The sequence below is a fragment of the Muscardinus avellanarius genome (assembly GCF_963383645.1).
Source record: "Muscardinus avellanarius genome assembly, chromosome: 16".
Classification (NCBI taxonomy): Eukaryota; Metazoa; Chordata; class Mammalia; order Rodentia; family Gliridae; genus Muscardinus; species Muscardinus avellanarius.
In genome coordinates, this window is record NC_137802.1 from 55,409,802 (window position 1) to 55,475,634 (window position 65,833).

A 65,833-nucleotide genomic window follows, 5' to 3' on the forward strand; every position below is an offset into this window, starting at 1 on the left:
CTTCTTGGTCTCTCTTCCTTCCCGGTTCTTCCCTTTCTCCCCCCCCCCCCAGTAGCTCAAGCTACATCCATCAGCCCCCCCCCATCTCTTTTCGGTCTCTCTGTGTCTCTCCTCTCTGTCTCTCTTCTTTTCTCCCCGTCCCTCCTCTCTTTCATCTCCCCCCCACCCCCTCCAGTCACCGGGCTAGGAACGCAGCAGAAGCTGTGACAAGCCCAGGCGGCTCTCCCGACCCTTGGTGCCCCCGGGGGCCAGTTCCTCTCTTTCTCTGCACAGGCAGCAGCCAGGAGCGGAGATCGGACCCGCAGGGGCAGTGGGTTGGAGCTGTGGGCACAGGCAGCCCAGATCAAAGGCCAGGAATGTCTGGCCCCCTGGTGCGAGACTTCCTCCAGCACCCCCTCCTCTTTCCCCACCCCCACCCCTGGGGAGCCCACCACTCCGGGCCTGGGCAGGATTTGGGTGGACTCGTCCAGCCCCTGCGCCTTCTGCTGGAGTTCCCCAATAGGTCTCCACCTCCCTCTCATCCGAGTTGCTGCCTCCACCCCAGGCCCCTGTGCCTCCGATGGCCCCCGGAGCACACCTAGGTGACAAGAGTTTAGTCCCAAAAATCTAGCCACCATCTCTGCAGCAGTCCCGGACTGAGACCTAATTCCTCTGGAATGAGGACAGGAGAGAAAACCCCCCTGTAGAGCCTGGGGTTTATCCCTTCCAGAGAGGAAAGATCCTCCCCTCCTTGCAGGGAGGGGTCGGTAATATTTGGGTAGCGTGGCGTCCACACGGGATGGGAGCTTGATCACCGAGCCCCGTTTGCAGTTCCCCATCAGCAGGGACTGGATCTGGGGGCAGGAGAATTGGGCAGCGGAGGTGAAGGTGGGTCCCAAAGGCTCCCAGCTGCTCCAGGCTGGGGCTGCAACGTTTCACCAACCCCCCCCCCCCACTCAAATGCTTCGATCCCCAAATCCGAAAAGGACTTCTGGTCGGGCCTGGGAGGTCAGGCCTGAACGCCCGGAGGAGAAAGTGACCCGACTCCGAGGGCAGGAAAGGCAACTGGCCGCGCGGGTGTCGGTGGCAGGAAATGCAAAGGCATCAGGAGTCCTGATACCAATCGGATCGCTGACAAAAGACTCAAATGACACCCGGCTCGGTCCCCCCAGCGCCGCCCCCAGCGCCGCCCCAGCCCAGACCATCGAACCTCGCGGGCTCCTCGCCTGCCGCCCGAGCGCCCGGGAAGCGACCTCCGCCGGCCGCGAGCTGGGAGGCCGGGGGCCAGGAGGGTGTGCATCCCCCAGCCCCTGGTCCCGACGGCCCAAGGGCTGCTGGAAACATCCCTGTGCTTTCTACAATCCCTTCCTCACGGGCCCAGCCCCCAGGGACCGCGGACCCGGACAGCCAAGGAGCCACCCACGAACGCCCATGCCAGCGCGGTCCCCACGCGAAAGCCGGGCCAGAGCCCCAGCGCCCGCAGGCTGGCGGGCGAGCCGGGCGTGCCGGGCCCCCCGAGGCCCCCGCGGGTCCGGGGCGCGGGCTCCGCTCAAGTTTGCTGGGCGATGCCCTTTCCCGGAGCCCGAGTTGTGGGCCGGGCGGGAGGGGCGCGTGATTGACAGGCTGAACTACAGACTCATCCCTTACCTTAGGCCGCGGGCGCTGATTGGCTGCTCGCTGACATCCTCAAACCCGGCTGCTCCGCGCTGGGCTCGGGAGGGGGGCGGCTGCGGGTGGAGGTGCGCTTCTGACAAGCCCGAAAGTCATTTCCAACCTCAAGTGGACTTTGTTCCAACTATTGGGGGCGTCGCTCCCCCTCTTCATGGTCGCGGGCAAACTTCCTCCTCGGCGCCGCTTCTAATGGAGCCCCACCTGCTCGGGCTGCTCCTCGGCCTCCTCCTCGGTGGCACCAGGGTCCTCGCCGGCTACCCAATTTGGTGGTAAGACTCGCCTCTCGTCTGCCCGCGGCCCGATCTCCCCGCCGCGCCCGGGGGAGGTGGGGGCCGCTGGCCGGGGCCCCCCAGCCGCCCACCCCTCCTGGATTTTTCTGCTGGTGTCGCCTTCAGAATCCAACTCCTGGCTTCTCTGATAATCACCATTTTCCCCGTCCCCGCCTCCCAGGCCGGAGGACTTTCCCAGTCTGGGAAGAAGGTCTCTTATTTATGATCCTAAGCCTCCACGCATCCCCATCTGGGGGTCCCCGAAGAACCTCCATTAGCTGCAGTTGGGTTTCTGGGAATCCGGCGCTGTCCCTGGGGCCCAATCACTCCTCTTCTCCATTTTGGGGTCTTCGTGGACAGAATCATCCTGTTTCACCTCCGCAGCGCCTCGGTCCAGAGATTTCCCCCACAATACCTCCATTTCCCTTCATATTTCAGACCCCCAAAGCTTCTCAAAGGGACCCCCCGGGGCCAGGGGGTGGGGGGCTTTCGTCAGCTGTTCCCCACTCTGCACTAGATTAATTTTGAGCCTCCGAAGTGAATATGGATTGTGCTGCTCCGAGGTGCCGTTGAATTTGGTTGTATTCATGTCTTGCTTGTCCATCCTAGCAAAAGGGGGGCCTCCCTGGATATGTGGCTGTTTGGGAGGGGTGGGCTTGTTGTTCTTTGACCAAAAACCCGATTCTCCATGTCACCTTCGTTCCTTTTGGAGAACTGAGGACCGAGGAGGAAGGGAAGGAGAAAGCAGAATTCTGTCCCCGAGAAATGGATACAAAAGACATTTCAGTAAATAAGGCTCGGAAACCCGGTGCAGGGTTTGGGGGGCTGTGCGTGTTGGGAGGGACCGACTGGGGAATAAACAGCCCTTTGGGAGCCCCAGCTCTGGGGAGTCCCCTTGTTTCCCAAGCGGCCCCATCGCTGTGCCCCCACCCCACCCTCTGCAGGTCCCAGGGGCCAACGGGGAAGACACACTAAAACCAGTTCTCTAAATTACACCCCGCCTCTCCCTAGTCTCCAGCCCCCTGCATTCCGGAAAACTTTAATTAAAGAATCTTCCCCTCCTGGATGTAGGGGGTGGGAGACAAGGAGGAGGAATTTGGGATCTGGGAGTCAGAAGGGGGTTGTGGCCCCTGGGGTGGAAGTCCAGAGAAGTACCAGCAGGGTGCAGTGCTGCCCGCATGCCCCCGCCGCCCTGAGCCCTGAGCCTTAGCCGGGAGTGCAGCCAGCAAGATTTGGGGGCCACACCCTGAATCTTCATCCAGTTGTTTGGGGCAGCAGATTTCACATGTGGGTGTTTGGGGTTCCTGGGAGAGAGAAAGAGGGCAAGAGTGGGACATGGCCAGGGGTCTCTGTTAGGAGGATCTTAGCACGAACACCCCAAAAGACAGTCTTTTTTCTGCCCATTCCATCCTTCCCTGTGGCCGTGGGCTGGCCCGAGGCCTCCTGTACATAAAGAAGCCCCTGGGCGGTGGGGACAGCCAGAGCGTCCAAGGCAGGGCCCACCAGTCCCAAGGAAGGCTGTCTTGCCGGCCTTCCTTGACTCTCTTTTCATCCTGGGCCAAGGCCATGCTGTTCTGGGCCTTCTGGGGGGCATGGGGAAGGTTAGCAAGAGAAGACATGAAGCCCCAGAGGTGGCGGGGACTGAGGAGGAGAGAGAGGAGGCTCCCTGGCCTATGGCCTGGAGGACACACGTTCCAGGGCGGTGATAATGGGGTGGTGGCGAGGCCTTGTGTGCTGGCGTCTGGGGAGGGTCTAGATAGGACCTACCCGATAGGTAGGAATGTTGGGGAAACCTGGGAGGTGAGATACTGGTCCTAGTCAGGGGGACAGGGATGCTGCTTTGTCTGAGAGGGGGGATGTGTATGTGTCTGTGTGTGTATGTCTGTGTGTCTGTGAGATGTCGGGTGGGCAGGTTCAGGTGTTCCCAAGTGCTTGTCATTGCTTATGTGTGTAAGAGTGTGTGTTCCGAGAGGTGTGTCTGTACACTAGAGCCTGCCTCCGTGTGGGGGAGGATTCATGGACACCTGTGCTCGGGGAATCGTGCGGGTGTTACTGGGGGATCCACAGCCTGTGCCAGGGTGTGATGGGTCTCTGCAGGAAGTGTCAGCAGCTGGCTGCTTCTGTGATGTGCGTGACACAGAAAGAGAAGTCTAGAAGTATCATTGCCCGTGTAGAGGTCAGTACCTGTTTCTGCTTGTGACGCGGTGCATGACTGTAGTCGTGACCGGGCTTGTGTGATATTTGTGAGTGTGTGTGTGCGCGCATGCCTTCACAACAGAATGAGGGGGAAGCCCCAAGAATGCCTTTGTGTGATATCCGTGCCCATGGCCATGACCTGATTGTGTTTTAAAGTACGAGACTGAGCCGAGTGTCCCCAGCTATTGAGGGCCGCATGTAGGTTCACCTGTGATTCTGTCCCCAAGTGCCAGAGACGTGGCTAGGCTCCGGACCGCATGTCTGTGGACATGCTTGCAGGCATCTGGCCTGGGGGTGCAGTGACGCCTGAGCTGGGTGCTTGGTGGGCACCTGTGGCCCTGGAGGGAAGGTCCAGCAGGAAGCCAAGGTCCCACAAGGTGGCTGCAGGGTTCAGCTGACCCGGACCCCCATGGGGGAGCCTTCTTCAGCACCAGCCTGCCCTGCCTGCTGGAGGACTGTGGTCACTGGCCCTGATCTCAGCAGTGAAAGTTGTTCCTCTTTGGTCTTGGAACTGGGGTAGTGGATGAGTCACTTTCTCAGGCTGGGACTGGACAATGGATGGGCCTCAGATTCCATATCCCACTCTGCCCCCAGGCAGGCAGAGTCTAGTCTACCTAGAATTCAGGCCCACTGAGGATTGTCCTCTTGGGCCCCACCCAGCGCACCCGTTCCCCAAGAGGGACTCATGGGGTAATCATTTAACTGGGGTCTCTGTCCGTGCCACCCTCAAGGAAGACCCCCACATGCAGGCCCCACCCTTGGGAGGAGGGAGGGCTGCCTGAGCCTAGGACAGATGCTTCTGGGGAACCAGGGCCTCCAGCCAGGTGGTAACAGCAGCCTCCACTTCTAGAATTCTCCTTGTCAGTCCCAGAGAGCTTCCAGGGGAGAGGTTTGTCTCTTTTGGGGAAAAAGGAGCCTATTTCACGAGGACCCAGCCTCAGCACTGCTGCGCTCCAGAGCGAGGGCTGGCGGGCATCTCAGCAGTTCACCCAGGCACCCCGAGTGCCACTCACACCCCTTGCCTGCCTGTTTCCCTGCCTTGCACCCAGGACACCAGGAGGCTCTGCCCCGTGGCATGGATGATGGCCAAGGACACGGACAGTGATCTGAGAAATGCACACGCCTGAGTTCTCCTTCCACCCTCCCCCCGGACCCATCCCCCCATTCAAGCACTTGCCCAAGGCCCTGCCTCAGTTTCCCCATGTTTCAGATGTCCTGCTGCCTCTCCCACCCATTCCCACCGCTGCCTGCCTCTCAGAGGCCTGTGAACATGTTCAGTCAAACCCCGTGGGGGTCAGTGGGCCGGGCCCAGGGAGGCCCCTGGGGACTGTGGAGAGGAAGGCCGCAGGCCAGGTGTTAACACTTGTAACAGGCAGGAATTACAGCTGGCTGGGCTGGGGCTGGCTGGAGGCTGTTGATCCCACAGACAGACAGACAGACAGACAGACAGACAGACAGGCAGATACCAGATCGATGGTCAGGCTTCAGCAGGTGGTCTCCCTTCCAGGACAGCCTCTGCCCTGGGGGGAAGTGGGTTCACTGTCCACCCCCCTCCACAATGGGTGGGGCTTTGGGGTCCAGAGGGAGCAAAATCCAGGGCTGACCTGTTGGTACTTTGTTGGGATCATATTTGCTTTTTTTTTTTTTTTTAAGAAAAAAAACCAACAAAACAGGTCAGACATTATAATAATACCAGGAGCCATGTCCTTAGAAGAACCTGCTTTAAGGGGTACAGCAGACGGACGGGGCAGTCATCAGGGAACATTATCTCAGAATCTCAGAGCATTTTAGCAGCAGCTGAGGGGCCAAGGGGTGAGCACAAGGTGGAGTCTGAGCCACTAACCCTGAGTAGCACCCCATCTCTACTCAGGGAGCAAAGGGGCTCTGGTCTGGGATGTGTGACCGGGAATTAATCCCACCCATGGGAAGACCTCCTGGGGGGGGTCACGGGAGGCAGAGGCTGGTCCTGGGGCCAGGTCCTTTGGCACTACTTACTACAGCTGTCCTGATGGCAGACCCAGGAGACCCCCAGCACCCACACCCTCTGGCATCTGGTGCACGCTCAGGCACTGCCAAGGGTGCAGACCCAGGGGGCCGGAGGGGGCCCCGGGTGGAAATCCTCAAAGCTCTCCCAGCCCTCATCGATAGGCGTCTCCCTGACACTCCAGGTTCTCAGCAGATGTAGAACTGAGAAGGTGATCGAAACGCGGGCAGAGGAAGGAGCCACGTCTCTGGGTTTTTTTCTGGACCTGGAAGCGGTCTCTCCTTGGTCTGGGGAGGACACAGGGAGCCTGAGGACCAGGTGGGAAAGGTGACTTTTCAGAGGAGGATGCAGCCAGCAGAACCTTCCAGGGAAAACTTCCTGAGAAAGGCTGGATTTTCTGGCCTGGGAATGTGGTGAGCCAGGAGTCCATGAGGATGTTTCCCCAACACCCTGATGGGAGGCAGGTTCCTTCCAAAGCTGCGGAGAAGGGAAAGGCTCTCCACCCCTGACTGGGAAGAGAGAGAAGGTATGCCTAATGCCCTGTTCAAAGGCCGGGGCCACCCTGGCGTGACACCTACACCTGGTGTCTGTGAGCCAGCAGTGATGCTGAGAGGCCTCTGTCAGAGCTTCCTGGCTGTGTGACCTAGGACCAGTCTCTGCTCTTCAAGCCCCTAGCTCCCTCTGAGCCTCCTTTGCCTTGACCGCAAGGAAAGAGGGTCCCTTTGGCCTTTTGGAGTCTCCAGGCCATTGTAGACACTTGGCTCACCCCTGTGAAGCTTGGGCCTCCACAGCACATGCTCAGAGCCTGCCTTCCTGCACCCCTTTATCTCTGCAGCCCCCTCTGACCTAAACCCCAAAGCCGCTGCTCCACTATGCCAAGCCAGATTGCTGGCACTGCCAGACCTGGACCCCAAACACAAAGCTCTGCAGCAGGGCTGTCCACGGTCACATCTAACTGTATCATATCCTGCCTGGGTAAGATAGGGCAAGATAACCTCAGTTTCCCCACCTGGAAAGTGAGCCCACTGATTGCCTCTCCCCCGCAGAGTTGTGGTAGACATTAAATGAATGAATCCGAGCAGAGCTCTTACCATGATGTCGGGCATAGAAGAAGTACTATAGACCTTTGAGCTATTTTGTGTGTGTGTGTGTGTGTGTGTGTGTGTGTGTGTGTGTGTGTGTGGTACTGGGGTTCCTGGAAGCCCTTCTACCTCCGGGCTACACTCCCAGACCTATTTTATATTTTTTTATTTGGAAACAGGGTCTCTTAAGCCAGCGAGGCTGGCTCCGAACCAGCGTGATCCTCCTGTCTCTGCCTCCCAAGCGCGGGGATTACAAGCGTGCGCCACCACGCCTGGCACCTTTGAGCTATTTTCACCGCCCCATCCACGAACTATTATCGAATATAAGGCCTGGGTCCAGACTTGCCTCCTTCAGGGAGCCCTCCCGGATCAAGCCCACCCACCTGTTTTCTCCTAATCTCCAGACCCAGCTTGCCCCACAATGCTTGGCGCTGGTGACCACAAGCCTGTAGCTTTATTCTGAAGTTGAAGGAGCCAGGTCAAGCTAACTTAACCTCAGCCCTCACCAGCCCAGGAGGAGCAGGGCAGGGGAGAGACAGTACTGGAGCCTCCCCGCTCCTCCTCCCCACCCCAGAGACTGCCAGACTCTTGCAGCCACTGTCACTCCGGTGAGACCAGAGAGCCCCCTTGGGCTGGGCCAAGAGGGCGGGGAGGGCAGCTCCCGGGGGAGTGGCACCCGGGCTGCTGGAGCAGCCGGAGCCCAAGCTGCTGCTGCAGGAGCTGAAGGATGATTCAGAAGGTGATTTATAGACGGAAGGCAGAAAGCTTGGCTCCTGGCAGAGGCCTGCTGCTTAATTACATTCTTTGGGGGGTGGAGGTATGCGTGGGGCTGCAGCAGGGAGAGACTTCCACCTCCTCCCCACCAGGCTTGGGTCCCAGTACTACCCCAGCCCCAAGCTGGGTCCCTCCTTCTCCCACTGCCAGGGAGGGAATCCCCTGTTCTGAGCGTGAGGCCTGCCAGAGCGAGGAGCAGCCTCTGGGATGGAACGGGGGCCGGGGGGGGGGGTGAGGAGGCCAGAGGCTCCTCATCCCCCCCACCCCGGGCGGTCCGCAGTGGAGCTGAGCTGGAGAGCAGGATGCTGGGAAGGATTGCTGGGTCTCCGCCCCGCTCTGGGCAGGTGAACAGCTAACCGGCCTGGCAAGGGTTTCTAGAATCTCCTGCCTGTGGCTTCCCTCCTCTTTCCCTCGGTGCTCAGTCCTCTGTGTGTCGCCCTTCCAGGCTGTGCCTTTACTGTTGCTTAGTGGACCGAGGGGGGCTGGACATCAGGGGTGAATCTCAAGTCTTGGGCATTAGGCAGCCTCTTGTGTCTGAGCAGAATGGCCCTCTCAGATCCCCACAGGTCCTCCAGGCAGGCTCAGCCTTCTGCTGGGAGGAAAGGACCTCTCCTGCCCCATGTTAAACCACCATGCAACTGGCTAAAACCAGAACACGTCTGTGCGTTTCCTCTGGCTACCCTGACCAGGCGGCCACACCCCATCCCTGGCCACCTGCACTGGGCTTCGAAGCCCCGACGCTTCCCTGCTGGTTCCTGAGGCTGGGAAGGTGTGGGGCGGGCAGGGCTGGGGTCGCTGAGGCCCCAGCAGCATCAATTTATCTGTTTGCAGTTTGGTTAGTCCAGCAGGAGGAATTGGCAGGGGTCAGGATGGGGACACGAGACAGCTCTCTGGTTCCCCCTGAGGCAGGTCTTCTCAAAATGGCCTCATTATGTGTGTGGGGTAAATTCCAGAAATGTCAGGCACACCCATGCCTCTAGAGGAAGGATGGAGACCCAGAAGAGTGCTCGGGGAACGAGAAGGGGCAGCCCAAGAGGTGGAGGTTTCCAGGGAGGGAGTCAGGAGACCCGAGACCCGGCTCTGCCGTCAGTCAAAATGTGATGTCAGGCAGGGCCCAGCTGCCCTGGGCTTCAGTAAATAGTGGGGTTGGACAAACTGCTGGCCAAGAACTTTCACCTGAAAATAATCCCTAGGGCTGGGTTCTGTGGCTGAGCCACTTAGCTACTCTGCCTGGTGGCAGTGGGGTCACGGAAGGCTGCTCTCACGTCGAGGGGATGGGTGTGGACCACTAAACTTTACACTCAAACACTCGTGAGACTGTGGATGACTCTGTAACTTCCCTGGGCCTCAGCTTTATCTTCTGCACAATGGACTGTAAGAATATATCCTCCTTTGCCCGGCTTGGTGGCGCACGCTTGTAATCCCAGCATTCGGGAGGCTGAAACAGGAGGATGGTGGTTTGCAGACAGCCTCAGCTACTTAGTGAGGCCCTTTGCAATTCAGCGAGATCCTGTTTCAAAATAAAGAATAAAAAATAGGGCTGGGGGTGTAGCTTGGAGGTAGAATGCCCTGGGTTCCACCCCCAGTACTGCAACAAACAAACAAACAAAGAAACCATATCCTCCTTGCCTGCAGGGCTTTTGAGAGCTTTCCATGGCATAATCTTCATGAATTTGAGAAGGGTCAGTTCTTTCCAGAGAAGTTAACGATCATGGGTATTCCTAAAAATAGAGGAATCAGAGCCAGCCCCTGCCCAGAGAGGGCGCTGAGAGGAGGCCCAGCAGGACCCTTGGCACCTCTGAGCTTGAGGTTTTCAGCCCGGGGCAAAAGAAAGGGTGGAAGAAGGGAGGTGCCTGCGGTTCCCTGGAGAGGACGGAGGCTCACTGGGGACACTGGCAGGCTCAAGGGCCCCTCTGAGGTCTAACCACCTGCGTGAGGCCAGCAAACCCAGAGAGGGGCCCAGACCCTTCCCTCCAGCTGGACTGGGGAAGCTGGGGGAACTGAACAGGGGATTCTGCGTGTTGGGGAGGGGGGTAGGAGCGGAGCAACAGGACCCAGCGCCCAGGTCTGGTGGGAGGGTCTTTTTGTGAAACCTGCCCCTGGGCACAGAGCCCCACTTATCTTTCAGAGCCAGCTGGGCCAGCAAAGAAAACCAATCTCACAGGGCCTGTTAGGAATGCAAATAGGGGCTTGTGAGGGTTGAACAAGCATTTGACCTGCTTATCTTCCTAACATGAATTTCTGAGGGTGTCACTCCCCTGGTCTAAAACCTCCCATGGCTCCCCACTTCCCATCTGGTACTGGGGCTCCCCACACTTTGGCCCATACCTACCAAAGCAGTTGTGCTTTTCGTGAGCTTTCGGTGGCCCCCACCCGCACCCCAAGATCCCACTTCAACTGGCACACTGAGCTCTGGGCTCACTCACTCTTGTACCCCTTCTCTCTGACTTGGAAAGGCGGCAGAACTTGGTTCCCAGGTTGACCAGGGGTCGGTTGGCTCCACTCGGCTCAGGCCCCGCTTGGCTCAGGTCCTTAACGACCCTGAACTGTGGAGCACCCCCCCGGGGGGGAGGTCTCCCCAGGCAATGGGACCCTTGACCTCAGCAGCCCTGCCGGCCCAGAAGTGAGGCGCCCTCTGCAGTCTCAGTCCTGGTGGGTTCTTTTCCCAGCCCAGCTCCATTGACAGGTGCTTTTTGCTTATGATTTTTTTGTCCATGTGTATTGGTTCACACTGAGCCTAGCTGTCCAAGCCTTCAGTTTTAAGATTCCAGATGGCAGGACTTGTTTCTCTATTCTGAAATAGGCCGACATGTTCATTGACCATGTACTATGTGCCGGTCTCTCTACAGACGCCAAGATCTAGAACCTAATTCTCCCCATTTTACAAGGAGCCACATCAGGAGGCCTGGACCTGGTGGGGGAACCTCCCAAGTCTGTGCCTACTGGGCTCAAAGCCTTTTTCTTTCCACCACCATTCAAAGGCTCAGAAATGGACTTCTTATTTGGGGTCAGAATTTGCTTTTTCATGTAGTACCTTGTTCCCCAAAAGATTTTGTTTTTGTGGTACTGGGGATAGAACCCAGGGCCAGGAGCATTCTACTTTCAAGCTATGCCCCCAGTACTTTTTGTTTTTTCTTTACTTTAAAACAGAGTCTCACTAAGTTGCAGAGAGCCTCACTGAGTAGCTGAAACTGACCATAAACTTGCAATCCTCCTGTCTCAGCCTCCCAAGTACTGGGATTACAAGCCTATGCCACCACACACGGCTCCAGAAGATGATTTTGAGCCAAGATTGTACTTGAACTTCAACTTGAAGGCTGCTAATTTGGGTTTATAGATACTTTTTTGTTGTTGTTGTTGTTTTGTTTTGTTTTGTTTTTTGGTAGTACTGGGGGTGGAACCCGGAGGCTCTTCTACCTCTGGGCTATACTCCCAGACCTATTTTATACTTTATTTGGAAACAGGGTCTCACTAAGTTGCTGAGAGCCTCACTCAGTAGCAGAGGCTGGCTTCGAACCTGCGCGATCCTCCCGTCTCTACCTCCCAAGCGCGGGGATTACAAGCGTGCGCCGCCACGCCCGGCTTGTTGCTGTTTTGTATGATAAGCTCCCGGAAGGCAGGCACCATGCCTTGCTGGGTTCTCTGTGCCTGGCCTACACACAGTGGGCCCTCAACAAATATTTGCTGTCAGCTGGGCGTGGTGGCGCACGCTTGTCATCCCAGTACTTGAGAGGCTGAGACAGGAGGATCGCAGGTTCACCACCAGCCTCCACTAACTAGTGAGGTCCTCTGCAACTTAGTGAGACCCTGTTTCAAAATAAAGAATACAAAATAGGACTGAAGCTATAGCTTGGAGGTAGAATGCCCCTGGGTACAATTCCCAGAACCACAATCAATCAATCAATCAATCAATCCGTCCATCAATATTTGTTGTCTTTGTTTGCTGCCAGCTGTGTCAAATCCTTTCTGGAAAAAGGCAGGCTTGATGCAGGCAAATTTAAAAACAAAAGAGAAGCTGGGTGAGGCAGTGCATGCACACCTGCAACCCCAGTACTGCAGCAGGCTGAGACAGGAGGAGCGCAGGCTGGAGGCTAGCCTCAGCAACTTAGCAAGACCCTGTTTTCAAAATAAAAAAGGCCTGAGCCTGGAGGTGTAGCTTGGAGGTAGGATGTCCCAGGGTTCGATTTCCAGTACAAAAGAAAAAAAAGCAAGAAAAACCATTTTTTGCTCTATGAGGGACTTGGCCCTGACCAGTTTGGAGGTCAGGAGCATTTTTTTTTTTTTTTTGGTGGTACTGGGGGTGGAACCCAGAGGCTTTCTACCTCCGGGCTATACTCCCAGACCTATTTTATACTTTATTTGAAAACGGTCTCACTAAGTTGCTGAGAGCCTCACTAAGTATCTGAGGCTGGCTTTGAACCTGTGAGATCCTCCTGTCTCAGCCTCCCAAGCGCAGGGATTACAAGCGTGCGCTACCACGCCCGGCTCTGGAGGTCAGGAGCATTCTGATCACTTTCCTTAACATCAATTTCCCCCAAGTTTGCAAAAACCTAGTCTTGGGAGGCTCACCGTCTTTCCTTCCTCCATGATCTGATTCATTCTAAGCCTGAAGTTGGCACTAAACTCCCGCCTAGGAATCGCTCTCGTTCCTGGCCAATGACTCGGCCCCCCTGCGCCCCGCTCCCATCACAGAGGGTCCCTGCGGCCTTCCCCTCCTCCGTAGCTGTTGGTGTCCTTGCTGCCAGGCTGTCGGTCCTCTGGGAGCATCCAGGTAGCTTCGCTTCTCTCCAGCTGGGCTGCTCTGGCTCCCAGAGCTCATGGTGAGAATCAGCGGCCCGTCCTGCAAGGCTGGGGTTGGAGTGGAGAGCGGAGGGAGCCAGGCCCAAGAGCACTCCACAGCGCCAGGGCCTGGAGGAGGCGCAGAGGAGGGCGGCCAGGGGCCGCCGCTGCCCCAGCCGCCCCGCAGAGCTTCTCCCTCTGCTCCTGGGCAGCACCCTGCAGACCGCCCTGCTGGGCCCCGTGACTTCAGCAAAGAGAAGCCCCCCCCCCCACCAGATTGGGTAGCCCTCCAGCTTAACTGAAATTTCCGTAGGGAGAAAGAGTCCAGAGACCTCCAAGGATGGAATCCATGACTTGGGCACAGCCCTTAAAGGTGAACCCATGACATCAACAGCTTTTCACTCTGCGGTAATGGAGAGTGAACCCAGGCTCACACATGCTGGGCCAACACTCCACCACCCAAACCCTGGTTTTTAAACTGTTTTGTTGTTGTTGACATTGTTGTTTGGTTTTTGTTTTTGTTTTTTCACTGTGCATAGAATCCAAGGCTTTACAGTAAAATAGTAATAGTAAGACCTTGTTTCAAAATAAATAGTAAAAGGGGCTGGGAGTATACCTTGGAGGTAGACTGCCCCTGGGTTCATGCCTCAGTACCAAAATAAAAGTTAAAAAGGTAAACTTGGGTCTTGTTTCACCCTCTCTCAACCTCAAAAGACCTTTCTATCCCTGAGCTATCACCCCAGGCCTATTTTTATTTTATTTTGAAATAGGGTCTCCCAAAGTTACCACACCCTGGCTCCATATCTGTGATCCTTCTGTCTCAGCCTCCCAAGTACTGGGATTACAAGTGTGTGCTACCACGCCCAACTCTGGTTTTTTTTTTTTTTTAAATATGTTTTTGTTTTGTTTTGTTAGATACTAGGGATGAAACCCAAGAACATTCTACCTCTGAGCTACACCCCCAGCCCTATATTTTATTCTTTATTTTGAAACAGGGTCTCACTGAGTTGCAAAGGGCCTCACTAAGTAGCTGAGGCTGTCTACAAACTGTGGTCCTCCTGTCTCAGCCTCCCAAATGCCAGGATTACAAGTGTGCTCTACCACGCCCAGCTCCAACTCTGGTTTTTAAATTCTTTATTGAAAGTTAGTGTGTGTGTGTGTGTGTGTGTGTGTGTGTGTGTGTGTGTGTGTATGCATTTATGAAAATACACAACTCATAAGGCTAAGGTCAATATTCTGTAAGTACTATATAGAATGTATTATACTTTGTTCACCTGACAAGAAATTTTAAACTCTTGGGCTCTTGATGAGTGAGCTTTGTTTAGCAGTCCACCAGGCCCTGTGCACATCCTGGCCAGGCCTGGGTACCGGGATGGGAGAGCAGGTTCAGCCAGCTCTGCCTTGCGCAGAGTAGGAAGGAGGCTTGGTCCCCTTGGTGGTGGGCTTAGCCCTCCCTACCTTAGCAAGCCAACCTCCTTGGCTGCAATGTAGCCGGTGCCCTCTCAGCTTGAGGTCACTCTTACTTTCAGGTCCCTTCTTGTTAAACTTGGATCTTGTACGCCAAGCATGGTAGCACACACCTGTAATCACAGTCCTTGGGAGGCTGACACAGGAAGATCACAGGTTCAAGGCCAACCTCAGCTACTTAGTGAGGCTCTCAGCAACTTAGGGAGACCTTGTTCAAAATAAACAGTAAAAAGGGCTGTAGGTGTAGTTTGGAGATAGATTGCTCCTGGGTTCAAGCCCCGGTACCAAAATAAAAAATAAAAGGTAAACTTGGTTCTTGGGTCTTGTCTCACCCACTGTGTCTCAAAAGGCAGAGTGTTTGGTCCGTGTGCTTAGCAGATGGGCTTATCACAAGCGCATTTGGGTTGCAGGTGTGACACGCTGTCCGCTCCTCAGGCCGGGGACCCTGCGCCATCTTGCCCTGCCTGACTCCCTGCCAGGGGCTCGCGCTCCTGCGCAGGCTGGGGGCACAGCAGCCTCCGGCTCCGCCTCTGTCCTTGGAGCTGAGCGCCTTAGCCTCTCTGAGCCTCAGTCGTTCCCTCTGCAAATTGGGGCTCACGAGGATTCGTTTGAGGATTAAAGGACACAGCGCAGGTGAGGCAGACAGGGTCTGGCGTCCACACGGTGAGTCACCCGCCCAGCAGCCGTCTAATGTCCCTGGATCATTTGCCTCTTTCTCTCCCGCGCAGTGAGCCGCCTCTTTCACGCTGCGCCTTACCTCAGCCCCTCTGGGAGTCTCTGCCTCACTGACTGGCAGGACAGGCGTCAGTCACCCCTTGTCCACCCTACCCCCCCAGAGCACGGGCACACGGTGGGTGCTTAAGGACAGGTGCTGGGGAGAAAGGACGCCAAGAATTAATTCACGCCCTGGCTGAATTCCCATGGCCTCCTCCCCAGAGAAAGCGCCTGGCACCTGCCACATCCTCTCTTGTTTTCCTAGCTGTCTCTTCGCGGTCAGCTCTCGAAGGCAGGGGTTCTGCAAGGCGTCTCCATATTCCTGGTGAGCCTCGCACATCACCCAGAATGTCGCAGGAGCCCGGCCATCCTGCCCCTTGCGGCCCACGCGCCAGGCTCCTTCCTCCCCAAACCCGGGACGCTGGGGCAGCCTCTCCCTCACTCCTTGATTCCCCGGTGGTGTGTTCTGGGACACGGTGTCGCCTCCAGAGAGACAGGAGGCTCGGGCTGTAGTATAAATCTCAGCCATGCCCTGTGGGAGCCCTGGAACTCAGGTGGCTACTTAAAAACACCTGAGTTGCCATTTCTTTTTCTGTAAAAAGGGGGTTAAAAATGGCAATCTCAAGGCAATTTTAAGCATCTAGTGAAATAATACCCTGGGATGGCGTAGAAGGTGAAGAGTCAAGGACGTTTGAAGGTCCTTGACTCAAGCAAGCAGAGCAGGGGCCCAGCCAGGCCTCCCCACAGTGGGCAGATCTGAATCCCTTCCAAATGGAAGGGCCCTTCTCAGGAAAGCCATACGCTTCCCGCTGGCTGGGCCCCCAAATTAATCCCTACCTGCAGACAGAGATGAGGTGGGAGTCTTGGGACTCAGTGGGACACTCGCCTGACCTGTGTTCTAGCGTCCTGTTCAGCCCAAACACTCGCAGAGGCCTCTGGTTCTTGGGAAGCGAAGGGTAAATCAGATGTGGCGGCTTCGGGGATTTTTACTGGGTGGCGAGGACGGGTCTGTGCAGGTTTAATACGGCTCTAGTTAATGGCTGAGACACTGGCCATCTCGGCCCTGCTAAGAACAGCGAGCAGGGCTGGCAGGGGCTCCTGGGAGCCTGGGTCACGGTGCCCCCCGTCCTATGGGCGCAGGGCCTGCGTCCTACCTACAGAGAGGAATGAATGGCCCAGGGAAGAGGGCAGCGCGCTGGCGGTGCGGCTCATGTGCCGGCACCAGCTGCTCTCCTGCAAGCTGATTAGAACTATTTTTATTATATAATACTTGACACACACAAGAGAGTAAACACACCATATGTAGGATGTAATAACAAGATGAAAACCAGGACCTCCCCACACCCCGAAGAACCAGAACACCTGCCTCTATCCCCGGGCTCCTCCCCAGCCCCACCCAGCTCCCTCCAGATGTGACCACATCCTGAGTTTTACACATTTACCCATCTACTCCATTACTTTACTTACTTACTTATGCATTTATTGTGCAGCCCTGGGGATTGAACCCAGGGGAGTTCTACCTCTGAACCAGCCCTTTTTATTTATTTTGAAGTTGCTGCGGCTGGCCTTAAACTCTCAGCCTCTCAAGTACCGGGGTTACAGGCATGTGCCACAGTGCCCTGCACCCATTACTTTATTTTAATTTTTGATGCTGGGGACCAAACGCAGGCCCTCATACATACTAGGCAAGCATCCTACCACTGAGCTACATTCCTAGTCCATCCATTGTTTTAAAATAATAGTTTTCCAGCCAGGTGTGGTGGCGCACGCTTGTAATCCCAGCGCTTGGGAGGCTGAGACAGGAGGATCGCACAGGTTCAAAGTCAGCCTCAGCTATTTAGTGAGGCTCTCAGCAACTTAGTGAGACCCTGTTTCCAAATAATATACTTTATTTGGAAATAGGTCTGGGAGTATAGCCCGGAGGTAAAAAGCCCCTGGTTTCCACCCCCAGCACCACAAAATAAATAAATAAGTAAAAATAAAAACAATAGTTTTCCCAGATAAGAATTTCTGCACTATGTTTTCCATTATGCCTATCTTTTAGCATTAATTTATTCATTCATTTCTTTATTTTCATGGTATGGAGGGTGGAACCCAGGGGCTTTTCTACCTCTGGGCTATACTCCCAGACTTATTTTATATTTAATTTGGAAACAGGGTCTCACTAAGTTGCTGAGAGCCTCACTAAGTAGCTGAGGCTGGCTTCGAACCTGTGCGATCCTCCTGTCTCAGCCTCCCAAGCGCGGGGATTACAAGGGTGCACCATCACACTGTGTGTGATGCTCCCAAGCACTGGGATTACAAGGGTGCACACCACTACATCTTTTAGTATTAAAAAAAAAAAAAGGTAGAGTATCAGCCCGGGCTTGGTGGTGCACTTGTAATCCCAGCATCGGGAGGCTGAAACCGGAGGATCATGGTTCGCAGAGAGCCTCAGCTACTTAGGCCCTCCGCAGCTTAGTGAGAAATTGTCTCAAAATAAAGAATAAAAATTATGGCAAGGGGTGTAGCTTGGAGGTAGAATGCCCCTGGGTTCCATCCCAGACCCGGAAAAAAAAAGTGGAGTATCTGGGCATGGTGGCCCATGTCTGTAATTCCAATATTTCGGAGGCTGAGACAAGAGGACCTCAGGTTCAAAGCCAGCCTCAACCATTTAGTGAGACCCTTAACAAACTTGTAAGACCCTATTCCAAAAACAAAAAATAGAGCCGGGCGTGGTGGCGCACGCTTGTAATCCCCGCGCTTGGGAGGCAGAGACAGGAGGATCGCGCAGGTTCGAAGCCAGCCGCGTGCGCTGGCTTAGGAGACCCTGTTTCCAAATAAAAAATATAAAAATAGGTCTGGGAGTGTAGCCTGGAAGTAGAAGGGCTTCCAGGAACCCCAGTACCACCAAAAATAAATAAATTAATTAATTAAAAAAAATAGGATGGGCTGGGGGTGTAGCTTGGAGGTAGAAGGCCCCTGGATTCAATCTTCAGTAAAACACACACACACGCACGCACGCACACACACACACACACGCACGCACACACACACACACACACACACACACACACACACACACACACACAGAGTCATCTTGTATCCAGTATACTGTGATCTGCTTTCCTTTCTTTGTATTTCCTTCTTTTCCTCCCTCCCTCCCTCCCTCCCTTCCTCTCTTTCTTTTTGTGATATCAGGGACTGAACCCAGGGGCATTCTACCTCCAAGCTACACCCCCCTAACCCTATTTTTTATTCTTTATGTTTGAAACAAGGTCTCACTAAGTTGTGGAAGGCCTCGCTAAGTAGCTGAGGCTGGCCGTGAATCTGCAATCCTCCAGTCTCAGCCTCCCAAATACTGGGGTTACAAGCGTGCATCAGCACGCCCGATTCTATATTTTATTTCTAAGTTTCACACTGTTGTTGGATCTTGCTGTAGTCCCTTCATTTTCACTGCTGTATAATAGTCCATCAACAGACTAGAACATCGTCTATCTATTCCGTCTCCTGTCCATGAGCCTCTCTGTGCACTTGAGGGAATGTTGTTCATGCAGGTAACTGCCTAGGTATGGAGCTGTGGGTTTTAGGTGTGTAACTGGGGAATGTCCCTCTTCACAAATGGTATCAAACTGTCTTCTAACCAGTGACCCCATCTCTTTCCATCACCCCTCCACCTGTCCATGAGTTTCTCAGGATTTTTCAAAATCCAGCTCAGAGTTGCCATCACCCCGTGATGTCTTCCCAGCCCCCCTCTACTCACTCCCCTTGGTTTTTCTGCACACCCCTGGGGCCAGAGCGGGACCTTGAAAAGTTATGTTTCTTGCAACATCAGTCTTGCAGAATCCTGCTGAAAAAAGTTTCTGGGGTCAAATAAATTTAGAAATTGCCACCTGCTCCTGGAGGCCTCGTGGTGTTTACCATGCCCGGTGGAATCTTCGCAGCACATAGGGGCCTGCTGGGGGCCAGGGTGGGGAAACCTTGTTTTCATTTGTTCAATCTGTTTTCTAAAAGCAGTTAACCTGGGAGCCCTCTCTCCCCCGGGGCATCCACTTTTACCCATTTAGAGAATGCCATCTAGAAGATTTTTTTTCTGTCCCTTTTATCTTTTATTTTGTCCTTTGTGGTCTTCTTTTTCTCAGCAGCCAGGCTACAATTCCTTCTACTTCTTTTTTAATCACCCGGGGTAAGCCAATGCAGTTCAAAATACTCATCCCAGAGGAGAATGAATGAACCATGAGGTCAGCCAACTGGCCAGTCATGCACAGAGTCCCCTCTGGCGAGGCCGGCAGAGGCTGGGGCTGCGCAGGCCCAGCTGGTCCTCGCACCTGGGGACGCTGGAGGCTTCCCAGTATGTCTACACAGCCTGCCCCGTGCTCTCCACTGATAGAATTGATCTCCTACATATGGCCTCCTGTCATTGTGGCTTTCTTTCCTCCTTTCTTCTCCTCCTTCTTCTTCTTCTTCTTCTTCTTCTTCTCCTCCTCCTCCTCCTCCTCCTCCTCCTCCTCCTTCTTCTTCTTCTTCTTCCTCTTCTTCTTCTTCTTCTTCTTCTTCTTCTTCTTCTTCTTCTTCTTCTTCTTCTTCTCTCTCTCTCTCTCTCTCTCTCTCCTCTCCTCTCCTCTCCTCTCCTCTCTGTTGGCACTAGGAAATAAGCCCAAGGACATTCTATCTCCAAGCCATACCCCTAGCCCTATTCTTTTTAAATATATATATATATATTTTTTTTGTGTGTGTGTGCTGGGGATTGAACTCAGACATTTTACCACCAGGCTACATACCCCAGCCTTATTTTATTTTTATTTTGAAACAGAGTCTCACTTGGTTGATGAGTGTCTCACTACTTGCTGAGGCTGTCCTTGAACCCGTGATCCTCCTGTCTCAGCCTCCCAAGTACTGGGATTACAGGTGTGTGCCACCACTCCTGGCTTCTTTTTAAATTTTGAAGCAGGGTCTTGTTAAGTTATTGAGGATCCTAAGTTTACTTAGTTACTGAGGATACTGAGTTACCCCAGCTGAGTGACTGAGGCTGGCCTTGAACATGCAATCCTTTTCTCAGCCTGCCAGGTATTGGTATTACAGGTGTGCACCACTATGCCTGCCCAGGGTTGACTTTTTATTTTATTTTATTTCATTTTTGTTGTTGTTTGTTGTGTTTTGGTTTGGGGTCTTTTTTAATGCTGGGGATTGAACTCAGGGACATTCCACCTCTGAGTTGTACCACCAGCCTTTTTTATTTTTATTTTGAAATAGGGTCTTTGTAAGTTGCTGAGGCTGGCCTCGAGCCTGTGATCCTGCCTCAGCCTCCCAAGTACTGGGATTACAGGTGTGTGCCACTGTGCCTGGCTTTTTATTTTTAATCCTTTATTCATCTCAGCAAAGTGGAAATTGTGGTACCGTCTGGGTGGCTTTTACGTGTGTGAGAGAGTGTGTGTGTGTGTGTGTCCGTCTGAGGCTAGGGGCTTCCTCCAGGTGAGGAGCAGCTACCTCCTCAGCACCAGGAGAGACACTGATGGTGCCTTAAAGACACAGGTGAGCTCAGCAGGCAGGAGTCTCCGCCAAGTGTCCGGAGGCAGATGCTCAAAGTAGACATGAATGGGATTTGTGGGAGGGAGGCTGAGACCGTTCTTGCCTGGAGAAAGGAAAGAGTTCCCAGGGATCTGTAGACTGATTGGTCTGTTTTTTGTTTGTTGTCATTTTGTGGTGCTGGGATCCAGGGCCTTGAGCGTGCTAGGGGCAAGCCTCCACCACTGAGCTACACCCTCAGCTGGCCTATTGAAAGATTAACTAAAGCCGGGCGTGGTGGTGCACGCTTGTAATTCCAGCATTTGGGAGGCTGAGACAGGGGGATCGCGGTTTGGTTCGCAGACAGCCTCAGCTACTTAGTGAGGCCCTCCACAACTCAGTGAGACCCTGTTTCAAAATAAAGAATAAAAAATAGGACTGGGGGTGTAGCTCAGAGGTAGAATGCCCCTGGGCTCCATCCCCAGTCCCACATTAAAAAAAAAAAAAAAATTTAAAAAAGGGAAAGATGAACTACTCTGAAAATCTTGGAAGGTGCGAGTTTTCCATTTTGACCACATACCTGCTGGTGCAGTATGTTTTGCCCGCATAGAAGAGTCCAAATTCCACGAGGACTTGGAAGGACCCTTCTTAAGTCACCCCTCACCCCCGGGCTGGTGGATGGTCTTAGTTTTGTGCCCTGCACAATATGCAGGCTGGGCCAGATGACCCCAAGGTTCTTAAGTCATCTGGTAGGCTCCCTCTGGAGGGCATTCAGGCCCATACAAGGTCCCCTGGCCTCCTCCTTTCTTGGCCCCTTGTGTTTTACATTAGTATATCAGTGTCTCAAAAGGGCCCTTCCTCTTCCTTTTCTCCAAGGACATAAACATCAACTCAGAGAAGGCATGGTGGTATATCCTTGTAATCCCAGCACATAGGAGGCTGAAATAGGAGGATCACAGGTTCGAGGGCAACCTCAGCAACATAGTGACACACTCAGCAACCGAGGGAGACTCTGTTTCCAAATGAAAAATATATATTATAATAATAATAAAAGGTGGTAGGACACCTCTCAGTTCAATCCCCAGTACTAAAAAAAAAAAAAAAAAGAAAGAAAAGAAATCAGCTCAGAGCATCCCTTCGAGGCCTTGTGGATTCTATACCCTCTTCCTGCTCCATGCCCTCCCCTTGGTCTCCCAGCTCCTCCAGGAGGTTTTGTGAGCTGGTGGTATCTTTGCCGACGTCCTGCCATGCTCTGTGCCTGGCCGGCCTGTTGGGTGACAGGCTCCTCCAGGTCGAGGACCTTGACACTGTCCTGGTCACCTCCTGTCACGTGGCCAGGGCACCGCACGGCCCACGGTGGGTGCCGACTAGGTGCCGACTAGATGGACAGGTCCACAGAGAGTGTGATCCGGACCAAGTAGTAAACAGAAACCGTCAAGATGTGGGCTAAGGCTTCACCTGCCCCCCTGCTTGCGCGCCCCTCTCTGCGCTCTGGTTTCCTCTGGTTGGTGAAGTGGGGACGGCACCCAGCCTTGGGCATTTGACAGGCTGAAGCAAGGTGCAGTGGGGGGGTGCTCTGCACTCTGGAAGGTGCTGGGTCCCCCCGGCCTCTCTCAGGAGCTTAGTGCCCATGTTTGTGAACAGCTGCTAGGCTTGGCATCTTGGAAGCAGTCTCACGAACCCGTGCTACCTGGAATTCTCTGTGTTCACCTGAATGTACATGTCTGTCTCAGACTCAGATCCCTCCAAGCCTCACAGAGAGGGCTCTCTCTCCTGCTGAGGACCCTGGGTGTGGGCCTGGACCTATGGGAGACACAGAGAAATAAATATCAGGCTTGGAAGATCCGTGCCAACATAAAAAGATCAATAGGCAGGGCCCGCCTTGGGGTGTGCAGGCTGTTAGTCCAGCGGGCAGCTGAGCAACCGGCCCGGCCAGCGCTCTGTACTGACCTCGTCCCCACCGACGTTTCCCCCTGTGGCTTTCTTAGTCACCTCAGTACCACCAGCTCCCGGCTGCGTGACCCCAGATGAGTTCCCTCACCCCCGGACCCCCACCTTAGCCTGTCAGGTGGGGATCATGACATCACTGGGTTCTTTGGCAAATTAAAGGATGCACTCCATGGGAAGTGCTTTACATAGCACCTGGCACACAGTCAGGGCTCAATAAATGTTAGCCATCATTACAAATAATAATAAGCATTCTGAACGCCCTAGAAGATAGGTTCCCTCACTCCCTTATAGCAGAGATCAGTGGATTATTTCTTCATGGCCTTATTAACTACTGTCTACCCAAATAAATACACCCCATATTATCTTATTCAACATTGAGTGTGCACCTGTAAAAGCTTTCCCCTTTATTTCATTTATAGCTCTGAGTGTCTCCATAAAGGTGCCCCATGACCTCATCTCCCCCGGCTCTGTGGGTACCTCCTCCTGTCTCTGGTGACTCGGGCCTTACCCCCGGCCAGAGTTACTCCTTAGGGAACCTGAATTGGTTAGCCTGTGTTCAAATGCTGTCCCCATGTTGAATGCACATCCCATCGCTAGAAAAATCTGCAGTTAGATTTTTTTTTTTTTTAAGTACGGGGGATTTAAATCCAGAGGCTATTCTACCTCCATGTTACACCCTCAGCCCTATTTTTTTTTTATTGTTTATTTTGAAACAGGGTCTCACTATGTTGTGGGGGGCCTCACTCAGTAGCTAAGAATGGCCGCAAACCCAAGATCCTCCTGTCTTAGCCTCCCAAGTCCTGGGATGATAAGCATGTACCGCCACGCTCAGCCAAAGTTAGAATTTTTTAGTTTAAATAAAGTGTTTGAGCCAGGAGTGGTGGCACACATCCCAGTTCTTGGGAGGCTGGGACAGGAGAATTGCAGGTTCAAGGATGGCCTCAGCAAGTGCTGAGACTCTCAGCACCCTAACAAGACCCTGTTTCAAAACAAAAACTATAAAATTGGGCTGGGCAGGGTGTGTAGCTCAGAGGTAAAATGCCCCTGGGTTCAATCTCCAGTACCACCCACAGATAAAAAATAAAAAAACAAAGAAAGATAAGTTAGGGCTGGGGGTATAGCTCAGGGGTAGAATGCCCTGGGTTTAATCCCCAGTACCACCAAAATAAATAAATAAATAAATAAATAAATAAATAAATAAATAAATAAATTGTGTGTGTGTGTGTGTGTGTGTGTGTGAGAGAGAGAGAGAGAGAGAGAGAGAGAGAGAGAGAGAGAGAGAGAGATTTATCTTTTCTGCACAAAGTGTGTTTCCCTTGGAAGAAAGCCTACCTACCTTTGTAATGACTGTGATACCAATGAGACTCTGCTGCTGACAGGGTGGGGGCTGGACAGTGAGCGCAGGTGTGGAGGAGGCAGGGCTCCTTTCCTAACGGGGGAAGGCAAGTCTTGGTGGGGGGATAGCTGAGGGCAAGAAACTGAGAAAGATGTGGCACTCCAATAGGCGGAAGGCTTTGAGACCTCAAGGCCTAGGAGTGCTTGTCGGCATCCTGCAACCCTGCGAGGGCTGGTACACTCCACTTTGAGGCAGAGAAATCAGAGGTAGGGAAATCAGGAAGGACGGGGAGCTGGGCCCAAGGAGCCAGAGGAAGGCAGGATGAAGGGCCTGGGCAGTGGTGGCCGGACAAGGCTTTGGTTTGAAGAAAGAAAGGGTTTCCTTTGAAATATATTTTTCATCTCGTCTTTTTCCAATGGATGTTAATGTGCATTTTGTAATGCACATAAAATATGAGCACAGAGGCTGGCCTGTGATTTATACCGACGTGTATGTAAATGAGGGGCATGCCCAAACACTTATACTCATGTGTTGCCGATCAAAAACATTTTGCTGCCATGGCTGTAAAAATGGAGATGGAGAAGTCAGGAGACAGAAATGCTAGGGGCTGGAGACCGAGGGAAGGAAGGGCTGACCCTAAATGTTGGGAAACGGTGCGGGGTGCTGGGAGCAGAGGAGGTCCAGCTGTGCGCGCAGGTGTGGGTGGTCAGGCCTTAGTGAGACCCGCAGCCTGTTTTAAAAACAAAAAATAAGAGCTGGGCGTGGTGGCGCTCGTTTGTAATCCCAGCATTCGGGAGGCTGAGACAGGAGGATCGTTGGTTGGCAGCCAGCCTCAGCTACTTAGTGAGGCCCTTTGCAACTTAGTGAGACCCTGTTTCAAAATAAAGAATAAAAAATAGGACCGGGGTGTAGCTCGGAGGTAGAATGCCCCTGGGTTCCATCCCCAGTACAGCAAAATAAAATAAAATTAAAATTAAAAGGACTGTGCATGTAGCTCAGAAGTCGAATTCCCCTGGATAAAAAATTATAAAAATAAATAAATAACCAGAAGGATACCACCCAGCATCCAGACCACTTAAACACTTTTGGGGAGGGATCTCCCAGCCCATGGGGGGCCGCGGCCGGGCTGGGCGGGGGAGGGGCGGCCGGGAAGGTGTCGGGGCTCGCTCGGAGGGCCGCGAGGGAGGGCGCCAGCGCTTTGAACTTGCGTGGAGCCTCCCCGAGGAGGGCGGGGGAAGTCCAGGTGCCGCCCGGCTGCCTTCACCTGCGCGTCCTCAGCGCCGTGGGGGGACGGGGCGCGAGGAAGACCTCCTGGGAATGGGATGGAAATACCCACCTTGAAAGGCAGGAGCGGGACGTGGCCCTGAGCGGTGGGTGTGGCGCAGCCCCGGCCAGCCCCGCTGCGCGCACCTGCCGCGAGCAGAGCGGCCACAAGTGCCCAGGACGCAGCCACCCAAGGTGCAGACCCCTGGCGCCATCTAGAAATCCCGCCACGTCGGAGTGTTTATTGGTGCCCTTCAGCGCAGTAACGTGAAAAATATTAATCGAGGATGGGAATATAGATCAGCCCTAGAGCAAGTGCCTGGCTTCCATCACAGCACTCCAAACAAAAAAAGGAAACCAGCCATTGCGTGGTGGTGCGCGCACACCTGTCCTCGCGGTACTTAGAAGGCTGAGACAGGAGGGTTGCAAGCTCAAGGCCAGCCTCAGCAATTTAGCGAGGTTCTCAGCAATTTAGACCTTGTGGTTTTGTTTTTTGTTTTGTTTTGGTGGTCCTGGGGTTCCTGGAAACCCTTCCACCTCCAGGCTACACTCCCAGACCTATTTTATATTTTTATTTGGAAACAGGGTCTCTTAAGCCAGTGGGACTGGCTTCGAACCTGCGCGATCCTCCTGTCTCCGTCTCCCAAGCGCGGGGGTTACAAGCGTGTGTGCCACCACACCCGGCCAATTTAGACCTTGTTTAAAAAAATAAAAGCCGGGCGTGGTGGCACAGGCTGGTAATCCCAGCATTTGGGAGGTTGAGACAGGAGGATCTGGGTTTGCGGCCAGCCTCATCTACTTAATGAGGCCATTTGCAACTTAGTGAGACCCTGTTTCAAAATAAAGAATCAAAAAATAGGGCTGAGGGTGTAGCTTGGAGGTAGAATGTTCCTGGGTTCCATCCTCAGTACAGCAAAAAAAAAAAAAAAAAAAAAAAAAAAAAATGGGGCTAGGGGGTGCAACTCAGAGTTGGTAGAATGTCCCTGGGTTCAGTGCTCAGAAAAAAAGTTGATCAGAAAAAATAGTACAAGGAGCGAGCCTGTACACACCTCCTAGTGCTACTTTAAACAAAATACTTTTGTTTTATTGGGGCTTGAATCCAGGAGCATTCTACCTCAGAGCTCTACTTCCAGGCCTTCTTATTTTATTTTGTATGGAGGTCTCACTAAGTTGCTGACAATGGCCTCAAACCTGTGATCCTCCGTCTTAGCCTCCCAAGTACTGGGATTACAGGCCTGCGCCACCACGCCCAGCTATACACACAGAGTTTTTGCCGAACAATTTCAAAGTAAATCATAGTGATGAATCCTGTATTTCCAAAAGGTGAGGATGACCCCCTGACCGGACGCCATTATCACACTTAACACAATTATCGAGGCTTCCTAATGATTCAGATTTCCCCAATTATCCGCAGATACCTTTATGGCTAGGATTTTCAAGCCAGGTTCCGGTAATTTGATCCTGATGTCTCAAATTCATTTTAATCTGAAACATTTTTCCCTGTGCCCACACACTTTTTAAAAATGACACTGGATTCAGGCCTTTCGTCTTTCAGACTGTCCCACATTCTGAACCGGCCTGGCGGCTTCCCCAGAAGATCCTTCGGTATTTCCTCTGGTCCTCGTGGTTCCTGACTACTGAAGGTGACCTCTTGCAGGGAGTCAGAGTCAGCCGCCACGTCTTCGGTGAACTTCACAGGGGAGGCTGGTTACCTCGAGTTTCATCACCCCCTGCTATCCTCTGGTCACGTTTCCGGGGGAGGTTTTTAATGAGCCCATTTCCTGGACTCCTCCCCAGATGGTCTGGTCCAGCAGGTCTGGGGTTGGAGCCCAGGAGTCTGGAATTTTCAAAGTCACCCCCAGTGGTCTGCCCACCTCCCTGGGCCTAGCAGCCAGCTGGTCTGTGAATGTTCCTGGTCTGAGAGGTGTACCTAAGGGTGGGCAGCAGAGGTGGGTGAGGTCTTCCAGGCTCGTGTTCACCGATGTCTGGGTGAGAGAGGAGGATGGGCCCCCTGCCAGCTCCCAGGCTGCTTCATGTGTATGTGTGTGTGTTTGTGTGGAGGTCTGCAAGGCCAGCAGTGCTCCGTGTACATCTCAGGCTCCGTGTCCAGCCCCAAACCTGGTGGTGGAGTGGAGACACACCCCAGGCTGGTGACCCCGAGGAGCCCTGGGGAGCGGCTCTCAGAGTGAGCTGCCTGCCACGCAGCTCAGCTTTCTGCATTCCCCACTGGGCTGCTTCTAAAGCTCAGAGATTTCTAGGCCGTGGAGCCTGCCGCTGTGTATAAAAGCCTGGGGGACCAGCGGGCTGTCTCCTGTCCTTGGATTGTCAGGGTGCCTCTGGTTCTGACAGGTGAGGAGGGGATCGGCAATCGGTGGGGCCACTTGGCACTGCAGAAGGAGGCCAGGAGGCCCGTACAGGTGTGCTGTGCCCAGTGGTAAAGCCAGTGCTGGGCTTATTATCTTCAAACCAGTGACTGGGTTCCTGCTCTCACGGGCTCAGCTCTTGGGGGGAACTAGAGTCGAGGAATGGTTGGGTCTAGCGTATAAGGTTACATATATGTAGCATATATGTAACCTTGTATAAGCCCAGCGTATAAGTACAGCATATAAGGTTACAAGCGTGGTGGCGCACGCTTGTAATCCCCGCGCTTGGGAGGCGGAGACAGAAGGATCGCACAGGTTCGAAGCCAGCCATGCTGGCTTAAGAGATCCTGTTTCCAAATAAAAATATAAAATAGGTCTGGGAGTGTAGCCCAGAGGTAGAAGAGTTTCCAGGAACTCAAGTACCACACACACACACAAAAAAGTTACTATCCCCCAAGGTCTGTGTCAGAGCTGGGGAGATGACCTGAGGGGACACTTTAAGCTACAGACTAAGAGGGGGTTTTGAAATGAGACCTTGAGGGAGGAATACAAGTCCAAAGTGAGAAAGATGGCAGACAGGCTGTCTTGCCCTTCCCAGAACTGGGTTTGAAATAGAAAGATGTAGCCGGGCCTGGTGGCGTACGCTTGTAATCCCAGCATTTGGGAGGCTGAGACCAGAGGACTGGGATTGTGGCTCAGAGGTAGAAGGCCCCTAGATTCCATATCCAGTTCCACAAAAAAAATAAAGAAAAATGCTACCTCTCAGAAGTCCCTCTTGTAGGCTCTCTCCCCTAGGCACACCCCTTCTGTAGCACTTGCACCCCAAATAGAACTAATATCTCTCCTGCTCTGGGGCGGGGCCACAGCTTACATGCCTGGGGTGTGGAGCACCAGACACTGAAAGGAGCCCCGGTCTCGGTTGCAGGTCTGGGAGGCTTTGAGAAGGATCTGTGGGTGTAAGAGGCTGAGCTCTGGCTGGGAGTCAGAGGCCCGGGCTGGACTCCTTCATGGCCTCTAGCCCGGTGAGGAGCCCTGAGCCAGCTTCAGCACCTCTCTGGGCCTCAGTGTCCCCAAGAAACTTGAGTAGGAATTGTCCAGGGTCCCACCCAGCGTGGCCATTTTTAATGACCTGATATTATAATGGACTAATTGATACTTGTGGCCATTTACAGAGCCATTCCAGCACTTTCCAGAACACTCCTATGTTCTGCCCACCCTCTGCCAGCCAGTCAGAAGCCAGACAACCTGCTCAGGCTGTAGAGACCTCACCCTCACATCTCCCTTGGACCTGATAAACACTGGCTTCTACCTGGGGCTCTGGAAGGCTCAGCATCTTTCCATTTGAAAGACTGGACCCCCTTAGAGGGAACCATGAGAGAGTCGGTCCTGACCCCAAGCAAGTCCCTGGGCCTCCATGGCCTCCTCTATAAAACAGAGTCAAATGCGCATGTGTGATGGCAGGCTGGACCACAGCTCCCAGCTCCAAGACTTGGCTTCCACCTGCATGGTGGGAGGTGTGCGCTCACCTGTGGACTGCTTGGCAAAGCGGAGGGAGTGCCCGCACCTGGCCTGCCCCTGCCAGAGCTGTATCCCCGCCAGCACTCACTGGCTGAGGCCCTGCAGCTCTGCAGGTGTGGGGAGGCCCCCTGCCTGGTCCTGCCATTTCAACCTTCCCTGGACACCCTGGGCTCGACTTCCCTGCACCCAGCTGGGTCTTTCTGGGTGAATATTCTGGAAGTTTACTCGCGATATCCTCTGGGGGACCCAATCCCGAGGGGGACCGTGCAGAGCTGCCCAGCAGGCCAGGACTGCAGGAACCTCTCCCTCCCCCTCTCCTCCCCTCCTCCAGACCCCCCCTCTCCCCTCCTCCCAGGGCCCACCGTCCTGGTGCATACTCCACCTCTAATTTGGCCAAGGGGGACAGTCCCTCTCTCTGGCCTCCTCCCCTCTGATCAACTCTTCTTTCTAGTGGGGGCCGGGGAGGGGGGAGAAGGGGAAGCTTCCTGCTCACAACACAACAACAACAACAACAACAACAACAACAACAACAACAACAACAAAAACAGGTTTCAACATTTTTCAGGCAGCCCTGTCACACCTTCTCAGATCAGGGAGCTGCCGGCCAGGCCAGGCGAGCTGGAGAGCTGAAGCAGGAGAGACCCGGCCCCTCCCTTTGCTCCCCAATTAACTAACGGGAGGGAGCCCTTGCGGGATAGAGGCAGTCCCCCTTCACAGTTCCCTTCCTCCCAGGCTGCCCAGAATTGGGGCCCTGCTGGGCTCTGGGGTCCCCAGCAGGGGCACATCCTCTGAGCGCCCCCTTGGCCCTGAAGGGAGACCTCTAGAAGCTTGGGGGCCAAGGGGAGTTGTCAGTCACTCACAGTAGATGTGTCATGGGGTAAGCTGTGAGGGAGAGCTTGGAGGGGGAGAAGGAAGGGGCCCCCGCGACGCCCATGGCCGTCCCTGGAGGCTGCTCACCACGGGATGGAAGAGCTCCTTGCTGGGGTTTTTTTCCTTCATGTGTGTGGCTGCTGGCCTGGAAGCCCCTCTTTCCTCCCGGTTCTCTCCTGGCCCTCGCCTTCCGGTTCCTGCACACCCATGGTGACCTTGGCGACCCTGCCCAGGAAGGACTGAACAAAGTCCAGAGGCCTAGAGTGCACTTGAGCCAACCTGAGGGACAGACCTGGAGCCCGGTCCCCAGCCAGAGGAAGAGCTGTCTAGGCCCCACATGGCGGGTGGGAAGGGGCAGGGGCATCCTGCTTGTGTGGACAGACAGGTGTCCCCACAGGAGGACGATGCTGACGGGTGCCGTGAAGACCCACAGAGCCGAGGAAGGGAAGAGAGCCTGATACTCTGTCCAAGCACAATGGCTGCGGCTCGGCTCCGTGGGGGCCATCAGGAGTACCAGGAAACAGAGCCAGGCTCGACCCACTGAGCTCTTTACCAGCCTCCTGGAGGGAGGTCTCGCCCCCCAGGCCCCTTTCTAGGGGCCTCCCTTGGCTCGGCCTACCCTGGGGGTAGGCCAGGCCTAAATGTTCAACTCTAGTTGCCAGTCAAAGATCTCCCAATGCAGACGCCTAGCCTCTGCTGTTCTCCTGGGCACCAGCCCCGCACATCCCCACTGTCTGGACACGGGTGCTGCAGGGTCACCAGCCCCAGGAGTTTTTCTTTGTCTTCCTTCTTGGAACTACTGCGCCCCGTCTGTTCCCAGTCTTGGCCGACACCATCTTCCTGGTCTGCTGGCCCCAAACCTTCACTATGGTTTCCTCCTTCCTCCTGTTTCCCCGATCCTTATTTGTGGCTTCCCCTCTGTTCTTAAAGCCACTGTCCTGAGATGGCCAGAAGGTCCATCCCCCCGCCACAGGCTCTGTTATATCCTAGACCAAGGTTCTCAGCTCCGCTGTGCAACTGGCTCACCCAGACCAGTGACATCTGGCCTCCGGGTGGAGGCGATGTGCCTGGCCCGAGGACACCCGGCTGGTCTCATAGCCTTTGGTCTCTGGTGCCTAGCCCTTTGTTCTGTTTTGCATGTGATGAGAATCAATAGTCCAAAGTCCAGCTCGGGAAGCTTTGGCGATGCCCAGCTTGTCAGAAGAAAGCCCGGCACACGGGCCCCTCTCCAGCCTTCTCCCTTCTCTGCTCCTCTGCTGTGGATGAGCTACCGTTCCCTGTCCTGCCTCCCTGCTGGGGGTGCCTGAGGGAACCCCGGCCACCCCCAGCTACTCGCTGCAGCGGGGACCCACTGGCCCCATCAGACCAGGCGCGCCCATCCCGCGCTCTGGTGCAGAGGTTGTGTGGCTGTCGGTGGCAGGTGCCTGGAGACCATCTCTCTCTCATCGCAGCACCCACAGTGCAGAGCTAGTAGGCGCTGCACAAAGGCCTGCGGGTGCGTCAGTGACAGGCGCCTCCCGCGGGGCACTCCTGGGGTGTGGCTCCGTTCATCTGCCGGCTCAGAGGTATCCCTTGATAAGTGTGTGTTGAGTAAGCAGATGGTAAATGGAAGTGTTTACCTGGGAGAAATTTCAACTCCTCTCTGAGGCCAGCGCCTCCATTTGCGGCACAACTATCATCTCTCACTCTTCCCTCCCTGCCCCTGCTGGAGACCCCAGGCCCGGACCCCCCACCTGGGAGTGGATGAGCCAGTGACCATGAAAGCGGTTCAGAGGCAGCTTCGCCGCCCTGATTCAGGTTGGGCTCTAGATCCCCTGCACAGGCCACCAGACCCCGTGAGCCCCTTTGGCTAGGAAGTGGCTCCCCCCTTTGGGTCCTCCCACCCTTCCACGATGTCAAGAAGAGTATACACCTGTGCTCAACACACACAGGTCGTGTGTTGCAGGCACGACCAGGGGACGGGCAAGAAAAGGTGGCAGCTTGTGAACCTTTTTTTTTTTTTTTTTTTTTAATAGTATTGAGAATTGGACCCAGGGGCAGGATCTGCCTTTGAGCTACATCCCCAGCCCTTTGTATTTTATTTTATTTTATTTTACTTCTTTTCGAAACAGGGTCTCCCTAGGTAGAAGAGAGTCTTGCTAAATTGCTGAGGCTAGTCTTGAACCCGTGACCCTCCTGTCTCGGCCTCCCAAGTACTGGGATTATAGGCATGCATCACCATACAGGGCTCTGAATCTTGACTTAGTTTCCTCTTCTCACTTGGCCACAGGCTTCCTGACATGGTACCAGGGGACCACATAGCTGCAGTCCAGCAACCCGTGGCCGCCCAGGTCAAGGTTTGAGCTCCTGAGAAGGTGCGGGAGCTGGAAGTCATAAGGTCCGCCCAGCCCTTCCCGTCCCTATGGGAGTATGTGGGTCTGAATTGGTGGGTCTCCCCTTGTGACACCTGCCAGCTCCAAAGGTCCTCTTGACCTAAGTGGAGAAGTAGTGGCCTTGGGTTCCCGGGTCAGTGCTTGGCCAGCTCATTTCTCAAGCCTTTCCTTCCTCTTCTGGAAGTTTCCTTCTTGTACCAGGCCAGGGTGGAGTCCCTCTGGACCCAAGATTATGTTGGGCCCCAGACTGGTCCTGGCCAGGAACCAGCTGCAGAGTACCCAGCACTGGCAGTTGCGGGTTCATGGAAACCCATGGTTACTGCAAGAGGAGACAGGCGGGTTCCAGCTCTCCCCGCCCTTCCTAGTACCAGGACAGTCATTACGACACTAGGTCTTTGGAGGCAGGGGAGGGTGTGGGGCCCATGATTTCGAGGAAAGCATGGCTGGGGGCAGCCTGGTTCTGGAGCTCACCCGACCTGCAGGGAGGAAGACGGGCGCCCTGCAGCCTTCCCCTGGGCCGCAGCCCTGGGGCCCACTTCTACAGCTCTACACACATGGACACCCCGTGGGGCCCTTCTGTTCCCTCTGCCCAGCCCTAGAAACCTTCTGAGAACCTGTATTTATCAGCTCCCAGGTCAGGGGCCTGGTGGGTCATAAAAAGTGACTCCTGTCCCTGCTCTCTGCAGCCAGCTGTGTGACCCAGGAGAATGGCCAGTCCTCTCTGGGCCTCCTCAGCTTTCCCATGCAAAAAAGGCAGGATCAGGCAGACTAGTGGCTCTCATGCTGCATCCTGCAGAAGGGGGCCAAGGGGAAGCTCAAGGGCTGGGCACCAGGCAGACGCCCCCTTTGTTCCATTTTAGCCATTTGTAAGTGTAATTCAGCGGCATTAAATACAATGTGCATCACCACTACTTCCAGGACTGTTTCACTCCTGTCTGTGTGAACTTGCCTATTCTATGTATTTTATGTAAGTGGAATCATGAGTCCCTCTGTGTGTGGTATAAATCACTTAGCAAAGGGCTCCTCTGCGCTGTAACATATATCAAGTCATAGCCTCCTCCTGTGGCTGAAACGACTCTGTCTGTGTGTACTACATTTTCATTCATCTGTTGAAGTTCTTGGGTGGTTAGCATTTTCTGGCTACAGCAAATAGGGCTATTATGAGCACTGGTGAATAAATATCTGATGGGGGTCCCTACTTTCAGCCCTTTTGGATGTAACTTGGAGTGGAATTGATGTATTTTAATATATTTTGGGGGGTGCTGGCAATGGAATCCGTAGGTGCTAAGCACTGAGCCATACCTCCAGCCTGATGGCAGTTCTGTTTAACCTTTTGAGGAACAGGCTCCTCTTGGCATCTGTTTGGGGAGGGGCTGCATTCTGCTCGCCGAGTCTCGCTCAGTTGCTGAGGCTGGCTTGAACCTGAGATCCTCCCGTCTCAGCCTCCCAAGTATGGAGATTACAGGTACATGCAGCCATGTCCGTCTCTTAGGGGAGGAGGAGGTTGGGTGTGAATCCACTGGTGGGAGTAGGCTAATAAATAAGAGAGACTTTGAACTAGAGGACCGCTGAGGTCTCTCCAGTCTCCCGAATCCTATGGGGGAAGTTTCCGAGGTGGAGGAAGCCAACCTGCAGGGAGGCTCCGACCCCTACTGGGCCATGATGGCGGCATGGTGGTGGCAGTCACTGTGGTGAACGGTGGGGCCAGGACCTCTTGGTGGCCCCTACAGTGTTACGGGTATACAGTTCCGCGCCGAGGCAACCTGACCTCTTGGTTTCAACGTCTCACCTCTGTCCCAAGCTCATCGTAGCCTCTGACCATGGGAGCTGTTGGCTGAGAAGTGACAGGGAGCTGAGGCAGCTGGGGAGGCCGCGAGGCATGTTTCAAGCCTGGCCTGTCTGCAGAGAGGTGTTCTACCTGAGAGGTCGGCACCGAGGTCTCCAAAGCTGTGCTGGCACCTGCTGCCCGCCTGCCCGGCTGCCTGTGTCCTGGGCCCAGCTGGGCGGTGGGCGGCTGGGGTGGAGGATGAGCCGTCCCCAAGGGGAAGGCAGCAGGGCCCTCGGGCAGGCCAGGAGCTGGGTATAAATAGCCCCTGGCCCAGCTGGGAAGGCCTGGCAGGGCCCTCCGCCCTCCCCCTCACCAGCTGCTGGTGCCAGGCGGGTCTCTACCTCCCTTGGGAGCCCAGCCACAGTCTTGAAGCCCGATGAAGCCTGATGGAGGAATTTCCTCAGCGGAACTGAGCAGTCTTGTTCTGTGTGTAGGTGGGACCTCCGGGCATCTGACCGCAGAGTGGGGGCACTGACTGGCTCTTTGGAGGGGGGATGTATTCCTTCATTTCTTACCTTATCATTATCAGCAAATATCCAGCATGCGCCTAGTCATGTGGAAACCCAAGTATGTTGGTGTATGCATGTGTATGTGTGTGCATGTGTGTGTGTTATGGGGGAAGGGCTAGAAACAGCAGGAGCAGACACACCGCCATCCTCAGGGTACTTACAGCAGCCCAGGTGGACAGAATTGGAGACAAATCGATTGGGCTCTTCACGATCAAGAGGTTTGAAGGAGGCACAGGAAACATAGCGGGAGGAGAGGCAACTTCTGGCCGAGAGCCCATGAAAGTCTTCAGAATGGAGGGACCCAGGGGAAGATGGTTGTCAGGGGTGTGGGCAGAGGAGAGGTCTCCAGGCACAGGGCTGGGCATGTGCCGAGGTAGGTGTGAAGCAGCCTGGTTTCAAAGCAAATCCCACCACAGCCGCTCACACTTGGGGGGAAAACGCTGAAGAAAAGGAGGCTCACTGCGCCCCCCAAGGCACGCGATCCTCAGTGATGACCCACAGAGTGGACAGTCGAAATGCTGTGCCTAGCGGTGGAATGTCACACACCGCCTGTGGGCAGGAGCTCAGCTCAGGTGTGCAGGGCACGTTCGGGAGAGTAGCCATCCCGCAGAAATCAATCCCACAGGCTCAGCCTCGTCAGTGCCAATGCCAGGGTGTGGAGCTAACCCAGCCCTCGGCAGAGGCCCTGCTGGTGACCGCAGACTGTGCAGGTCTGAGCTGGAACCTTAGGCCAGAGCGTCCTGGGCCGTCCTTCACCCTGTGGGTCACTTTACCACTTGGCTAGATCACACAGCTCTGCTCAGCTGGCCCTGCTAGGACTGAGCTGCCGGGAAGGGGCCTTTGCTCTGGTCCCAGGTACTCTTCCCAGCGCTGGGTGAGAAGGGGCTTTGAAAATTCTGATCAGTTCTGCCAATCCAGGGACAGGCAGATGGGAGGAAAGGGGCTGGGGAAGAGGCAGGGACAGAGGGCTGGGACCGCCCCTGAACACATGGCTCCTGCACTGACAGACATTTCTTGAGGCTTCCTACTGGCACTGGAACACCCCTTCCATCTCATCTGTTTTATAAATGAAGAAACAGGGGCATGGAGAGGGCATGGCAGTTGCTCAAGATGGGCAGGCTGGAGGCCTCAGGCTGGGTGTACCGTGGTACCTGGGCCCCTGGGCCCACAGTCCACTGGACCTGGGCAGGAGGGTGGAAGCAGGTTTGGTGATGATGAGCTCCTGGGGGGCGCTATTGCTATCCTCGTCATCTACTCCGAGCCCTGACTCGATTTCTCTCTCTGGTGATCACGGGGCCGTGAAGGCGGCAGGCAGGCAGGGCTGGGCACCCTGGTCAAGAGCATCAGGACGGCTTGAATGGCAGCATGACCAATAAAAAGAGCCCGGAGGGAGGCTGCACTCTGATGCTTTGCGGCCCTGCAGGCTCAGGCGGTTACTTAGCTCCGTGGCCTTAGTTTCCCTATCCACAAAATGGGATAATGGTGATAATGATAAAGTTCCTTCCTCAATGGATCCTTGTGAGGATTAAATAAGGTAAAAACACCTAGAGCTGTGCTTATCCCATGGCAGGCACACAGTAAATAATGGGTATTTTGTTACTGCTCTAAGCTGCTTAACTGTAAATAGGGCAAGGGCAGGGCAGGAGGACCTCCGGGGCCCTGGGAGCGCTGTGTGTGCCCAATGGGGTCCTGGGCTCACCCACCCCCTCCCACTCAGGTGGGCTCGAAGTTGAGGCTCAGGGTGCAGACACGAGGCTTGAGGCCACCCGCGTCCCCTCGGGATCCAGGCAGGCATTGCCCACAAGGCAGGGCTGGAGTGGGATTCAGGCTGCCTGGTGCCAATGAGTGACTCTTTAGTAACTCCCAGGTTTCTGCTGGCTAAGCCATCTGTAAAAAATGAGACTGCTGGTAAAGCCCCTACTGTGTGCCAGGGTGTTATAAGGATTCAAGGAAGCAAACCCAAGGAAAGTGCCTGACTTTCAAGTTGCCATTTACCTGTGATAAGTCAGTGATCTGGCAGCTCCTTCCTTCTCTTTAAAAGGGCTTAAGATCTGGAAATGTCATTCATGGTGCCATCCAAAGTCCCAGCTCTGGTTCCCCTAGCCCTCTTCCCCAAGTAAATAAATATCTGGAGACCCGAGGGCCTGCTTCTCCCCTGGCAACTGGGCCCGGGGGCAGCCCAAGGTGGGTGGGCACAATGCCCCTCCATGGTGCCCAGAGAGCCCTGTTGCCTGGAATCTCCAAGAATTGGCTAAGGCCAGCAGGGAGCGCTGGTCCAGGCAAGGCTCGGGGAAGAGCCCCACATGGTATGTATGCTCTGACCTGCCACAGGCTTTTTGGGTTTCACTGTAAGCTCCCGTTTCCTCATCTGGGAGACAGTAACAGTCTCCATGTTCAAGAATTGACCAGTTTCATTGCATCCAAAATAAGCGTCAATAAATGGCAGATGTTTAGTTCATCCTTGTACCCAGCCCAGGACACTTCTGTGTGCTTTTTAAATTTTTATTTTCTACCCACCCTTGGATTCTTCTCTTGGACCCTCTTCCAAGGCTTCTGCCCATTACTTTACATGGAGACTTGACGTAGGTCAGTGCTAGGTCACGAGGGGAGGAGGTGGCGCCCCTGTGCTCCTTCTAGGCATTCTGCCCTTCGCCACAGGGCTGAGCACAACTGGCCTTGAGCTTGGCCTCTCCTCCTCCTCCTCTTCCTCCTCTTCCTCCTCCTCCTCCTCCTCCTCCTCCTCCTCCTCCTCCTCCTCCTCCTTCTCCTTCTTCTTCTTCTTTTTTCAGTACTGGGGATGGAACCCAGAGGCACTCTACTCCCGAGCTACACCCCCAGCTCCATTTTTTATTCTTTATTTCAAAACAGGGTCTCACTGAGTTGCAAAGAGACTCACCAAGTAGCTGAGGCTGTTCATGAACCGCGATCCTCAGGTCTCAGCCTCCCCAATGCTGGGATTACAAACATGTGCCACCACGCCCGGCTTCCCCAGAAACTTTTAGAGAATCATAAAGATAGTTGTGGAGGCCCCAGGGGACACAGGACTTGGTACCACTGATTCCCTGTGCGGCCCTACTAGGCTCTTGGCTGCGCCTGCAGGGAGCTGGGAAGAGGCTGAGGGGCACCATCATGGTGGTGGTGGTGGTGGTGGGGTGTGTGTGTGTGTGTGTGTGTGTGTGTGTTTGTGTACAGACACACACACATACACGCACAAGATGCCTGCTGGGACGATGCTTCTCTGAGTTTTCTGATAGGGTGGGGTCAGCCGAGCCTCTGCCACCTGGTCTGTTAGGTTTGAGTTCCTTCTCATGAACCACCAAAGTAACCTGTGACCCTAGAATCCTGAACTCCCTAGAAGATCGCCCAGCCGACCTCTTCAGTGACATCAGGGAAGCTGGGCTCAGAGCTTGGAAGGGACTTGACCTGGGCCCCAAATTCCATCTTTCCAGCCCAGAGTCCTTTCAGGACACTCACTGCCCAGAAAGGCCCCATGAGGGTTTCTGCTGGACCAGCCTCCTGTGAGCCAGGTGTGCTGATGGCAGAAGGCTGATGTCACCGGGATCAGAGCTCTGGCCCCACTTTTCTCTAGTGGTGATGGAACCCAGGGGCACTAACCCCTGGGCTACATCCCCAGCCCTTTCCATTTTGAAATAGTGTCTCCATACGTTGCCTTGTGATCCTCCTCCCAGCCTTCTGAGTGCTGGGATTAACACAGGCTAGAACCGGGGCAGTGTGTTCCTGAGGTCAGCGGCGGTATGAGTAGGTGCCAGGTTCTCAGGGGCTGGGTGGGGTTCATGTCCACAGGCCCTCCATGCCTCACCTACCCCAGAGTGCCTGTGCTAGGCCACGTGCACCGTGCCCACGGCACCGCCCTCTGTCTGCCGCAGGTCCCTGGCCCTGGGCCAGCAGTACACGTCTCTGGGCTCGCAGCCCCTGCTCTGTGGCTCCATCCCAGGCCTGGTGCCCAAGCAACTACGCTTCTGCAGAAATTACATCGAGATCATGCCCAGCGTGGCCGAGGGCGTGAAGCTGGGCATCCAGGAGTGCCAGCACCAGTTCCGGGGCCGCCGCTGGAACTGCACCACCATAGACGACAGCCTGGCCATCTTCGGGCCAGTTCTGGACAAAGGTACTACTCCAGGCCGGGGGCGGGGGGGGGGGAGGGCAGGAGTGGGGAGGGGCCTTGGAACCCCGTGTCCTCCCACCTCAGGGCCCCTCAACTCTGGTTCCAGGGTCTCCTGGCAGGGCAATAAAGCTGGTAAGAGGGCCGAGTGTCTCTCTGGACAGACCAGTCTGTCTCCACGGCTGCCACACCTTTTCCCAGGGCTGCTGGGGGGCTGGGCAGCCCGGAGAGGCCACAGGATCTGAGAACCAGGCTGGCGCAGCATGACAGGGGCTCTGAGTTGGGGGCAACATTGCCCCCGAAGCTGTTCCAAGTGCTATGCACATGCACCTTTGGGCTGGGGGGGGGGAGCGTCCTCCCCACGGGAGGTCCTCAGGAGGACTAGGAAGCTCCCTGGTGCCGGCAGCTTTACATTTCCAAGTTCTATTGGTCTCCATGCCCTACAAACTGGAGATACCTAGGAATGCCGGTGGGTGCCTGGCTTCTGAGGAACTTTCCATACATCCACCCTGGGCGTCTAACTGGCTGAGCTCCAGGTGGGGGAAAGCGACACGACTGAACACTGAACTGGGTCCCAGGAGGAAGAGCTGAGCAGGACAACAGCTCCCAAGTTGGGGACTTGGTGCTCCTGGGCTCTGGGCTAAAGATGGGCAACTCTTTGAGAAATCAGTGTCCAGGAACTTAATGCTTAGCTAGGCTTGGGCTCCGTGGTAATTTTGCCACCCTAACTGGGTAGCCCGTTTCTCTTTCCTTTTAGAAGTAGGAATTAATAGGAGCTGCATTTACAGCCCAAGAGAAAAAGAGACCTGAGTGCCAGCCCCAGCGAGGGTGCCGAGTGGGGTGGGGGTGACTACCCCCTTCTTAAAGTGCACCCCCTGCACCTGTGCCTCGGAGCACAGCACAGGATCGTCCCACCTACAGGCAAAATGCTGTCTATTGTCATGGGCCAGGAGGCCAATTAGCAAATCAATGGATGATGATTCTGTTTACATTTCTATTACCAAAGCTAATTATTCCTTGTTTACATAAAAGGTTTGGCTTCTAATTGGGGCCAAGTGGTGTGGGCCTGCTTTTCAAACCCGCTCTTGCCCGCGGTGTGGGTCTGACCGCCTTCCGGTGCCTCACCTGGGGCCAGATAGCCTCCCGCAGCCTGCGTCCTGACGTGCGCACCCCGCAAACACTCTGGGCTTACTGCCCGCAGTGCAGTAAGCTTTCACATATTGCCGTACTGGGGGTGGAACCCAGGGGCATCTTACCTCCGAGCTGCATCCGCAGCCCTGTTTTTTAACCTTTATTTTTGAAACAGGATCTCACTGAGTTGCAAAGGGCCTAAGTAGCTGAGGCGGGCCGCACCACGATTCTCCTGTCTCAGCCTCCCAAATGCTGGAATTACAAGCATGCGCCACCATGCCTGGATTATTCAACACTTTAAAAGACCCTTGTGGGTTCTGTCACTAGCCATGGTCCCTAAACTTCAAGAGGGCGGGTTTGTGCTGCTGGGTGGGGGTAGATGGGTCAGGCACTCTGGGGTTTGGGTGCAGGCGGTGGGGGAGCCTGGGTAGGGCACCGGCTTCGCCTCTGGCCGGTGCACCCTGCTCTCTCTGTCCAGCGCCCCGGGCCCCTCTTTCCAGTGTCCCGGCACGCACTGTCCAGCCCCGGCCCCGCTCTGTCCAGTGTCCCAGCCCGCTCTGTCCAGCCCTGGCCCTGCTCTGTCCAGCACTACGGCCTGCTCTGTCCAGTACCCCGGCCCTGCTCTGTCCAGCCTTGGTCCTGTTCTGTCTAGCCCCGGCCCTGCTCTGTCCAGCCCCGGCCCTGTTCTGTCCAGCCCCCCGGCCTTGCTCTGTCCAGCGCTCCGGCCCTGCTCTGTCCAGCCCCTGCCTGCTCTGTCCAGCCCCGGCCCTGCTCTGTCCAGCGTCCCAGCCCGCTGTGTCCAGCCCCGGCCTGCTCTGTCCAGCCCCTGCCTGCTCTGTCCAGCGCCGGCCCCGCTCTGTCCAGCGTCCCAGCCCGCTGTGTCCAGCCCCGGCCTGCTCTGTCCAGCCCCTGCCTGCTCTGTCCAGCCCCGGCCCTGCTCTGTCCAGCGTCCCAGCCCGCTCTGTCCAGCTCCTGCCTGCTCTGTCCAGCCCCGGCCCCGCTCTGTCCAGCGCCCCGGCCTGCTCTGTCCAGCCCCGGCCCCCGCCCCCCGCCGGCCGGCCGCGCCATTCACACGCCCTCTGGCCGCGGGGCGCGGCGGCTCAATGGGGCCCTCGCGGCCGGCGCCGGGCCCGGGGCGCAGCTCGGCCCCGGGAGCCGCCCGTTGCTGGCGGTGGCGGCCGTCCCGGCGGCCCGGGCCCGGCGGCCGCATTATGCGGGTAATGCGGTGTGACACCGCGCGAACAAAGGCGGATTGAGCGGCCCAGCGGGCCCCGCCGGACGGGGACGGCGCAGCGGGGCTGTCAGGCGGCTCCCAGGCTAATCCCCGCCGCCCCCGCCGCCCCCGCCGCCCCGGCGCTGGGAACCGAGCCGGAGAGAGCCCCGAGAGGGAGAGAGGGAGAGAGGGAAGGGAGAGAGGGAGAGGGAGAGGGGAAGAGAAAGAGGGAAAGAGAGAGGGGGAGGAGGAGGGGAGGGGAAGAGGGGGAGGGGAAGGGGGAGGGAGAGGGGGAGGGGAGAGAAGGACAGAGGGAGGGGGAGGGAGAGGGGGAGAGAGGGAGAGGGGGAGAGGGAGGAGAAGGAGAGAGGGGGAGAGGGAAGGAGGGAAAGGAAAGGGGGTTGAGGGAGGGGGAAGAGAGGGGGAGAGGGGAAGGGCAGAGGAGGGGAGAGGGAGAGCGGGAGAGTGCAGAGGAAGGGGGCGGCCCCTGGCCCCACACTGGCCACCTGGCCCCCTCCTGCTCGTGTTCCTCTGCAAGGAGAGAGGTGTCACAGCTCTCCTCCGCCCTAGGCCTTAAAGTCCGGATGTATACAAAAGAAATGACATAAAGTACTCAGAGCGCAGCATCTGTGGGCATCCAGCACTCACAGCTGACCCTGGTCATAAGGCTGGGGTCACCCTGCAGAATCGCCCCCTGTCTTTTGCTAGACCCTGAGGCGGAACAGGAAAAACTGGCCAGGGCCCCAGCCTTGTGGGAGGGACGTGATGTCCAGCCTCTGCCTCGGTGGGTGGGGAGGAGCAGGACGCCCAGGCACCCCCGGCCTCGAGTCAGGAACTCCTCGTGGCAGGGAGAAGCGGTGCCCATTTTACAAAGTGGGCAACCGGGGCCCAGCAAAGAAAAGCCTGCTCGGCTCCTCCAGGGGGAGATGGGTGGGCTTGGGCTGCAGAACTCCAGGCCTCCCTGCCCGCAGGCCTTGAGCTGCCTTGGGAGCTGAGGGCCCAGGGCCCAGAATGAGCACACCCATCTCCTCAGCAACCAGCAGAGCTACTGCTGCCGGCGGCCTCCGCTCTGTCCACTGGCAGCATCTGGGGGCACATCTGTAACGGGGGCACCCACCAGGTCTAGGCCAGCCAGCAAGGACAGTGGGGGGGCACCCTCTTCCTCTAATGGCGCGCCCTGAGCCCTGGGGTCTGCCTGCCCCAGCCTCAGCTCCCGCACCTCCCGCAGCCACCCGCGAGTCGGCCTTCGTGCACGCCATCGCCTCTGCTGGCGTGGCCTTCGCTGTCACCCGCTCCTGCGCCGAGGGCACCTCCACCATCTGCGGCTGCGACTCGCACCACAAGGGGCCACCCGGCGAAGGCTGGAAGTGGGGTGGCTGCAGTGAGGACGCCGACTTCGGAGTGCTAGTGTCCCGGGAGTTCGCGGACGCACGCGAGAACAGGCCCGATGCGCGCTCGGCCATGAACAAGCACAACAATGAAGCCGGGCGCACGGTGAGCCCTCCAGGGACCCTTGCCCGGCCCTGGCTCCCTTCCCCTTGGGCCAAGCTTGGCTCCCACCCGCACCCCCAGCCATCCCTCTGCCCGCCCTCCTTCCTGTCTAGAAGTGTGGCCACCCCGGGGCAGGTGCCTGGGCCACCCTGTACACCTTGGCTGTGTCAGGCTGCGGAGTCCCAGGGATCTGGCTGTGAATTCAGCCTCCTCCTGTCCTGGAGTTGTATGACTCTAATGAGTAACTTAAGTTTCCAGCCCCGGTGTCCCCATCCTTCAAATGGGATAGTCCCTATTTCCAACACTTTGAGCAGTCAAGGCGATGTCTGCCGACCCGCAGGGAGCCTGGGGTCTTTGAATCTATGCCGCAGCCCCCACCCGTCCCCTTCCGGGTGCAGAGGAGGCTGGGGAGGTGAGGGGCTGGGGCCGGGGTGGTTCTCCCAGCTGGGGGATCTTGGGGCCAGCCGCTTCGCCTCTTCCCCAGACCATCCTGGACCACATGCACCTCAAGTGCAAGTGCCACGGGCTGTCGGGCAGCTGCGAGGTGAAGACCTGCTGGTGGGCCCAGCCGGACTTCCGCGCCATCGGGGACTTCCTCAAGGACAAGTACGACAGCGCCTCCGAGATGGTGGTGGAGAAACACCGTGAGTCCCGCGGCTGGGTGGAGACGCTCCGGGCCAAGTACGCACTCTTCAAGCCACCCACCGAGCGGGACCTGGTCTACTATGAGAACTCCCCGAACTTTTGTGAACCCAACCCAGAGACGGGCTCCTTTGGCACCAGGGACCGGACTTGCAACGTCACCTCCCACGGCATCGACGGCTGCGATCTGCTTTGCTGCGGCCGCGGCCACAATACGAGGACGGAGAAGCGGAAGGAGAAGTGCCACTGCATCTTCCACTGGTGCTGCTACGTCAGCTGCCAGGAGTGCATCCGCATCTACGACGTGCACACCTGCAAGTAGACCGCCAGGTAGGCCGCGGGCCGGCACGCCCGTCCCCCATTCTCCACCAGCCCTTTCGGTCCCAAGCTACACGGGAGACCCCGCAGCCTAAACAGGAAGCCAGGATCTCTCAGGCTTCGGCGGGAATGGTTCAGAGGGGGCAGCGGCCTGGCAGGTTACACAAAGCGCAGATAATAGCCAAGTGCGTGCACATCCTCCACAAGCAATTGACTCAGATTCTTATACAAATTAGTAAATTATGAGCCAGCTCAGAGTTGCGTCTGTCCTATCATTACTGAGCATCTCTGGAGCCAGAAGACAGACACCGTGGGTTTGGAAGCCAGGAGACCTGATGTCTGATCCCAGCTCTGTCCCTAACTTCCTGTCTGTCACGTCTTGGGTCTCCGTTTTCTTACTGTTGAGCGAGGGGGTTTAAAACCCTTGAGACGGTGGCCTGAAAATTCTCTTCTACCCCTGTGACACAGTCATTTTGCACCTACCTTGAACTCAGAGGACAAGTGTTTGCACACGCATTCATCCTGGCCACGTGGGGGAGTGGGTGGCGGCGGTGGGTAAGGCGGTGCAGACACATCTGAAGCTTGGGTGTGGGGGAGCACTCTCACCAGGTTTATGGATGGTGATGGGGAGGAGGAGGGATTCAAGTTCAGAGTGGCTGTGGTGAGTAATGGAGGGATCAAAGGCTGGTGGGTTAGATTCCCAAGCTTCCCAGAGGTGGCCGGCGTGGGAGGTGCTGCGCCCCAGCCCCTGGATCCACAGGAGCCCGGGGCGGGTCAGCATGGATGTCCAGTGGTCCTGGAGCCCTGGGTGAAAGGTTGCAAGGGCCTCTGTGCCCTTTCTTCTTCTTTCTCCTGAGAAGGGACCTGGCAGGTAAAGGCGTAGGAGTCCGCCCTGCCCTGGCCAGCTTCTCCCATTAGCTAAGAGACCTTCCTAGACCTGACCCCTCATCTGTCATCATCCCCAGAGGTCTGCGGGGAAAGAGCGCTGGGGCCAGTGCTTGGTCAATCAAGAAGCACCTGCCCGCCGTGTCCCCTGTCACACAGGCTCCTTGGGACTTGTCTGTGCTGTGTAGAGCTGGGAGGGGTGTGACAGGCACCTGCAATCTGGGGATCAGCCCAGGTTGGGCCCCACAACCTTCTCAACCCACCCAGGAAGCCCCTCTGCGGAGCCCAGGAGTCCAAACAGGTGGCCAGAAGCAGACCTCTCCGGCAGCAATGTGGGGAGGGGAGAGATACAGACTAGACAGCGTCAGCGCCACTGCTTGGCAGCAGTGGGACTGTGGACCCTCCTCAGTACAGTGACCATGGGTGCTGAGTGGGTTTTTTTTTTTGTTGTTGTTTTTTTTTTTTTTTTTTTTTGGTGGTACTGGGGTTCCTGGAAACCCTTCTACCTCTGGGCTACACTCTCAGACCTATTTTATATTTTTTATTTGGAAACAGTCTCTTAAGCCAGCGCGGCTGCCTTCGAACCTGCGCAATCCTCCTGTTTCTGCCTCTCAAGTGCGGGGATTACAAGCATGCGCCACCACGCCCCGGCTGAGTGGGCTTTTAAAAAAATTATTTATTTATTTATTTATTTATTTTTGGTGGTACTGGGGTTCCTGGAAGCCTTCTACCTCTGGGCTACACTCCCAGACCTATTTTATAAACAGGATCTCTTAAGCCAGTGTGGCTGGCTTCGAACCTATGTAATCCTTCTGTCTCTGCCTCCCAAGCATGGGGATTACAAGCGTGCGCCACCATGCCTGGCTAAATTTTTATTTTATTTTATTTTATTTTATTTTGTACCAGGGATTGAACCCAGGGCATTTTACCTCCAAGTTACACCCCCCAGCCCTATTTTATTTTATTTTTTTAAAAACAGGGTCTCGCTAGGTTGCTGAGAGTCTTGTGCTACTTGCTGAGGCTGTTCTTGAACCTGCGATCCTCCTGTTGCAGCCTCCCAGGTACCAGGCTTACAGGCGAGCGCCACCATGCCCGGCCAGCCAGATCGTATCTTATAAGGCTCACATCAGCTGACAGATGGGATTGGTTCTCGGATGGGATTGGTTCTCGGATAGGACTGGTTCTCGGAATATAGCACTGACAGAAAGTACAATAAATGCTATCAGAGTCATGACACAGGGCTGTCGTCGTGCAAGGAAACAGTGCCATTACTTTATTGCTTCTCAAAATGATAGAGGAAAAGTGAGTGTATAGGAGAACTCGCGGCCCACAGAGGCACGTCAAGGTGGAGGGAGCATTAGGGGTTGAGGAGCACTAGCGCTGGATGCGCCCAGCCTGCCCCTCTCTCAGATCTCTGCCTCCAGGAAGCCCCTTATGTGGGTCTTGTAGAAGCGATGGCAACAGCAGCCCAAGCCCCACCAGTGGCTCCAGGGGACAGGGAGTGTCACAGCTACGGCCCCCTGCAGCTCTGAGATCTTCCAAGCTGGGTCGGCCCCCAGGGTCCAGAAATTCCCCCTAGTTCCAGTGTCTGCACTATTACTGACCCTAAGAAGCGTCAGGAGTGCAGCACTTTCCCAGCATTCCTGAAGCTGTAGGTTACATCCCCAGCACCTTAAAAAAAAAAAAAAAAAAAAGACACAGATTCTTCTTCCTTTCCTCCCCTTTTCCATTTGGGGTTCAAGTGCTAGAATCTGTGTCCACAGAGCACACAGCCCGAGCCCCTCCTACACCAACACTCTTGATCGCTTACAGGCAGAGTGAGGCTCCCCCAGGACGGTGCCAGCCTCGGCCCTCCTCAGCCTGTCCAGGGCTTCGGGGCAAGCTCTTTTGTCTTAGCCCTGGTTTCCTTGTTTGTGGACTGGAGAGAAGAGCCATGTCTTGCGGGGCCGTCCTGTGGACTAGAGCCCGTGCACATGAAGAGCCCGGCCCACCAGCCGGTGCTCAGGGAGAGGCAGCAAGGGCGCCTTTCCCAGGCCCGTAGCTTGGTCTGGAGCCATAGACCTAAGATGTGTACCAGTTCCATCCTCCCAGCCTTTCATCCATAAGGACCCTTGCTGGTGACCCGGGACGCGGATGCTGATTCCCCCACACTGGGTCCTTCCTAGAAGACCCATCACTTCTTCTCCAGTGTCTCCACCTAGCTGTTGATGTGGCATCTTTAACACTGGTAGAAGAACCCAAGTCGCAGGGCTGCCACTAACCTGTTGTGGGACCTTGGGCACGTCCGTGACCTTGCTGAGCCTGTTTGGCCCTATCCACCCCAAGAAGAGTTAGGGTTGGTGAAGAAGGCCTGTGAAATGGCTTTCTGCCTCCCTCCTTTGAGATAGACATAAACAGAGGAGCAAAGTGTACTCATTGGCGCTCCCGTGGGAAGGACTTCTTCATAATTAATTAAATAGACTCGCTCCCCTTTGGACAGCTCATTATCAGGCTGTCTGGCGCGGGCCTGGTGCTGACCTGGGGATGGGGACTGGGTGCTCAGACTGCCAAGGTTTGGCGGGTTGCTACACAAGACAAATTCCTGCCTGAGTGTAGTGATCCGCCTCCCAGCCTCCGGTGGCCCTGTGAGAGAAGCACTTCTGCGGACTGGCAAGCCCCACTGCTCCCCTAAGTCACAGCCCTCCCCCGGGGAAGGCTCCAGAGTTAGAGCCTGGAGAAGCCCGTCACTTCTAAGCATCAGAGGAGTGTTGAGATCGCCTATCTTTAGCTTCTGATCTCTGGGCCTCCACGCCGGGTCTCCCTGGGGAAGGAATTAGGTCTCTGATTCTTTCTGTTTGTTTTTCCAAAGGACACTGGGAAGGGGTAAAGTGCGGCTGGGAGGATTCACCGAAGTCCCGCGGGAAGCAGGACCCAGAGCCGGGCCAGCCCTCGGCACCGGCCAGCAAGGAGCACGGACTGTGTCAGCCGCACGCAGGACACGACCTGGACCCCGCCGGCCTGCGACGTGCGGCGCTCCCCCTCTCACCTTCTGTTTCTCACCCTGCTCTGGACGGTGTGTGGCTTTTACAGAGGGGCTTTCTTTTTAGTTCTCTAGGGTCTGGTAGGAACAGACCCGAGGCTTACCTTTGCACATGTTAAAGAAAATAAAAATGAAAAAAAAAATTCTACTCCAACAGAACAGGCTGGGCTAATGTGAGCTCTCGGCCTGGTGGGCGAGATCCTGTCTCCAAGCTGCTTGTGCCGGTGACATTGCAAGACGCCTGCGAGGTGGGAGTTTCGAAGTAGGACAAACCCCTGCAGTCTCCTTTTCTGTCTACTCCCTTCAAATCTGACACACTGTCACATTCTGATAAAAGCCATAGGTTTAGCTTGGATGAAGTGGTGGGGAGGTCCCGGCGGTTGTTAGAGGAGGATTCTGAGTTTTGAAGAACTAGTTCTGGGTGGCCTGGGAAGCTGTTTGAAGAGCAGCCGAGTTCCTCTCAGCCTCATTTTCTCCATAACCCTGTTCTGCACGAGACAGATCTCAAAATCCTTTTCTACCATTCTGCCGTTTCCACCATTAACGCAGTCCTTTTTTTTGTAGTGGACGTTGTAAATAGGTTACCCATGGGGGCAAGCCTTCTGCTCTAATGGCTTCCTACAGAAACAAGCATCTTGGGAAGGGGCCTCTCAGTCCACCCCAGCCCTGCCCACCTGCAGAGTTTTCACAAAACAACATCCAGGTTGGGCGCCAGGTCACCTGAGTAGAAATTAGACTAAGTGTCAGGGGGGCAGCAACCTAGCCCTGCAGTTCCCAGGTTGGGACTCGTGGACTGGAGGGTGCGAGCCATTCCTGTTTCCTCTCCAGCAAGGACGGGTCTTCCCGCACCCTCCGCAGAGTTCTCTAGCCCAGCTCTTCCTCTCACCTGCGTGTGAGATAGCATCAAAGGAATCCTTGCAGTCACCAAGGATCTGGATTAGGTGTTCAAAGGGGCAAGCAGTCACTTGCTCCCAGGGGAAGCGTCTCCCGCTGTTCTTGCGGTACGCCGGTCCTGTCGGGTGTCCTGGAGGAAGCTACCCAAATGGAGAAGGATTGGACGGTACGGATCAATCCAGCCGCCCTCTTAAGGAGAACCAGAAAGAGGAGTTGCGACCAGGAAACAGAATGCAGCAGATTGGTCTCTCTTTCCCCTCTGCTGTCTGGGGTCTGCCTAACCCTGACCTGACAGACCTGTTGACAGGTGGGCTCCTCGCCCAGGGCCCGTCTGCACCCTCACACCTGATGGCCGCAGGCCAAGACCCAGGTCCTCCCCTCCCTAGAGCCCGGGACGCCCCTCCCCATCTCACCTTAGACTGAAAACTTCCAATCTCGTCAACCGGTTCAATGCTTGCTTTATGTGAGAATACTTCAGCAGAACGGATACAAATTTTTCAAAGTCTCTTCATATCTATGTATTCTATATTAAAAGTGATAAAGTCATGTTTCTGGGACGTATTCAAGTAGCTGACAAGTAATTATTTAATAATAGTACATGAGTGCATTGTAATTACTCTCACTGTAGTCAGGTAATAGTATCCAACGGAAATTTCCTACCAACCTGCTGTATCCAAAGTTTTGTAAAAAGTTGTAGTTGTTGATCTTTTTGATTTTATATTCAAAAAGTCTCTTTTTATAAATATTATTTATTATATAATGTATATACCTTTGAGTTAACTAAGATTATATATTATATAAATATATATATATATATATATTTGGAGAAAATATATTTCATCATGCAGTTTTTTTCTGTTAAGTCATTAAAGAGAAGGTAAACAAACTTAAAATGGATACATTGGACCATGTGTGGGGTTTCCAGATTCATGCTCAGGGCAAGAATATCTGATTCTGAATGTGGTGGCCTCTGCTAATTAAATGGCCAAATTAAGGTCATTTCCTCTGTTCTTTACGCCTGATCATCTACGTTATGAACAGGAGGTCTGATCTACTAAGGGGCTTCCTTATGGGCATATTGTTTGAAGTCAACTTCTAAAAAGGAATTCCTGGCTTTATTTACTCATGTGTGGTACTAGGGATTAAACCAGGGACATTAGATCACCAAGCTACATCTTCAATAGCCCTTTAAGATGTTTGAGACAGGCATTCGGTATAGTGGTGCATGCCTAGAATCCCAGTATTTGGGAGACTGAGACAGGAAGATTGCAGATTTGAGGCCAGCCTCAACAATTTTGCAAGACCCTATTTCAAAAAAAAAGGAGCGGGGAGGGTTGAGTGTGTCTTGGATGTAAAATCCCCCTGGGTCCAATGCCCAGTACAAATAAAAAAGGGCCCAGCGTGGCGGCGCATGCTTGTAATCCCAGCATTCGGGAGGCTGAGACTGGAGGATCACGGTTCGCGGACAGCCTCAGCTACTTAGTGAGGCCCTCTGCAACTCAGTGAGATCCTGTTTCAAAATAAAGAATAAAAAGGCCAGGCATGGTGGCGCACTCTTGTAATCCCTGCACTTGAGAGGCGGAGACAGGAGGATCGCGCAGGTTCAAAGCCAGCTGCGCTGGCTTAAGAGACCCTGTTTCCAAAAAAATAAATAAATAAAACAGGTCTGGGAGTGTAGCCTGGAAGTAGAAGGCTTCCAGGAACCCTAGTACCACACACACACACACAAAATAAATAAAAATAAAAAAATTGGGCATGGGGTGTGGCTCAAATGCCTCTGGGTTCCTTCCCCAGATCTGCAAAATTAAAAACATAAGAATTAGAAAAGGGAGTGTGAGGAGGAGAGACAGGGTCTTGACAAATTGCTCCTGTTGGGCTTGAACTTGAGATCTTCCTGCCTCCGTTTGCCGAGTAGTTGCTGAGGCTGGCCTGGAACCTGTGATCCTCCTGTCTCGGCCTCCCAAGCCCTGGGATTATAGATGTGTGCCACCACATCCAGCTTCCCGGACACTTCTGAAAGAAGCGGCCCAGGGCGGGCCAGCAGACCACAGAGCTGGCCACTGCCCTGCCTGCCTCAACACATTTGGGAAGAGGACTGCTCTATGGGTAGTGAAACTTGGCTAGAAATGGCCCCTCTCCTGCCGGCTCCCCTGCCAACATGAAGTTGGGGAAGAGGCGGGCTGGTCAGCAAGAAGCAATGGTGTGACCTGGGCTCCGCCGGGCCTGGAACAAGAGCCACTTGGCATCGTGGGCTGGTTTGGGCAGGCCCCGTGGTGGGCACGCCCCAGGGAAGGGGTTCTCTCCTGGGGCCAGTGCTTCAGCAGGACTCGGGCAGAGCTCACAAGTTCCGATGGCTGGGCGGGGGTGATGCCACCGTGTTAAGAGGGTCCTTGATCCGCTCATGTTTAGACCTGTCCTGTACAATGCCACCTTCAGTTTGTTGGACACAGTGTTGTAGAGAAGAGTTAAAGTGTCCTTTCTTTCTCTTGATCTATTTGTATCAGGAACAAATATCACTCACCTCACTTCTGAGGAGCATAAAACCAGGAAAGTGAGGCAGTCTACCTGGTGCAGGGCAGATGGCCTGCCCGGGCCCTTCCGGACCTCTCCCCTGTGAGCAGCGACAGCCGCTAGAAGGCCAACCACTGTCTTTTGATGTGTCTTTAGTGCTTGAGAAGCTCAAGCCACACAAACTGTTGTTTCAGCAGTGCAAGGAATCCAGCAAGTAGAGTGGACCTTCTGGCGTGTTATCTGTATCTCACGATTCAGCACTGGGTACCTTTCTCCCTAACCTACAGGACTGCCAAGTAGCCAAGGGTCCCTACTCAAGCTTACCAGGCCATGCGAAATCCTATGATTATTGTGTCTACAATGAAGGAGAATATAGCTTTTAGCTGTGTTTGAAGTTCCTCCATACGCATCAATACTTGTTTGCATCTAAAGATAAAAGGAAGCTCTAAGTAACATCCAAGAGCCGGGCGCGGTGGGCACGCTGGTCATCCCCGCGCTTGGGAGGCGGAGACAGGAGGATGGCGCTGGTTCGGAGCCAGCCTTGCTGGCTCAAGAGACCCTGTTTCCACATAAAAAAAAAGTTAAAAAATAGGTCTGGGAGTGTAGCCCGGAGGTAGAAGGGCTTCCAGGAACCCCAGTACCACCAAAAAAAAAAAAAAAAAAAAAAAAAAAAAAAAAATTCCAAGAAAAGAAGAGACAATATAATTAGAAGATAGTTTTCAAAGCGAGATAGGCAAAGGGAATGCCCAGGAAATCGAGAGGAAACACCAGATCATTCTAGGCCCTTCTACTGGCGTTTCCCACACGGCCCTGGGTACGTGGATTTTATTACTGTGCGTGGCTGGTCTACACACAGGAGGGAAGTCATTTTTTTATTTGGTATTAGGGATTGAACCTAGGGGTATTCTACCTCCAAGCTACAACCTCAACCCCCCTCCCTTTTTTTTTGAAACAGGGTCTAAGTTGCTGTGGCTGGCCTCTAACCTGTAATCCTCCTGCCTCAGCCTCCCACATGCTGGGATTACATCTGGCTGGAAATTAGAAGTGTGGCTACCCCACGTCTAGCTTACCAGAGAACTTTCTAGAAGTCAAACATTATCCTACTGCTAATGTTATACTCCCCAAGTAACGAGAGCCAGTTGTGTGAAGATGGCGTGCTGGGAAAGTCTCAAACATGTGTCTTCTTTGCACATTCTGCCCTCGCCTACCCAGGATCCTTGCCGATCCCAGGCACTATCTCTGCATCTTAATGCCATGGTGTCCGCACAGCACACGCCCTCCGTGGGCTCGTCTCTGGGACACAGTCTCAGCCCAGATTGCCAGCCGATGAGAAATCTTAGATCATTTTGCACTGACTTCTGGGACTGACGTGCTTTTTCGAACTCTCAAACATACCCTGCCAGTCACTTCTCCAAAGAGGCTGTGGACCAAGTTGCCGGGCAGGGAAATTGAATCCGGGCCTGGCCTTTGCTTGGCTGTGTGGTTGTTTTATGTAACTGACTCAAGGCTCCAGCAAGTCCATTGGTCAGGACTTGATATTAGACACACTAGAATGGATCTACTCCCTGACTCTGTGATGTGGCTGAACCTTAAAGGGGAGGCTCTTCACGAATGTTGTTTTTAGGCACTAAAAAGACAGCCTTTAAAGCAAGATGTATTTTAGATATGAGCCATGATTACATCATTTTTCTGTTATATTAAAAATGGTGAAGATGTAAGAACGTAGTAAGGATAAAACAACCTCCTCTCTTGAGGTTTCACTCACATCTCCTGGTAGAACCACGGCTGCTAAGTTCATCCCTGCCTGGGCGGAGGACTTGGAGGCAGGCGCTAGCTGGTGCTCCCTCTGGCCTCACGGCACCCGTGGCAGCTCCTGGCTCTGTGGCCCAGCGTCAGCTCTGAATATGCCGGGACCTTCTGGAGCCACCTTCCCAAGGCTCGGGACGAGGCTGGCCTCAGGGTCCTCCTTGCTGAGCTCCTGGGGAGCCGGCCCTGCTGTCAGAGTTCTCGAAGTCAGCCTCTTGCTTTGCTGATTTTCTGGGCAACCTCTTGCTCTAACCTGAGCCAGGGCCAAGGATCAGGGTTTAGGCTAAGAGATCTCAGAAAAATGCAAAGACACCAAGATGAACAGTGTGGAGAAATCTCACCAAGGGTGTTAAGAGGCCCTTAGTTTGTACATTTCCCAGCAAGGAGAATTTCTAATTGAGAAAAAAACTCCCCTTTCTGACTTCTTACTAATCTTATTTAAGACTTCAGTACCTTGGTGGTTTGTTTGTTTGTTTTGTTTTTTTGGTGGTACTAGGGATTGAGCCCAGGGGTGTTCTACCTCCAAGCTACATCCCCAGCCCTATATTGTTATGATTTATTTTGAAACAGCTGCAGAGGGCCTCACTAAGATGCTGAGGCTGGCCACAAACCTGCGATCCTCCTGTCTCAGCCTCCCAGGTACTGGGATTACAAGCGTGCGCCACCACACCGGGCTCAGTACCTTGGTTTTTAAGTAAGTATAAAACATAAGTATACAGGTTTTTATTTTTAATATGCTGATTATCTGTTTTTCTTTTTAAATAACTGCATTTTCTAGATAATTAAGATATCTAAATAAACGCCAGCCATCTCCTTATGCGGGCTGTACCAAGCCAGGAGGGATTCCTTTGGCGCTCCCTCTTCTTCATACGTTCCCGTCAGTGATCTACGTTGTTTTATATGAAATACTGCTCTACAGAACACTGTCAAGTATATTTGCTCTTTATTGCATTCCTTCATTTGCATTAAACAATATAATATTTATCTTTTTCAATATAGTTCTGGACAAAAACACAAAGACATCATCCTCATTAACAAGAAACATAAGTTATTACAGTGTGTGCTTCATGGGAGGAGGAAAAGGGTAGGACTGGGAGTCCAGGATGCTGGCCACCAGGAACCACAGACTTTCACAACACAAGCCACTGTTTTAAAGCCACAAAATAACCCAGGGGAGCAGACCTAGAACAAAAGCATACAGAGAGCGAGATCTGGAGATGATCTGCCTCCTACCGTGGGGATAGACGGCAGCGCCGTGCCGCGCGCCTCGCGAGCCTCGGGCGGTGTGTGGCTCCGAGCACTGTCCTGGGGTCCCGAGCCGCAGTGGGGAGAGTGGCATGCTCCGTGAGTCTCACTGCCACAGACCGTGACCCAGTTAGATTCCTTCTAACTCAGCGATGAGACAAGTCACCTCAAAAGGACTCAGCGAGCTCTCCTTCCCTTTGGAAGAAGTGTGGAAGGCGAAGGAACTGTCTGGTGTATTGGAGCAGATGTTCAAGGATGTTCACAGGAGGTGGTTTATTTCTCTAGATAATAGTGTTTTATTTGCATGCTAGATAGCACAGCTAATTTGAAATACGGGAAGGATAAATTCTAAGTAAGTCATTAGGCTAAGGAAAAAAGAAAAGTGGTGATACTAATAAGTCTGTAATATTATCCTAAGGAATTGACCCACTTAGAGTTGGACACTAATTAGTGCTGAGAGGTTTGTAAATTACTTTATTTTAATAGCTCCTTTCTGTTTAGGGGTGTAAATTTTTCCATATGTTTCTTTTATAGATTTTTAGTAACATTGACCAAGTGGTAATGATTAGCATATCTTTTACCACCAAGCAGGTTAATTACACCAAGGGGATGTGACGGCACAGTGACAATCTGACTTTCTAATAAGAAAGATCTTCTGATCGCACCTTGGAAACATCTCAGAAGATGACTGGGAACAGTATCTCAGATATTCAAAGCCCTGTTTCTTCAGGCGATGATGATACTCAGTTCTGTGGGAGAACCTTTAACCAAATCCCCGATGACCTTTAGTGTTAGCACGGCAGGCTGGGGGGGAATCCCTCGGAACCCACACCTCTGCTCACTGCTCTGGGTCCTCAAGAAGACAGTCACCTTCTAGCAAGGTCAGGCGTTGCCTCGCAGCGGTCCCTGCATTCACCGACAGTTTCCGGGCGGTGGTGGCAGTGAGCTCTACGTGTAGTGTGCACAAGTACAGCACATCTCCCACACCTAGCTTCTGAGTAAGAAGGAATCACCTTGGCTTGCATGGAAAGGTAAGCACAGCATTCTGAAGCAAATTTACACCTTCCACAAAACACTAGGGTATCTCGGTGAGCACGAGGAAGGGAGTTTTATTGCACTAGGCATGCAGAGCGAGCGCGTGTTGAAGGGAGAGAAAGTTTCACTTAGTCCAGTATCTTGATGGAGATGGGTGAAGATCCCAGGACATCTCCTCCTTGGTCACTTCCCTTGGTCACGGTGTGCTGCAGAGAGTCCATTTTCAATCAAACTCGAGGGGGCTACTGCAAAAGAAATACCCCAAAACACACATACAAAAACAGGTGACCATCTGCAAAGAGCCATTCATTAGGTTATTAAACACGATTTAGTGGTCTTTCTACATTTCCCACTACGTGTTAGCTATCCAAGGGCAGTTCACAAAATAAAAAGGTCTTAGCTCCATGCATATAAAAGCAGGCTCCAACACATATGTACCATGGAGTCTCTTCCCCGCTCTGTGGCAAGGAAGTTTTGCGAAGCAGGACAGGGAGAGCAAGCCAACAGAACAACCCACTTCCTTGCTTGGTCTCTCAGGCCTACAACACAGCGAAGAATTCTAATAAACAGAAAAAAGTTATCTAGGAAAGAAACTGTCAAGCTCATATGTACCATATGCATTGGGATTTCACAGATAAGTTTAGGTAAGTTTAGCTGGTGGTCTCTTACGTGCTGTGTATACTTACGCGCCTTCTTCTCTTAAGAGGGCCAAGAATTTTCTCACCCGGTATTCAGGATCCATCTAAAGGCATCAGAAGAAATAAAGAAGACAGGTAATGGCACCTTCTACAGCTCAGCCTCCATGCCAAGCAATGCTTGCTTTCACACTTCAGCAGCATTCTGCCGAGTCACAGAAACGTGCCACCTTGGCCACCAGTCCTCCACACAGCAAAGCAGATCATGTCATTTAGGAGAAGAAAGTGGGATCCCCCACATGGAAACTGCTGTGTCCTGGTCACTCACAGGCCCCGCATCGAGTGTGCCCTCAGCTGGGGGCGGTGCGAGGGGGCTCAGAACTCCTGCGAGGTGCCACTGTGACACCAGACAGGTGCTCAGTCAGTGGCTCAAAGGACACCCAAGTCCTAGGACTCATCTAAGGTACAAAAGACCAAACTTGGTGAAACCAAATTGAGGCTGATTAAACAAACGACTAAAGTCTCCCTGACTCCCCCTCTGTAACTAACGCCCGAGCCCTCCTCTCTCCGTCCCAGTGCCCGTCCAGAGTCTCTTCTTTGCAGTTCGAGGGACGGTTGCGCTGCAACGGCATTAGCAAGACTGCTGACTCGGCGCTCAGGCAGCCTGGGACTCTGCCCGTGAGCGGGCCGCAGGTCTAAGAAAAGACCACGGGGTTTTCATCGGGTGCTTGGTTTAGGTCATTATTAGTAATTATCTCTCTTGGTTTTCAGTTTACATTCATATTTATACTAATTTGTTAAGATATATTATATTCTCATTGGCTACCAGAGATCTGAAGTTATCTAGACAACTATCATTAAAAACATCTTTAATTCCCCAAGATGGATTTTTATTGTAAGAAACACACCTCGCTTTCAGAACATGTTCTAGGGCAGAAGTCTGTTCTCGGGAGGAAACTCCCTGCCCTCCAGGACCAGCTCTCAGATGCTCGGCGCAGATGTGGGCACGTGTGCGGCGGGGTCCCCACCCCCAACGCTTTTTTTTTTTTTTTAAAGATCTCTTCTCTTCTATCCCAGAAAAACATTGAACAGAAGTTTCAAATGTATCAAAGTTAAGGGGTCAGACTACAAAGGACTAAGAAAAAGTGTGAATAGTTAACAAAAGAAACATTTCCCTCTTTGGGAATAGAATTACATATGAATCAATTGTCAAATTAAAAAAAAAAATGGAAGTAGCTGGAGCTCAGCTGTAGTCAGTACTTGCAGGTCTTTGCCCATTAAATATATTTAATATGTGTGAGCAACGACTTACTGACTTGCCTGTAGCTATGGAATTAAAAGTCAGGAGAAAGGGAGGAAAAAAGTAATCTAGATAAATGACTTTATTCCCTCAGGTGACATCCAGTCAGAGCAGATCCTCAGCACTGTGCAAGTTTTAACAGAATCGTGTATGGGGAACAGAGAGGGAACATGACTTACATTCTGCTAAACTACATGCCTCTTCGCCGGGGCTCAGCCTCGGAGGCAGATCTAAGGAGAAACCTCTCAGCTGCACAGGATCCGTCTGACATGAAGGGGCTAACACGCAGAGGCCGCGAGGCCAGTGGCTGCAGGTGAGGCCCGCACACCCACTCTCACTTTCTCCCCACACGCGCGAGCGGCAGTAGCTTCATCACCGACCTCAGGCATCAAAGGAAGAGGAAGGAAGGGGGCTGGGAGAGAAACCCGCATAGTTTCTTCTGTGCAATTATTGAAAAAAAATTGCTGAAACTAAAAGAGTAGAGCTGACTCTGACAGATTTATCTTTTTTTAAAGAAAGAGCCAATACACCTGCATGTGCGCCTTTACCAGGAAGAAGTCCAAGCAGAGTGCTTGCTCTGTGACTCCCAATTTATTGCTCAAAATGGAAAATAAGTAAATTGACTTCAAAACAGTCCATCTGGAAGTTCAGATTGGATTTTAGATTTTTTAAAATTTATTTATTTTTTTTTTTCAGTACTGGGGATTGAACCCAGGGGCCTTCTACTCCAAGCTACACCCCCAGCCCTATTTTGTTCTTTATTTTGAAACAGGGTCTCACTAATTTGCAGAGGGCCTCACTAAGTAGCTGAGGCTGTCCACAAACCTGCGATCCTCCTGTCTCAGCCTCTCAAAAGTACTGGGATTACAAGTGTGCGTCACCATACCCGGCTTGGACTTTAGATTTTTAAAAGTCACACAAAGGCCGGGCGTGGTGGCGCACGCTTGTAATCCCCTCGCTTGGGAGGCGGAGACAAGAGGATCGCTCAGGTTCATAGTCAGCCTCGCTGGCTTAAGAGACCCTGTTTCCAAATAAAATAAATAAAAGGTCTGGGAGTGTAGCCCGGAGGGAGAAGGGCTTCCAGGAACCCCAGTACCACCCAAAAAAAAAAAAAAAATCATGCAAAATTTTATTTTAGACTAAATTTATTAGAAATTGTTAAAAAGCATTCACTTCATGTCTCCAATTTGTTTCTGGTCCAAGAGCCTCTTTCAGATGTATCTGTGAAGGTTCAACTTCTCCCGCCGTCCACTGCCTGGGCGGGAGGACAGGACTGCTCAGTAATGCCTGGAGCTTACAGAATGCGCCAGGCTGTCTGCCCAGGAGATGGACTCATTTTTTTCATTTGTTCAATAAAAGTTGACTAAGAACCCTACTATGTGTAGGGCTCTGCTCCAGGGGCTGTGGATGGTGAGGGAGACTGAGGCGCCTGAACGCAGAGCTCGGCGCGGAGATGCTCGTCATCTCCAGGGTCCTGATGGGCAGCGGAGGCTCGGGAGTTTCAAAAGGAGGAAAGCTAAAGTTTCCAGCACATGTGAGGAGCTTTCCAAAGAAGTTTCATCTGTCTCTGCCCAGGCAGCAGGTTGGGGTTCAGTTTTCCATGAGAATATGAATGCTTTAACCCTATAATAGTTTGCATGAAACTTCTAGGAGCCCAGTCAGGGAAAATATACACAGAGCCCAAGTCTAATCTGTATGACTTGATTAAGCTGCCCCTGCACCAGGCTCCCGCAGGCCTCTTGGTGCCTGTCCAGTAACCTACTGACCTCTGATGGACAACTCCATCCCTCCTGCCTCCCACCCGGCTACAGGATCTTGGCTAATGCACAGAGGGCCTAGAGGACACAGGCGCATGTATCTCTAAAGCAGAGCCAGCAGAACAGCTGTGCTCTGAAGTCCTTTCCAGTTCTAAGATCTAGTGACTCCTTAAATTAAAATTAAAAGTAACTTTATGCTGAGTGTGGTGGCGCACGCTTGTAATCACTGTGCTTGGGAGGCGGAGACAGAAGGATCGCGCAGGTTCAAAGCCAGCCTCGCTGGCTTGAGACCCTGTTTCCAAATAAAAATATAAAAAATAGGTGTCTGGGAGTGTAGCCCAGAGGTAGAAGGGTTTCCAGGAACCCCAGTACCACCACAAAAAAAAAAAAAGAACTTTATAATCTTTTATTCTATTTTTGATTTTTAAGATGTGGGAAGCCAGGCATGGTGGTGCATGTTTATTTATAATCCCAGTACTTGGGAGGCTGAGACAGGAGGATCCCAGGTTCGCAGCCAGCCTCAGCTACTTAGTGAGGCCCTCTGTAATTTAGTGAGACCCTGTTTCAAAAAAAGAACAAAATAGGGCTGGGGGTGTAGCTTGGAGTAGAAGGCCCCTGGGTTCCATCCCCAGTTTAAAAAAAAAAAGTGGGAAAGAAAGGGTGTAAGTTATTGTTTAATCTTAGAAGGAGGCTACTAACACGAACTTGAGCTCAGATATAAGAGAGAAGAAATGAAGTAACACCCAGGCAGAGGAGACAGCAAAGCCTCGTGCTGTGTCTCGAGGCTCTTCTGTGTCCAGCACGCGTGGAGAAGGCGGCCGCTCACCTGCAGGGACATCTCAATCAGCATCAGTAACTTCTTGATTCCTATCCAGACTTTCTTCCCTTTGACTTGCTGCGCAATTGTGGTTCGTTCCTTATCCTTGAAGTTGCCCAAAAGCTACAGAACAATACACAACAACGAAATCACTTTTAGGGTAAATAAATCAGCAATATTAGCTAATTCTCACATTTACCATTTATTTATTTATTCATTTGTTTGTTTATTTACTTATTTTTGGGGTACTGGGGATCGAACCTGGGACATCCTACCTTTGAGCTATACTCCTAGCACAATTTATTGTTTATTTTGAAACAGTGTCCCACGAAGTTGCAGAGGGCCTCACTAAGTAGCTGAGGTTGGCTGTGAACCTGTGATTCTCCTGTCTCGATCTCCTAAGTACTAGGATTGCAAGTGTGCGCCAACATGGCTGGCTTCAACCCCTTTCTTATAAATAGTGTGCAAGCCACTGGCTGGCTCTCACCTCCAATGCCTCCAACAGCTGCTCTCCGGTGGCGATGTTGGGCACATGGACGGTGGTGCTGAAAGCGTTAAGCATTTCCATTTCCTGAAGGACATCTTTGCGGCTGGTGGTCCCGATGATAAGGAGCTTGCGGCCCTGATCACAGGGATACAATGTTTAGTTAAAACACACAGAATAAGACTAATCAGGAAACTAAGCAGGAACAAATGTGCAAAATATGTTTATTGACTTCTGTAATGGTAAATTATTAGACAGAAGAGAAGAAAAAGGATTTCCCTCTTGAAAATCTTTAAAAAAAGGTATCTACAACATGGTTCAAAAAGTGGCAACATCTAAACAGCTCCTTTTCATCCACATCGGTAAAACAATGGATTAGTGAATCAGGGAGACAGGTAACCAGAGTAGAAAGACACTTAAGTGTGCGTCTACAACCCCTTCCCCAGGGCCAACATGGCGCAACACAGTGGGAACTGGGGAAATGAATGAATGAAAGGCCGCCGTGTGTCACCAGCTTAACAAAGCTTTTTGGAAGAAACAGGGCAATAATTGTTAACATTTATGCAATGCTTTGCTGTGAAAAGCACAGGCTAAGGGTTTATATACTTGTCTCAATTACTATTTAAAATTTTATTTTTATTTTACCAAAAAATACACAAAAAATGTTTTATAAACCATGCCAGACTTATGGCACCACTTCTTCTTTTTTTTTTTTTTTTTTTTTTTTGTGGTACCGGGGTTCCTGGAAGCACATCTACCTCCAGGCTACACTCCCAGACCTATTTTTACATTTTTTTTTTTAAATTTGGAAACAGGGTCTCCTAAGCCAGCTCTCGCGGCCGGCTTCAAACCTGCGTGATCCTCCTGTCTCTGCCTCCCAAGCGCGGGGATTACAAGTGTGCGCCACCACGCCCAGCCTTATGGCACTACTTTTGATCCCCTTCTCCAGGGGCAGCTGTTCTCAACTCGGTTAGGTTTCTTTTTCACTTGCTTCTTTCTTTAGGCAACATTTTGTTTTCACTAAAGCTACAACTGCTCCCCCCTTGCTTGGTAGTTATCATTGGGTATCACTAGCTTGGTAGTTATCACTAGTTATCATTAGTTCACCCCCAGACCACACAACCAGGAATCTCCTCCCAGTACATTCACTGCATTAGCTAAGGTCAAGTTTTGCTTTTCTTGAAGACATTCCCCTCCTGGGGTCTTCTGTCATCCTAGTTCAATTTGAACTGATCACTCTCGACACCGGCTGCATAGCTGCAGTCCTAGAACTTTCTTCCTTTCTCTGTGAGATCCCCGAATCCTTGTCTTCCTTTTCTTCACTGACATCCTCTTTGCCAAGGTACATATACCCAAAAGCACGGGAGGTAAAATTTCAAAGACCTTGCACATCTAACCCAGAGCCTCCTGCATGCTAGGCAAGTACTCTACCACTGAGCCACACTTCCAGCTATATATCCTATTACATATTATGAGTACAGTATCTTATTTTAGATTTTTAAAATCTGTAACAGCCAGGCATGGTGGTGCATGCTAGAAATCCAAGTACTTGGGAGGCTGAGATAGGAGGATCACAAGTTCGTGGTCAGCCTCAGCAATTTAGCAAGACCCTGTTTCAGAATAAAAAGGGCTGGGGATATAGCTCAGAGGTAGGATGCTTCTGGGTCAACCTCCAATATCAGTCAATAATCTATAATAATTTTTTTTTGTGGTACTGGGGATGAAATCCAGGAGCATTCTACCTCTGAGCTACACCCCCAGCCCTATTTTTTATTCTTTATTTTGAAACAAGGCCTCACTAAGTAGCTGAGGCTAGCCATGCACCTGCAATCTTCCTGTCTCAGCCTCTCAAGTACTGGGATTACAAGCGTCCGCCATCACACCAAGCTCCAATAATGAATTTTTAAAAATGTGTACTCTGTGGGTTTATGATACATACTCAATTCAAAGATAAGTCCTTAATACAATAATTAAGTCTATTTATAGATCTTAGAAACTCAGAACATTACTATGTAGCAGGGAATTTTTTTTCAAAAAATTTAAGATCAGATCCCAAATAACTTCAGCTTGTTTTCTGTAAACATCTAATTGACACTAAGGTGCACTGGTCATTCTCAATCTTCACTGATTTTGTCCACCTTACACACTGTGACTACACACTTCTGAGGTGCTGAAAGATGGGGAACTGAGGAATGAGGTAGAGATGCTAATTTATGTTTTGCTTTTCTTCTTGCACCCCCCCCTAAAAAAAAAGTCCTACAGAAAACAAAATCCACACCTTCCAGTACAATTAGCCAGGGCATAACAAATAAGTGTGCAGAGATTTTGAGAGGGAGGTACACTTGTGAAGTAAAGACTAAAGGCCAAGCATTGTTACTACTCAGTGAGTCAATTAGCTAAACACCAAATGCTTAATAAGAGTCCTATCCCAAACTCCTAGGTAAGCACGGAATGACCTTGCACAGAGGGAATCGCAACACGACATGGAAGGCAGAGGCAGCGTTCCCGAGGGTGTCGGCGAGGGCAGGAAGGTGGCAGAGAAGCTGCTTTCTCTGGAGGAGATGGTGCCTGGATTACATTTACAGGACAAAGGGGACGAGTAGGAAGATGGAGGGATGGAAACCCTAGGCCAGAAGGAGCATGTATGGCAGTTCAAAGGCAAAAGAGCAAAACAAAACCTGGGGTGTCTGGGTAATTACAAACATGTAAAAACATATATACGTCTACCATAACAACAACGAAAATATTGCTTTTTTACTCAGTTTTGTTAACATTAAATTCTAATGGTAAACTTGGGTATACATCCCTGAAGGCTAACTGGTGCCAAAGCCACAAATGCTAGCACATTCTCATTACAATTATTATTTTTGTAGTAGTGGGCCTAAACCCAGGGCCTTGGCCATGTTAAGCAAGCACTGAGCTGCACCCCCAGCCCTTATGATTTTGAGACAGGGTCTCACTAAGTTGCCCAGGCTGGCCTTAAACTGTGGTCCTTCCCCTCCTCCGTCTGAGCTGGGATCACAGGTGTGTGCCACTGTTCCTGGCTTCTACTCTAGAATACTTCTAGAATGTCCTGGGTTCCATCAGGGGCATTCTACCTCTGAGCTACACCCCAGCCTTCTCTTTTATTCTTTATTTTGAAATAGGGTCTGAGTTACGGAGCGCCTAAGTGCTGAGGCTGGCCATGAACCAAATCCTCCTGTTTCAGCCCCCCAAGGACCACGCCCGGTCCTTTTTTTTTTTTTTTTTTTTTAAACAGGCTTTCACTGTGTTGCCCAAGCTGAATTTCAACTCGTTGGCTCAAGCGATCTTCTTAACTTGGCTTCTGAGATCATTACAATTATAGATGTTACTTCTCTTTTCCCTTAGGTTTTTAATGTCTTACAGTCCTTAATTCAAACTCTCTCATCTTGCTCCTTTCTGGTGGGGGACAAGCTGTCCCCAGATACAAGGGCACAGGGGAAGAAGCTTCCTGCTCATTACAAGAAGCTGAAGCTCTCTCTTAGCCGTGACTACACTCTAAGGTGTTGAGAGATTGGGAAATGTGAAGCTACTTATAATGGAGATGCTAATTTATGTTTTGCTTTTCTTCTTGTTTAACAACATTGCAAACACTGTACAGAGGTCATGACTCAGGTAAGTTCAGGCCTTGACTTACAAAACATCATCTTTAAGAAAACACGTAAAAATGTTACTGAATAATTAAATTGTGCTGGGTCATTTTGTATATTAATTAGTGGTAATACTCATAAGGACACGTTCTCATGAAAGAACAGCTGGAGTGTGTTCACGTAACAATCCCACTGGATGGCGTGCGGAGGGGCAGCCCGGCGGCAGCATGAGATGCCGTGCTCAACCCGAAGGGAAAGCATCCTGCCCAAGGGTGGCTCCGGGGCCTCAGTCCACAGAGCTCAAACATGCGCCTCGATGGGAATCCAAAAGGCAGAGTGATAGGCTATCTGGGGGGGAAAATCCGCTCCCAGCATACTCATTACTGAGATTAGCTAGCCCCGATGCTATAAAGAAAAGACCCAAATAAAATGACTATCTGCCAATCGGATTATGATAAACATTGTCCAAGGTTAAATAAGTATTAGTTAACTAATTCTCAGTGCCATAAGAAGCAACTCAGGTGAAAACATTACCATGAAAAAGGCAGGGCTCAGTCAGGTGTTGATCCTTCAAAAAAACACTTCTTTACAGGGCGAAGAATGAGCCCAGTGCTAAGCAGCATCTAAGCCTTTTGCCACACAAAGACCTAACCAGATAATCCACACCCTTTCATAGGTCTCGCCCATTGACTGGCCCCAATAAACTGATTTGTAACAAAAGTTCATGTGGAAGAAAGCTTTTTCTTTTCCCCCTTAATAAAAAAAAAAAAAATGCCACCAATATAATACTGCAGCGAAATGGAAGGGCTGAATCATTTCAACCTACGGACAAAAGTAAAGTCAGCTCTGCAGGAAAGAAAGGCCATTTTTTCCTATCATTCAATGAGCGAAAGTCCAATACACCCTGGGTAAGAAGAATTAACGCCGAACAATTGGAAATCCTGAAGTGGGTTAAGAGGTGAGTCTAAAGTGCAACTCAAAACTTCTGTGTGCTTCAGGGCTTTAAACTTTATTTTCTGATGATTAGAATTCGATGTGTTTGGGAATGAGTGAAAAGTGTCTGTAATCTAAGAGTTTATAAACCCAGCAAGTAAACGATGAAATCGACGCTAGCCTACTGAAGCATCAACAGGAATTTATTTATTTATTTTTTTAACATACTTATGGAATGAAGAGATTTGGTTTGTGCCTTCAAAGTGGTAATCACTTTCCAGCTGAAAAAATTTGCAAGTAAGTATTCAGGGGCCACTACCAAGTAACAGCACATCAGCAAATACTAAGTAATAATGGCTGGGGAGACACAGCTAGGAAGAGCCCAGTAGTTACTAAGTAACTAGTAAGTAGTTACTAAGAGCAACTAGCAAAGACCCCTGGGGAGCAGCCGGCCTCTGATGCTCTAGATCCATGTGGGTGGTGGAAGCAGCTGAGCTGGGGCAGCAGGGTGAAAATCTGGAGAGATAAGAAGAGGGCAGCCAAGAAGAGCAACACTAAACTCAGGAAGGAGGTTTAATATAAAAAGCATCAGGAAACCAAAGAAGGCTCTTGAGGAGGAAGAACTGGCGGCGAGAGGACCCTGGCAGCTGCCGGCCAGTCCCCGTGCGTGAGCACCCCAGGAAGGCTGCTGTGCCCTTGGGCCCACGCCTTACGCGTCTGAGGACCTTTAATGCAAGCCCGGGAGGGCAGAAAGCAACGGAGTCTCCTGGCCGACGGTGCCTGTGCCATGAAGCACCATGGCCCACAAGTGTGTGGTCTGGGTGGGCTGTCTGGCTTCTTGGCATCTGTCTCCTCCTCAACCATAAGAGTGGGATTAGGACCTGCCACCTACTTGTGAGGCAGAGGGCGAGGTTAGGAGTGCCGGGGAGGAGGGCTCTTGGCCCTCGCTGGCAGGACAGGCAAGAATGGAAGGAAGCGAGAGTCAGAGGGATGGCCTCGAGAAGAACCTGCAGAATTGTCCACTGCCTGGGCATTAGGATCCACAGTTAGGTCAGGTGGGTGAGCGGCAAGAACAGAGTCTTCCCAAGGACGCAGGGCACCGGCAGCAGGAGGTAGAGAGTGCATTCTTCAGGGGCCCCAGCCCCAGCCAGGGAAGACTCCCTGGGGCCTTGGCCCCGGGGCTGTGAGGAGGCAGGAGGGGCCACTGGCCAGAGTGCTACTGCCCTCCCCTATTCTCACTTCACCGCTCCATAGTGGGTGTCCATAGCTGTATTATTTGCTACAGAGGCCTTTACAGGGACTCGACCCGGCCACAGTCCTTCAGTGCACTTACTTAAAGCCTGATTCCAGTTTCTGGCCTGTTTCCGGGCGGCAGGAACCTCGTCTCCTTACTGGTTCGGTTGTTCTGCCTGGCTCCCTTCCATGTCCACAGGGGCATTACGCTCTGTCCTGGCCTCGCAGGAAGCCGACTTTGCCCAAGACCTGCTCAATACCCTCCCTGCTTAAGGCTGCAGCCCCCCACCCCCCCGTGAGAACCCCTTGGTACCCACTGTCTACCTGACTCACTGCTGGATT

General features: G+C 53.0%; 2 protein-coding genes across 2 annotated transcripts in view; one reads left to right on the top strand and one right to left on the bottom strand.

Moving 5' to 3' along the window:
* Positions 1 to 1,839: 1,839 nt before the first annotated feature.
* Positions 1,840 to 43,330, top strand: WNT3 (Wnt family member 3; the record flags this gene model as incomplete). Its single annotated transcript, XM_080714251.1, has 4 exons — positions 1,840 to 1,919; positions 38,296 to 38,537; positions 42,104 to 42,369; positions 42,851 to 43,330. The coding sequence occupies 4 exons, from the start codon at positions 1,840 to 1,842 to the stop codon at positions 43,328 to 43,330; spliced, it is 1,068 nt and encodes a 355-aa protein (XP_080570377.1).
* A 12,073-nt stretch (positions 43,331 to 55,403) lies between these two features.
* NSF (N-ethylmaleimide sensitive factor, vesicle fusing ATPase) overlaps positions 55,404 to 65,833 on the bottom strand; it is a gene marked incomplete at both ends in the record, with an annotated part of 131,833 nt that continues 121,403 nt past the window's right edge. Inside the window, 3 exons of the mRNA XM_080712539.1 lie at positions 55,404 to 55,463; positions 59,240 to 59,353; positions 59,718 to 59,852. Of these exons, the coding sequence (XP_080568665.1) occupies positions 55,404 to 55,463; positions 59,240 to 59,353; positions 59,718 to 59,852 (309 nt within the window). The remainder of the gene's footprint in view (positions 55,464 to 59,239; positions 59,354 to 59,717; positions 59,853 to 65,833) is intronic.